This window comes from Mixophyes fleayi, chromosome 3 (genome assembly GCF_038048845.1).
Source record: "Mixophyes fleayi isolate aMixFle1 chromosome 3, aMixFle1.hap1, whole genome shotgun sequence".
NCBI lineage: Eukaryota > Metazoa > Chordata > Amphibia > Anura > Limnodynastidae > Mixophyes > Mixophyes fleayi.
In genome coordinates, this window is record NC_134404.1 from 327,322,354 (window position 1) to 327,394,442 (window position 72,089).

General features: G+C 41.2%; 3 protein-coding genes across 5 annotated transcripts in view; 1 reads left to right on the forward strand and 2 right to left on the reverse strand.

Moving 5' to 3' along the window:
• The first annotated feature begins 247 nt into the window (after positions 1–247).
• On the forward strand, positions 248–45,494 carry TRAF5 (TNF receptor associated factor 5). 3 transcript variants are annotated; one of them, XM_075204212.1, is made up of 12 exons: positions 248–648; positions 16,447–16,567; positions 23,264–23,485; positions 25,205–25,262; positions 27,863–27,964; positions 30,928–31,092; positions 35,624–35,701; positions 38,424–38,498; positions 40,166–40,258; positions 43,049–43,180; positions 44,007–44,175; positions 44,798–45,494. In XM_075204212.1, the coding sequence occupies exons 3-12, from the start codon at positions 23,271–23,273 to the stop codon at positions 45,376–45,378; spliced, it is 1,668 nt and encodes a 555-aa protein (XP_075060313.1). In that variant the 5' UTR covers positions 248–648; positions 16,447–16,567; positions 23,264–23,270; the 3' UTR covers positions 45,379–45,494. The 3 variants fall into 3 exon arrangements, with proteins under 3 accessions (XP_075060313.1, XP_075060312.1, XP_075060311.1); XM_075204211.1 differs by lacking the exon at positions 16,447–16,567; XM_075204210.1 differs by lacking the exons at positions 248–648; positions 16,447–16,567 and adding an exon at positions 8,173–8,394.
• Positions 45,495–46,779: 1,285 nt separating this feature from the next.
• On the reverse strand, positions 46,780–51,055 carry MRPL57 (mitochondrial ribosomal protein L57). Its single transcript, XM_075200755.1, has 2 exons — positions 50,947–51,055; positions 46,780–47,166 (listed from the first exon to the last, which is right to left on the reverse strand). The coding sequence occupies exon 2, from the start codon at positions 47,151–47,153 to the stop codon at positions 46,839–46,841; it is 315 nt and encodes a 104-aa protein (XP_075056856.1). The 5' UTR covers positions 47,154–47,166; positions 50,947–51,055; the 3' UTR covers positions 46,780–46,838.
• A 9,860-nt stretch (positions 51,056–60,915) lies between these two features.
• Positions 60,916–72,089, reverse strand: part of RD3 (RD3 regulator of GUCY2D) — a 23,439-nt gene continuing 12,265 nt past the window's right edge. The window contains exons 2-3 of the mRNA XM_075204213.1: positions 71,443–71,757; positions 60,916–61,567 (exon numbers count right to left, since the gene is read on the reverse strand). Coding sequence (XP_075060314.1) covers positions 61,270–61,567; positions 71,443–71,738 — 594 coding nt within the window. The 5' untranslated portion in view covers positions 71,739–71,757 and the 3' untranslated portion in view covers positions 60,916–61,269. The remainder of the gene's footprint in view (positions 61,568–71,442; positions 71,758–72,089) is intronic.

The window sequence follows — 72,089 nt, forward strand, 5'->3', positions numbered from 1 at the left end:
ACACAACTACTTCTAAAACAGGACTGCTCAGTAATTATTTTGGAGGGGTGCCTTGAAAAAATTATGGAGACACTAAGGGTGCCGCGAACTGCAAAAGTTTGGGAACCACTACATTAAACATTTACAAAAAAAATAATAAGAGCTCAGTAAATACATTTAAGAAAAAATGTATTATATATCTTTATAGACAAACATGCTTAATGGTGCCCTCTACTGGTGCGGTCAGTTATTACAGACTTGGCAGATTCAGAGGAAGTTAAGCTGTGCCTGTGTTGTGGGACTACAAGCCCCCGGGCTGCACTAGTTCTATAAGAGCTGCCTACACTGGAAGTTGCACATGATAATGATGATGTTATAGCTTCCAAGCTGCTGTGATCTGTTTCCTATGTACTAAACACCGCCCCGAGCAGCCAACTTCAAGCAAATCAGCCCCACCACTGGGGCTTCTCTCCGCCCTAATCTGGGCGAAAGCGAAAATAAGACTGATCGCAGGTACTCCGCTGACATGCATCGCTAGAGGAAGGGGGCGACAAAGAAACAGCGCAGCAACTGTCGCAGCGCGACACCCGGAGATGAGTCCTGACAGCTAATAACGGGGTGCAAGCCCGGAGGAGCCCTATGTCACAGCTCAGTCTGCAGGGAGTGACGGTAAGACAGGATATCCACATGTCTATGAGCTATTATAGACCCTGTAAAGTACTAGTATTGTATTACTTTGGACATACAAGTCTGTAGCCGCTGATCTGCGTCTGGTCACTTCTATTTTAAACAGATGCGTTTGTTATTGTTGTTAAGTGGATGCGCAGCACGTTGTGTGTCAGCTGTGTGCTACAGCAATGGTATATTGTGCTTTATAGTGTGTGAGAGGAAGGCAACCGGGAGCTTGCCAGCTGTAGGTACATTACAAGTCTCAACGTGAGGGCATGCTGGAACTTGTAGCTCCCCAGCAGCAAGGCCCTCTTAAGGACATCTTGGGCCCCCGGGCACAGCAGTGCACCGGGGGTACCTATATATACAAAAAAAAAAGATTATATATATATATATATATATATATATATATATGGGCCCAGGGGGGCCCGTCGGAGACAGAAAAAAAAAAAAAAAGACAATACTTACCTTGCGGTCAGCTGGCGATCCGGCTCCCTCCCTGGTCTCCTCCTCCGTCGCGCTCCGCAATGGATGTCGACATGCACTGCGAGCACCATACGGAGGAGGAGGCCATGGAGGGAGCCGGATCGCCAGCTGACCGCAAGGTAAGTATTGTCTTTTTTTTTTTTCCAGGTTTTTTTTTTTTTTTGCTGCCTCCGACGGGCCCCCCTGGGCTGCAGGGCCCCAGGGCACCTGCCCATTGTGCCCAATGGGAAAGACGGCCCTGCCCAGCAGCTGGTGATCCACCAATTTATAGGCTGTGCTGAGACTAGTAGACCTCCAACAAGCCGAGCTTGCTACTTACAGGTTGTACATTACCTTAGCTCATTATGTAGATCATACATTTGGCTTGGAACATTATATACACATTTCATGTGTAAAGCTAGGTACACACTACAGAAATTTCGACCAACTTTTTATGCCGAGCGATTTTACATGCAATCGATGTTCTGATCGCTTGGTCCATGGACTGCATACACACTAGCCTTTAGGACGATAAACGGAAGAGCGGACGTCCCTTTAGCGACTTTTTACAGCCATGTTGTCGTGAGCAATGACTCTAATTTCGTTCTCACTGTTGTGGATCGGTCGGAAGTTTATACACACTACACAGCAGAAACGTTATTGGAACGAAAATATTAAACGGTACGACCAACCAAATGAGGCGATAATCGTCCATTTTTGCAGACTTTCGACCATCGTGTCACTGCACACAATGACCCGAACTTTTGAACGAGCGGTCGTATGTCGGCTGTTTGAGCCGATTATTGGATGAAAACAGTGTAGTGTGTACCCAGCTTTAGGCGGTATTAATACTGGCCTCTTGTCTAGAGATTATTTATTTGGGCAAGAACAATTAGTCAGTGTGGGGATTATATGTGGACATTGTAAAACAATGGGGTGACTTTTTAGATTGTTAATTGATCAACAGAACATTGCCTTGTAACAGCATTCCCTCCTTGCTAGATACTTGATGCATTTTGTGACGCTCATCTCTTACTAGGAAATTGCTTACTTCCTAAACATCTGCAGTTTCAATTAATCTTTTTCTGTTGAAAAAAAATAAGTTCCAGGAAAGCACATGAAAGGCCAGAATGCATTATTTATGTGTAGGAGATCCCCATAGAACAAACTATAAGGAGGATCCTCAAACTGACCTTGTGAATAGAGATCCCACCTTTTCTGTACCTCTTTGGATCTGAATTTAGCCTATGCAGTAAATGCTGCTCTCGTCTGTATTCTGTGACAGCTACAAGGGTGCAGACACAGGGGCCAGGGGGTCACTTTTGTCCCTGCTTCCCCTACAATCTGCTACCTAGATGGGAGGATTGTCATCACCTTTACCATAGAAGCAGCTGAGTAGATAATGGACGCTGAGAACATTCAAACCAAGGGTTTCCACACTGCTCGCATTAAAGGCTGATACTAGACTCTATCCAGAGATCATTCTCCTCATTACAATGAAAAATATGTATTGCAAGAGACAGGCAACCCTAGAGAGCTGACTCGCTCTCCCCACTCTATTTAGATCTTACGATATGTTATCCTCTCCTGATCTACCTCTGTCATATTTTGCAAGTGTGTGGGAGAGTGATTTTGAATTACACTCAGTGGAGACACGCTGGACAATGCCAAAGACTGGAAATTTACTTTGGTAAATGGGTTTTTGAATGGATAGCCAAAAAGTTGATCAAACACTGCTTATGGAAGAAATTACATTTATAGCATATTGACTCCCATAACTTAAGTCCATATACTCCTAATATTCTAAGAAGTTTTTCCACCCTGGTAAACGAGCACACACGTTCATCCTCGTCCTCTCCAAACATTCTAACTTTCTTACTCTTCTTGATTACTATTGGTTAAAGATTTTGAGCACTGAACAATGCTAGACTAGAAGTTCAGTGCCCCTCATGCCAACAGAACAGCTCTGACCCATTGAGGCATGGACTCCACAAGACCTCTGAAGGTGTCCTGTGTTATCTGGCACCAAGACGTTAGCAGCAGATCCTTTAAGTCCTGTAATTTGCAAGGTGGGGCCTCCAAGGCTCCAGTCGTCTTGCCATCACAATTTGGCCCTTGTCAAAGTCGTTCAGATCCTTACGCTTGACCATTTTTCTTGCTTCTAACACATCATCTTCAAGAACTGACTGTTCACTTGCTGCCTAATATATCCCACCCTTTGACAGGTGCCATTGTGACGAGTTAATGAATGTTATTCACTGCACTTGCCAGTGGTTTTAATATTGTGGCTGATCGGTGTATATACAATAGAAATTTAAATGAATGGCATTTGACTTTTACAATGAAGGCAGTAGGTGAATTGTCGGTATGGCATACCACCGTATACCAGCCCACTTACAATATATATGTATGTGTATATGTATATTGGTCAAAATGGGGTGTTATACGATGGTATGCTATACTGCCACTTCTAAATTTCCACTTTGACCACTATTGCTTTTGTTTTTAGAAACTTTTAAGGCATACCTCCCTACTATCCCTATTTTGGGGCGATGTCCCAATTCGCTGCCCACAAAAGGGGTGGGGCTTAATGGAGAAAGTGGGTGAGTTTCTGAACAAATATGGTCATTTGTGGGTGGAGTTTGGGTGTAATCGGGCAAAGTTGGGGGGAGGGGCTTATTTTGTCACACGTTCTGGATTCTGAATGTTGGAAGCTATGTTAAAGTAACTCCTCGGGTGGAACTAAAGCAATCTTTATTTTTCTTGTCATATATCCTGTAAGCATGTTGACTAAAATTCCAATAGTTTTCTATCTAACAAGTTTTTTTACATTTCTCATATATTTGGTTATTTGGCATCACTTTTGTATGGGAAGGGAATCTCCTAGGTTTTGGGTTTTTTTGCTCTGTATTTGTGAGCCTTGAAACTTTCAAGAGAAGGAATATAACACGCTGCCCATAATAAAACACATATTTATCACAAATATGCTACAGCTTGAATGCTCCCCTTCATCTGGTATCACTGCCTTGGAACATGTTCATTGCAAATTAATTCCGTTATGAAATGACATTTGCACAAAACATCAGCAAGTTGAGCTATCTTGTGAACAGATGAGTCTTCACAGCAATCCATCAGCCATTTTTATTATTACAGAATTTATACTAAAATGTAGTTTATTTAAAGGGAACCTACATCAAAATGATGCTTAATTTCCATTGGTTGTAATCACTTGTTGTTTTTCATTGTGCTACAAACTATAGGCAGAAATTTGATCTGAAATTAGCTGATATCATTGTCACTCCTACTGTATTCCGCCGGGCCTGGTCAGAGAGTGAGCGCAGTGCAGTCACACAGTCTATGTAGCAGGTTAGTGTGTGATTGGATGGTGATGTCACAGAGTGAGCACAGTGCAGTCACACAGTCTATGTAGCAGGTTAGTGTGTGATTGGATGGTGATGTCACACAGTGCAGTCACACAGTCTATGTATCAGGTTAGTGTGTGATTGGATGGTGATATCACAGTGAGCACAGTGCAGTCACACAGTCTATGTAGCAGGTTAGTGTGTGATTGGATGGTGATGTCACACAGTGAGCACAGTACAGTCACACAGTCTATGTAGCAGGTTAGTGTGTGATTGGATGGTGATGTCACACAGTGAGCACAGTGCAGTCACACAGTCTATGTAGCAGGTTAGTGTGTGATTGGATGGTGATGTCACATAGTGAGCACAGTGCAGTCACACAGTCTATATAGCAGGTTAGTGTGTGATTGGATGGTGATGTCACAGAGTGAGCACAGTGCAGTCACACAGTCTATGTAGCAGGTTAGTGTGTGATTGGATGGTGATGTCACACAGTGAGCACAGTGCAGTCACACAGTCTATGTAGCAGGTTAGTGTATGATTGGATGGTGATGTCACACAGTGAGCACAGTACAGTCACACAGTCTATGTAGCAGGTTAGTGTGTGATTGGATGGTGATGTCACAGTGAGCACAGTGCAGTCACACAGTCTATGTAGCAGGTTAGTCTGTGATTGGATGGTGATGTCACACAGTGAGCACAGTGCAGTCACACAGTCTATGTAGCAGGTTAGTGTGTGATTGTATGGTGATGTCACACAGTGAGCACAGTGCAGTCACACAGTCTATGTAGCAGGTTAGTCTGTGATTGGATGGTGATGTCACACAGTGAGCACAGTGCAGTCACACAGTCTATGTAGCAGGTTAGTCTGTGATTGGATGGTGATGTCACACAGTGAGCACAGTGCAGTCACACAGTCTATGTAGCAGGTTAGTGTGTGATTGGATGGTGATGTCACACAGTGAGCACAGTGCAGTCACACAGTCTATGTAGCAGGTTAGTGTGTGATTGGATGGTGATGTCACACAGTGAGCACAGTGCAGTCACACAGTCTATGTAGCAGGTTAGTGTGTGATTGGATGGTGATGTCACACAGTGAGCACAGTGCAGTCACACAGTCTATGTAGCAGGTTAGTGTGTGATTGGATGGTGATGTCACACAGTGAGCACAGTGCAGTCACACAGTCTATGTAACAGGTTAGTGTGTGATTGGATGGTGATGTCACACAGTGAGCACAGTGCAGTCACACAGTCTATGTAGCAGGTTAGTGTGTGATTGGATGGTGATGTCAGAGAATGAGCACAGTGCAGTCACACAGTCTATGTAGCAGGTTAGTGTGTGATTGGATGGTGATGTCACACAGTGAGCACAGTACAGTCACACAGTCTATGTAGCAGGTTAGTGTGTGATTGGATGGTGATGTCACACAGTGAGCACAGTGCAGTCACACAGTCTATGTAGCAGGTTAGTGTGTGATTGGATGGTGATGTCACAGAGTGAGCACAGTGCAGTCACACAGTCTATGTAGCAGGTTAGTCTGTGATTGGATGGTGATGTCACACAGTGAGCACAGTGCAGTCACACAGTCTATGTAGCAGGTTAGTCTGTGATTGGATGGTGATGTCACACAGTGAGCACAGTGCAGTCACACAGTCTATGTAGCAGGTTAGTGTGTGATTGGATGGTGATGTCACAGAGTGAGCACAGTGCAGTCACACAGTCTATGTAGCAGGTTAGTGTGTGATTGGATGGTGATGTCACAGAGTGAGCACAGTACAGTCACACAGTCTATGTAGCAGGTTAGTGTGTGATTGGATGGTGATGTCACACAGTGAGCACAGTGCAGTCACACAGTCTATGTAGCAGGTTAGTGTGTGATTGGATGGTGATGTCACACAGTGAGCACAGTACAGTCACACAGTCTATGTAGCAGGTTAGTGTGTGATTGGATGGTGATGTCACACAGTGAGCACAGTGCAGTCACACAGTCTATGTAGCAGGTTAGTGTGTGATTGGATGGTGATGTCACACAGTGAGCACAGTGCAGTCACACAGTCTATGTAGCAGGTTAGTCTGTGATTGGATGGTGATGTCACACAGTGAGCACAGTGCAGTCACACAGTCTATGTAGCAGGTTAGTGTGTGATTGGATGGTGATGTCACAGAGTGAGCACAGTGCAGTCACACAGTCTATGTAGCAGGTTAGTGTGTGATTGGATGGTGATGTCACACAGTGAGCACAGTGCAGTCACACAGTCTATGTAACAGGTTAGTGTGTGATTGGATGGTGATGTCACACAGTGAGCACAGTGCAGTCACACAGTCTATGTAGCAGGTTAGTGTGTGATTGGATGGTGATGTCAGAGAATGAGCACAGTGCAGTCACACAGTCTATGTAGCAGGTTAGTGTGTGATTGGATGGTGATGTCACACAGTGAGCACAGTACAGTCACACAGTCTATGTAGCAGGTTAGTGTGTGATTGGATGGTGATGTCACACAGTGAGCACAGTGCAGTCACACAGTCTATGTAGCAGGTTAGTGTGTGATTGGATGGTGATGTCACAGAGTGAGCACAGTGCAGTCACACAGTCTATGTAGCAGGTTAGTCTGTGATTGGATGGTGATGTCACACAGTGAGCACAGTGCAGTCACACAGTCTATGTAGCAGGTTAGTCTGTGATTGGATGGTGATGTCACACAGTGAGCACAGTGCAGTCACACAGTCTATGTAGCAGGTTAGTGTGTGATTGGATGGTGATGTCACAGAGTGAGCACAGTGCAGTCACACAGTCTATGTAGCAGGTTAGTGTGTGATTGGATGGTGATGTCACAGAGTGAGCACAGTACAGTCACACAGTCTATGTAGCAGGTTAGTGTGTGATTGGATGGTGATGTCACACAGTGAGCACAGTGCAGTCACACAGTCTATGTAGCAGGTTAGTGTGTGATTGGATGGTGATGTCACACAGTGAGCACAGTACAGTCACACAGTCTATGTAGCAGGTTAGTGTGTGATTGGATGGTGATGTCACACAGTGAGCACAGTGCAGTCACACAGTCTATGTAGCAGGTTAGTGTGTGATTGGATGGTGATGTCACACAGTGAGCACAGTGCAGTCACACAGTCTATGTAGCAGGTTAGTCTGTGATTGGATGGTGATGTCACACAGTGAGCACAGTGCAGTCACACAGTCTATGTAGCAGGTTAGTGTGTGATTGGATGGTGATGTCACAGAGTGAGCACAGTGCAGTCACACAGTCTATGTAGCAGGTTAGTGTGTGATTGGATGGTGATGTCACACAGTGAGCACAGTGCAGTCACACAGTCTATGTAGCAGGTTAGTGTGTGATTGGATGGTGATGTCACACAGTGAGCACAGTGCAGTCACACAATCTATGTAGCAGGTTAGTGTGTGATTGGATGGTGATGTCACACAGTGAGCGCAGTGCAGTCACATAGTTTGAAATGATCACTGTGCCTGCCACAGCTCTATAGTCTACATAGTTTTAGCACTAGGGTATACTTGTTATATGCCACTCAGTCATGCCAGATGGCAGTTAGGCATCAGACCTATGGGATGACTACCAATCCTGAATACAATTTGATCAGGAACATTCAGATGTTAGTCAGGACTGGAAGAGAATGTTTTTGGCTGATGACCATTTCCGCTGTGTGTGCAGTCACCGTCCATCTACATTACAATAGTTTAGTGCTTGGCTTAATGGCAAGGGGTGAGTGTGACATGTTGTCATGGTCTAGTGTCCTATGGCAGAGTGTTAAAGAGGAGTCACACAAATACCCTGATTTTTCTCCTAATCTGAACTCTTTCTCTATTAAGGCGACACATCACAGAACAGCAAACAGATTCCTATATGCTCCTCTGCTTTACATTACCTCGACAAGTGAGAATACAAGGTACACAGGTTTTTTAGGTGGTGAGGGACGCCTTCCCCTTCTTCAGGTGCAAGGATAATTCATCAATTACACACACAGTAATTCCACCTCAGTGAGACAGAAATAAAAACCATCATCCTGACACTATTGGTTTGTAATAGTTATTTTTACATTACCCTATATTGGTAAGCACGTAATGCTTTTTTTCATGGTCATGTCACAAGTGACATCAAACACCAAAAATATACACATATGAGGTTATATAGAGATGTTTGAAAATTGTTATGAGACATGATCCCGTTTGTCACATGGTTTACTTGTATATATGCTGGACTTCTCTCACATGAGCATTATTCATTGTTTAGGCGGATCCACTCTTCCTGTTTGTTGCTTCTAGGCAAAGATTCAGTGTCACTTTCCTTAGCAGCTTTTAAATGCCCAGAGAATAACTTCTTTTCACAAAAATCCACATACAACACCGTGGAGTGAGCAATAGTCCCTTTTTCTGTGACATAAAATACTTCGGTAACATTCCAGGTGTTTGAGAGTGCACAGGTGAACATGTAACATACAGACAGTACATACAAAATCAGTTGTGTGGGGGGTTTTGTACCTAGAGACAAATGTTGGTATTTTTGATTTGCTCTTGTTTTTTTATCTTTGGGCTGCTATTAATGATTTATGATTCTGAACTACCATGGCAACCACAGTCACATGGGCCATGAAGTAGTGAGCAGAGAAGTTTTGGGATGGCTCCCTGATCTCTGCCTGCACTGTTATAGCTTCCTTCTCCCCCCCTAAACCATCACATGAGAGCTGTGAGCCTGTGTCTATGTATCAGACTGTAACTGGCAGCCATTTTTGTTTGCTAACAAGAGAGCTTTTGAATCCGACATAATGATTTGTAGGAGGATAGCTAAGAAAAATACTTAAAAGGTACTTGTTATTTAACGAAAAAAAAATCTTCGATTGCTGCTTTAATACACTGGACACAGAGATGTTGTTTTTTTTTGGTGGGGTAGGTATGTACATGCGGTAACATTGTTACTGCAAGAGATTAAATCTGCTGAGTGGGAAGTTCGGTCAGTGGTGTAGATGAAGCCCCCAAATCTGGTGAAATATCTGTATAGGGCCCCCTACATCCCTTTTGAATTGCAAGAACCGTTTGATTGCAAAGTTTATTTCAGCAACGTAATAGAATCAACAATTTTGTCAATATTTTACGATCCAATAAAAGTTGTAGTCAGAAAAAGTATTACCACCAATGTACATTATTTAATAGAAACAATTTATGACTGATCCCTCTTCATCTCTCCCAAATACAAGAAAAAAAAGACAGATACTCATACAGAGATATTAAAAATTATTTTTGTAATGCAGATCTCCACCTAAAAATTATAATTTGGGTACTGTTCACTGTGTTAAGTTAAACTACAAAATATAATTTATTTGGGGTGCAATGTTCCCCTGATCCGGTAAGTCCCCCAATGTTTCTAACAGGCTGGTGCTGCTCTCCTTTATGAAGCAAACAGCTGGCCTATTTCATATAGAAAAGCAGTGTTGTAAGTGCCCCTCTTCTGTAAACTTCCCCTTTGCCTGAATGGAAAAATTAAAAGGGTGGGACACTGACAACATCACAGCCTGTCTGACATAGTCGAGAATTAGCGCATGGAGGGAGCCACATTGGGCTTTAACATGTCTATAAAAGTAAATAATTTTTTATGGTTTATTAAGTAAAATATATTTCTGGTAATGTATGCTGTTATATATTTGTCTAGTATATTCTAGAAATGGATGGCTACAATCTGCAATTGGTTGCTATGGGCAACATCACCACTTTTCTTTTTTAGACACCTTAGTAAATCTAACGGCGCTACGGACACCTAGTGGCGCCCTATAAATAAAAATTAATAATAAAATTAATAATAATACCCTTTGACCTCATCTGCTCATCCTGTCCTCTGGCGAGGAATTTTCCCAGATCCTAGAACCTTCGGCGTAATTCATTTTTTGTATCCTAGTCCTCCTGGAATGCAGTGAAACATGTAGCTTTTTATACTTTAAGTGTTCTCTTACACCAGTGCTAATGTTGGAAGGTATATATTACATATATCAGGAGGATGTCGGAGTCAGAATAACGTACCTTTGCATACGGGGATGTGTTAATTGGAAGCTACATACAGAAGGGTAATGTTTAAATGTGATCCAATTGGCAGGGCATTACGTACTGTTTCGCACTTCCATGAATTTTAAAACAGCTTTGTTTACTTAGAAAAACAATCAGAAGTTTCCCAGTGTACCCTGTCACAATTCTGTGAAAGTGTGTCCCACATACGTACTCGGTGATCTATAAATGAGTCGCCTTATTAATCTTGATATAATCAACATATATATATATATATATATATATATATATATATATATATATATATATATATATATATATATATATATACACACCATTAAAAACACTTAAAATGATTTGTTAGCAAAAAAATACTGTTTATACGTTTTTGTTTTTTGAAGTATTTAGCTTCTATGCATTTTCCCCCATGTAAAAGCATGCAAAAATAAAACATAGACCCGTTTCATTAGAATCAATGTTGCAAAAAATACAAAAAATGCAGCCAGATAAATAAAATGGAAGAAAATGGTCAGTGTTATTTTAATTATGGTCATCATAGACTTTCATCTGCTTTTTGCTTTTTTATAGCAAGAGAAAGGTTGAGAAATGTATGAACTGATGACTCCTCACATAGAGTATTAAAATCAGTGCTTTATTTTCTGGGTAATTCTATTTTAAACACATCAACTTCTCTGAAACATTAACAGTGAAATGGACACTAACCTCAAACATCCCCTTTGCCTGATTGCCCTGATTCCTAATGCAGGGCAATGTATATGCTGGCTATGGTTTTATATTCTCCTATGTAAGCTATGAGTTAGACATAGAGAGTGGTGTCTGCTACCTCATCGCTTACACTGTCATATGTTCGGTTCTTTCCAGACATGGTCTGTGCGCAGTGTGTTGGCCGCTGATATGGAGGGGTAGCTTCCTGCCTTCTTACTGCTACTGGGAGTGGGACACCAGGCTATGATGTCACCACTCAGTGCCATATGCCCAGTTAGAGGAGAAGACTGTGTCCCCTCCCCTGTTCCAAACAAGGTAAAAAAGCTGGAGTGAAAGGCAGTTCCTGAGAAGGTGATGGCTATCTATGTAGCCTGAAAAACAGACAAAAAGTGTACTAAGGGCTGTATTTACTAAACTGCGGGTTTGAAAAAGTAGAGATGTTGCCTATAGCAACCAATCAGATTCTAGCTGTTATTTTACAGAATGCACTAAATAAATGACAGCTAGAATCTGATTGGTTGCTATAAGCAATATCTCCACGTTTTCAAACCCGCAGTTTAGTAAATATACCTTAGACTTGGATCTGAGGGAATTATCTGGGCGCTCATATAGGTGAGTAACTTGTAAATAAATCTAGCGCTCACTTAATATTCATATATTGAATCATATATTGAATCATTTAAAAACCTCTCAACTTCTTTTATTCATTAAAAGAAATATCTTTAGTATCACATTTAATAACAACTCTCTGTGATATCACAAACTATTCCACTAAGGAAGACGACTTGTTTGAAAAGTTGTATTTTTGATGTGGTTTTCAGGTTTGGATGAGCAGGATTAATAGCCCAATATAAACTGTTGAAATCAGTGCCTCAAGATTTCATTATACTACATAGCCCCAACTTTACATATTTTGGGAGATTTACCTGTGGGTATATACAATTAGTATTTTGTCTTACATTACACAAAGAATGTGTCTTTTAAGAGATATTTAACTGGGGAGTGCTCCCCCAGTGTTAAATATACGGATTTTGACTCCTAAACAGAAAACCATTATTTCTTTAATTATAATATGTTTTATGTTTTTTAAACGTAGCTATATTTCTTATGATTAATTTTGGGGATTTTATATTCGAATAAGAATAGCAAAAAAACATGCATTTTTAATTATAAGCGGGTTGGTGGTCAATAATATAAGATAGAAGAAAAGCGCATCTTTTTCTTTGTTTTGTTTATCTATGGAGCCCTCCAGCGCCAACCCTGTTGGTGATGTCACACCACGTTTCAAATGATGTCACACTTATCCCTTGCCACTATTGTACTGCAAAGGGGGGGGGGGGGGGGAATTAAGACCTGGACAGTGAGTTCTGAAAGCAGACTCACTAGCTCTGTCATTGAAACAAGTTCCATGACATGGCTATTTGTTAGGCTTGGGCAGGTCATATAGGGGGCAGGTCATGCCCCTTCTCGAACGCATTTGGCCCCACTCACTTCTGTTAAACATATCCCCCCACACACCCAACTGTGCTCTGTAACACACTTCCCCCATTCCCTTCAGCTCTGTAGTAACATATTTGCTCCCCAAGCCTCCCCTGTAACAAATTCCACCACCCCCTTACTTACACATTTTCCCCCTCCATTCCGACACCTATGTAGCAACACATTTGTTACTCTCACCCCTCCCCTGTAACCTACACACCGTGCATTTTACTTACATTTACTGTGGCGAGAGGGCTCCCAGGCAGCAAAACTTCATCTCACTAGTTGAGACATTGGCTATATCTCACTTGCAAGAACTAGCTCTGCATTAATGTAATAATAGTCTGGCAGCGAATCAGAGTGTAGCTACTTCATTCTGATTGGCTGACAGACCTCACTGAAGAGTGAGACGGTCCAATACCCGGTATAAGACAGAGGAATACTACTGTAGTATTTCCTACTTCCTTCAAACAATGGCCCTGTGGCCTCATGCACACAGCGGGTTGTGTATCAGTGTTCTAAATGGTAGCAACTTTTATTATTAAAAAATCATGAATGTCTGACAAGTTATATTGTGGTGGATAGGGCATGCAGGATGGGTGTAAGCCCACTCTAGTAGATTTTGAAACTGACTTGAGTGTCAGCTGGGTTCTCCAGCACACAAGTAGATATTGCTAGCGGAAGAAATTATAATAATAATTTGAAAATTGTCCTTTTATCAAATAGAAATAAATCCACCATACTGTTTGCAGGTATAAAACAGAACTTCTAAAATAAACAAAATAACAAATTCTCTATATAAATAGATCATCATTTAAATACATCCAACCAGATCAAAACTATGTTAAGGGGACTGTGTAGTTTAATATACTAAAGTAAAGATTTTGCTCTGCAATAATAAATACTGCATACAGTGTATCACAATGCAGCATGTTTAACATTATGCTGGAAATAATGTTCTTTATAGTGCTTCATGCAAATCTTCCGCTCTGCAATTTAAGAACCAATGAGATCACTGAGGATCTTTAGTGAATTTATAGGATGCATTCTCATTAATCTGTTCAGCCAGCACAATGGCCTCCTCTATTGTGTGTAGGCGATGAGTGCTTCTCTTTTTTCTGTGAATCTAATTTACATATCGCGTACACTTGAATTAATGATTGTGAAGGTGAATGTTTGTTTAAACCGGAATCTTTTTTTTTTTTTCTGTCTGTTTTCATAAAACAAGTACAGCCATTAGTTACATATGGTAAGATGTAACTCTCAAAGCCTCGTTATTTCTGAGTTGGTGTTCATGAGGGTCTCTCTATATTTTTATATATATCATGTACCCTCTTGTAATGTTTATTGAGTACTCACTAAAGCGTATTCTTTTATAGGAAATACACCTCTTAATGTGATATAACTTTATTCAACATACCCCCCTAATCAAGCACATTTATTCCAAGCCAAAAATACCTCTTCTGACTGGTTTTGTTATTTTCTCATAGACTAATGGTTTTTTAAGTTTTATTTGAAATGACGGTAGTACGCTGGAATCTTTCCGAGGCACCCCTTAGGGTCCACATATCACAGGTTGAGAATGTATGGTAGTGATTGGCAGTCTGATACAGTTGAGCACCATAAGGGTGAACTTCTTACCTTTAAAAGGGCCGCACATTGCCCCGCAGAAAAAGGGCAGACAATGGCTAGATTCAGTGTGAACCTTAAATATCTCTTGACTTCCTTGCATAGTAAGTAAATGCATCCATTAGAGTTGTGATGGAATTAAGCAGGAGTGGAGTTGTTACCCATAGTAACCAGTCAGAATCCTAGCTATCATTTTCTAGCCTGTACTAGATCAATTCTAGGAAACAGGCGGCCCCAGCTCCTTCCTGCTGTATTGTCAGACTTGTTTGTTATAACTTGTTTTAACTTTATTACAGAGATAAAGGGTAATGTGTGGCCCTTTTGAAGGTCAGAGGACTGCCCATGTGGCTCCTGTAGTGTATCAGGTTGCCCAACACTGAACTAGATAAATGATAGCTAGAATCTGATTGGTTGGTATGGGCTCCACTTAAAATGAATCTACCCCTAAGTCCTGTACACCCACTTCATGTTTATTTTAGGGGGCTGACCAGTGAGTAATTTTACAGATCACTTATGTACCATTAGTCATGAACACACATCATTTACTGTACACATGTAAACTAGTGACTTCAATTTACAGAAAACAAATAACTTGCAATAATTAATTAAGGACCTTTAAAAAGGGATATCCCCCATATCTCAAACTGAAAATTGTAACCACTCATGTGTAAGGTGGCATTTTTCACAGTAAACAGAAATTAAATAAATGTGTGTCTATTGAAGTTTTCAGTTAGTGTTGGTAGGGAGTAAATATATTAACATGTCCACGATACTGATGGCAGGACTGTTATATATCACAGTGATGTTTTCCACGATGGGGTAAAGGCTATAATCTCTCTACCCTCAAAATATCTTACTGCTGTATACAATCCTTGGTCCGCGTAGATGGACTGTTATAGACCTATTGATGTTTTCCCGCATTTGGTAAAGGCTGCAATATCTCTATCATCCAGATCTACCACTGCTATATGAATATACAATATCTGGGTCCGATATGTGCAAAGCTGAACAGTCTCCTGTTTACTAGAAATGTATATAGCAGCACCATGGCTATGTGGTTAGCACTCCTGCCTCACAGCGCTAGGTTATCTGTATGGAGTTTGTAAGTTCTCCCTGTGTTTGCGTGGGTTTCCTCCGGGTGCTCTGGTTTCCTCCCACACTCCAAAAGCATACTAGTCGGTCAATTGGCTGCTATCAAAATTGACCCTAGTGTCTCTCTCTCGCTCTGTCTGTGTGTGTGTGTTAGGGAATTTAGACTGTAAGCTCCAATGGGGCAGGGACTGATGTGAATGAGTTCTCTGCACAGCGCTGCGGAATCAGTGGCGCTATATAGATGATGATGATATGTGTGTGTTTATAGTTCGTAACTCACTCACTATTAAATTAGGTCAACCCCCCCCCCTTCCCCCTCCTAAGTGCGTACCAAGGTTTAATAATGATATCCACCTTGTAAACCGGCTAAATATCTCTTCTGCCATCATTTATTGATCATGAAGTACTGGAGTGGGTGGCAAAATATGATTTAATACCTACAATCCTTCCCAAGTGAATTATAATATATTATAGAAGAGAGTTGTGTATATACCCACTTACATGTGCAGAAATACAACAACATCTGCTGACATTTAGATAGCGAATGAAAAATATTTTATAACCTGCCCACAGAATCCTATAATATATGCACAATCAATGCCGAAAGCACCTATCGGCTTCTATGGCGAATTTGCAGCTAGCCAATCAGAAGTGGTCAGCTAGAAGTGGATAGGTCAGCATCAGCCCTATTGTGTCTTATGGCTAATGCCCATGTAGGCAGAATTGTGCCCATTGGTAGGTTGCTTCTAATGTTTTCATTAGAGATATACAGTGACCTCTTGTTTTAGAAGCCGTACCCTGCTTCTGCCCTATGGGTATTATTGGTGGTCTGCCTTTGCTGATATTTGGAATTAGTATTATCTATTTGGTTTTCTTTTATATATTTCTTAAGCACCTAAATATCTCTTCTCTGTTCCACATGTAAAAGCATTTGGAGATCTTTTGCTGACAAAATTTTTACTGCTGCCCGGGTTGCTGCTGCAAATCACTTTATCACTCATAGTAACTGCTCTCTTGTATAGGGTGAAGTCAGAACGAGCCCTTTCACTGGAGTAAACCACCGGGCTTTTATGTCTTCCTACACCTAGTCGAGGTCTATGATATGGAGTTGACCACTGAGTCATTTTATATACACAATTAGTGGTAAGCACACATCATTTACTGTACCTAAATAAGCCACTGTGGTAACGTAGTGACTTCAATTTACAGAAAACTAATAGTTTATAATAAATAATTTGGGACCAAAGAAAAAGGGATCTCCCCGATGACACCAATTGAAAATTCTAACCGCTTTCATGTGTATGGTGGCAGTTTTTCATGGTAAACAGAATTAATATAAGTGTGTGTTTATAACAACTTTCAGTTAGTGTCAGGAATGAGCTTTTTTTCAGTTCAAAATGATTCATTTAAAGTTACTAATATAATAGAGAGCCCATAGTATTTATCTATCTATCGCTAAAGGTACAGACATCTTAGAGTGCAAATATTCTGCTATTCTCACAAACCAAAAACAAATCTCTGTAACCTACAATTACATAATCCAAGAATAAACATTTAGAAAACACTTGTCCTGACATATATACTGAAGCATCATTATACAAAAAGTAGGATGTATTCACAGGAGTGTTTTCACAACAGTGGAGCCAATTTATCAGGCTATTTAAGGTATATGCTACAAAAATATATAAAAAAATCAGTACAGTTCTGCTCTTTGTTAAAAACCCAGGGGAGTAACAGAATTAAAGTGAAAGATCCACCTGCCAGATCGCTAATTAATCCCCAATACCCGCATCCACTTTGTGTGGACATAGTGACAAGATTCTAAAACCGTTTCTGGGGACTTACTGCTAAGTCCGTGCATCTTAGCACAGCATGTATGTACAGTAGCTGTCTTTGGGGATCTTTAGGGGCATATATAGCAATCACCACGTTTTGTGCACCATCATTTTCATCGCAATGATAAGGAAGAGAAGATCAAGACTATTTATCAAAATTGTTGTTTCGAAACAGCAGTCACGATAAACTGCTGTCTCTGCGAACACACAAGTGTGTTTTCTATCTCCTCTATGGTCCCTATTGCACTATTTGCGATAGTAACCGGAGGGAAGAGCAGGTAAGATCGCAACGCTGTCCCCATGGGCTTCAAAGAATAACTCCATCTTCAGATGGTGCTAGCCATTGGGCACAAGTTCCCAAATCCTTTGATTTTCGTAAGTTTGTTAAATCGCGCAAAATAAACCTATGGGGCTGCTTTTGCGTTTAAAAACAGTGGGGCTGCAGCAGATATCGGGGATCCTTTAGTTATTAATAGAGTGGATATTTAAAATTGTGGTGGTCCCCCAAAACCATCAGGCCTCTTAGAGACCTACAAACCTCACCATGACAGCTACTAACTAGATCCAGTAACCTATGTGTGTAGTGATCACCGTCCAGACTGTGTATAACGGCAGTCAGTGGGCCCTGCATATTGCTACAAGGAGCTAGTAAGAATTTCCACCTGCGCAAAGCAGATACAGTAGAAGAATATTGAGTTGTGGCAATGTATGGAAATGTTTACACTAATTGTGTCTGTCAATGTAAAAAAAAATAGCTCTCTCGTACCATAAATTTCCTTCAAAGTACATTAGTGATATTCTGTTCAGTTGTCATCGATCTTTCCACAGCATATTTCTGTTCTTCTACTTTTCAACCACAGAACGATTTGGTCAGAGGGCCTCAAATGTCAACAGGAAACTGATTTGAGTGATATCTATTAGCAAGTTTATAATTGTTTCCTATTTGATGGGCAGGATATGCTACTGTGGAGGTGGCTGACTTCTCTATTCAGTGTCGGAGCCTATGCTAGCCCAAAGTTTAGTGCATTGTAGGGGAGGAAATATAATTGCAATGTGGTCCCTGCGTTACAGTGTTGGTTGGTCATTTACATCCATCTGTTAGTGATCTGTGTTGCAGGATTAAATCAGTGTTTTTTTTTTTTCATTTACATTCTGCTAATAAGATCAGTCAAATATAAAATATCTGATGTTGTAATTTATTTATTTTTCCCGCTGTCTTATCAGCTAAATGTTAACTGCAAGGCCAGAACAATATTGCAAAAAAAACAAAACTTTAGTCACAGCTGTCAAACTGACTGTATACAGCCAGCTGCAATTTCCAGAACACATAATAAAAAAAGTTATTCTCCTATTTCTTTCCCTTCCTCCCATAACAGTATATTTTTTGTACTTCTATTTAAACTGGCAGCGATCCAGCCCTGATCCAGCGGTGTGATTGGGGGAGGGGGGCTGCACTCTGCTATGATCCCTCACGTTATTCGATTCACACTGGGACACAGGTGTAGGGCAGATAATATTGTGTAGAGGCATAGTCAGATTGACAATACTTATTCTTAAGAGTTGAATCACTTTAATATATGAATGTTTCCATCAAAAGGCAGCAGAAGTAGTTAACACTAGGTTACACATCCTGATATTAAGAGAGACATGATTTTTCTTTAATTTGTGCATGAACTTTTAACTTGTGATCTACATTTTGAAATGGATATCATCATCATCACCATTTATTTATATAGCGCCACTGATTCCGCAGCGCTGTACAGAGAACTCATTCACATCAGTCCCGGCCCAAGTCTAAATTCCCTAATATAAACACACAGACAGACACACAGACTAGGGTCAATTTGAAAGCAGCCAATTAACCTACTAGTATTTTTTTGGAGTGTGGTAGGAAACCGGAGCACCCGGAGGAAACCCACGCAAACACGGGGAGAACACACAGATAAGGCCATGGTCTGTGAGGCAGAAGTGCTAACCACTTAGCCACCGTGCTGCCCAATCCACTCAGTTTGTTTATTTCATATTCACCACTTGACAATAAGATTGTTTTCAAGTATTGTTTCTCATTTTCTGTTGCCTTTTATATGGTTAAATAGCAAAATAATATAAGTAAATATATTCAGCAGTCTCTCTGGAGCAATAGGGTGAATTGTCTTGCAGAGTGCTGGAACATTGTTGCCACCAGGGGTAGGATGGGCTGGGCGGTATCTGCCCCGCCCGGGCCAGTCCCATAGTGGGCTACATTGGACTGGGTGACTGGACTACCTGCATTTTTATTTTCCTTTAAACTGTTCCTAATAGGCTGCTGAGACAAGTCTTGTCCCAGGGCTAAAACTCGCCAGTCCTCCCCTGGTTGCCACAGAGTAAAAAGATTATTTATTATAATAGATCCAACTGTATATGGTCCGGTGGTAAACGTAAAAACGATTACCACAACCCCAACAATGACGATAGCTGCAAAGAAACACAGATTTGGAAGAAAAAAAAACCTACATCAATATAAACCGACTTACCTGCAAAGCGAAGCTTTAGATATCCGATGGGTGGACTTAACACTTAACCTGCGGGATCCCAACATTGCCACTTTAAATGAACAGTAACCTAGGTCACACTGTTGAGTGACGCGGAAGTCAAGTGTCAGAGAGGTCTGTCGTCGGAATTAGTTGCAGTCAGCATCATCCACCCATCGGAAATCTGCAGCGTCGCTTTGTAGGTAAATCTGTTTATAATGATGTCGTTTTTTAGGACAATTGTTGTTTCTTTGTAGGTATCGTCGTTGTCGGGGTTGTGGTACTCTGAAAAACGTACCCAACCCGTATGTTCAAACAGGCAGATCTCTGCCACACTTGGCAGTACACTTACATAGACATATGTGGCCTAATCCATAAGATCTGCATGTTCGGTACTGAAGTTGAATGTCTGGATCTCATTAAGTTTTGGCAGGTGTACTTACACCCACATACACAGGTCATAAGCCAATAAAACTTTGTAAACATTTGTTTTCATAGGGAAAAACGGGTTCGCTATTAGGCTTCACATCATACAGGAGATATAACCTTCCTTCTCACCCATGCATGAAAGTAACATTTTTCTATGTAAATTCACCAAATCCTATAAAATAGGAACGATCAATGAAGAAATCCTGCTTATTAGTACATTATTTTGTTTTGGTGGATGATTGCCGATAACCCTACTCAAAGTGTCACAGTGATGTCATTAGTTCATAGTGAATTGATGGGCTGCATGGTCAAATATTTAATTCATCCTTCAAAATGGCTGCCTCCACTGTAAGTTATTTACACTGTGTAAAACAACTCTTCCATAGTGCAAAATTAGCTTTGGACTGGGTGTGCGCCTCTGTTTTATATAAGTGCACCTAGATTCCCACCAAGGCACATCCATCTTATGGCCACAGTGGCTGAGGGGCAGAGTTTTGCACAGGCTGAGGAATGATGTGGGCGGAATGAGCGCGCTCCTCATACTGGAGAAGAGCGCCGGTATGCTTGGCTTCACAGAGCAGTGCCTAAGTGAAATTTCCTTCTGTGGAAATGATTGAAATAAAATAAAAACTGTGCTGTGGAGATGACATTTTATATTTAATAAATTACCACCTATGTTTCTTCTGAGCAGTTCCACGATTCTAGCAGGTTTGCTTGCAGCTCGGAGGAGAAAAATTCAATAATTGATATTTTTGTTTTAATTTAATATAGGTAAATGATCAATATCCCAACCCCACTCTTTTCTTTTTTGCAAGTCATCGGTTTCTGTTCCTCCTTATGTAATTCTAAACTGTCCCTTGAAACACTAACCTTTTCCCTTCCTCACTTTGATCTCTGCGACAGATACGGTGCTATGTTTAGCTAGATTCAGCTGATGTCTCTCTAGTTACAATGTAAGAGAGAACTAATCATCAGCGGGTAGACCAGCATGGCCGCCCCCTCGCCTCTGTCACCCAGAGCAGCAGCCACATGGGCTGCTCCAGCTGTAGTCATAGTCTCCAAAGCATCGTAAAACTCACCAAGTATGTATGTGACCATAGAAAGGTGGTTTATTTCTTATGGGAGATAATTTCCAAATGAAAGCTGCAGTGACGACATTGTAACAATATTAAACTCACATCTGTATTATTTTATAGTAATGTTACCTATGTGGTTAATATAACATATTTCCTCTCTCTACATCCTGTATCTTATCTGTCTTTCTCTCCCCAGTTCCTTTGTCTCTGTTTACAGCCCATGCCTTTCTCACCCATTCATTGTATTTATCTCAGTTTCCATCACCTTCATTCTCTCTAACACCCATGTACTGTACGATGCCTCTTCTCAGATTCCATCACCTTCATTCCCTCTCCAACACCCAAGTACTGTACGATGCCTCTTCTCAGTTTCCATCACCTTCATTCCCTCTCCAACACCCATGTACTGTACGATGCCTCTTCTCAGTTTCCATCACCTTCATTCCCTCTCCAACACCCATGTACTGTACGATGCCTCTTCTCAGTTTCCATCACCTTTATTTTCTCACCATCAGTCATATATCTCATGTATCATTCTTCCGTGGTCGGGACAGAATGCATGTCAATAATTTTGGTGCGGCCCACATAATGCCTGTTCCATCATCTGTAGACAATGTGTGCCAGGGTTGTTTAAATGAAGGGTGTTTTTGTTCTGAGATTTCTGAAGCCATATAGTGAAATATATACTAATCTAGGGTTACCAGCACCTCCTTATACGTTACTAGGAAGGTGCTTCTCAGGAATCTTAATTGTGTTCTCATTTTTCTAGTGCACAAAGTAGTGCTGTTTGACTTAATACAATATGACTATTTAATTATAATGCATAATGTGTTGTACTTTTCAAATTCCTATATAGTTACATGTATTAATTTAAAATAATGAAGTAGTGGGGTCGGCGGTCTAGTGTAAAACGGACGTGGTGAAATAACTTACCACGAGGCACAGTGTGTCCTTTTTCTTTTTCTTTTTTTTGTTTCCATTTAAATTTTACTTCTTAATAAAAAATATTTTGAATTAAAAGTATTACAAATATGGTAGCATTGCTTAAATTATACAAATTCTCCCCCCCCCCCCCTCTGTGTTGGAGATTATGTGGAGATGGGGCTGGCATAGTGCATATATCCTGGCATTGTCCCAAACTATAAATTGCTGCTGAATGCTATGTTTCACCTAATCAGTGAGGCGGTAATCCCTACCATTGCCCTACAACCCATCTTAACCATTGTCCATTGCTACCCGTGGACTGGGGGTATAGTTCTAATCATGTAATAGGTCACATCATCATGATCATCAAATCAGCCTCAGCTCAAGAGTGGAAAACCCCAAACCCACCTCTGCTGGAGAAAACTATCGCCAAAGTACATTACTGTAACATAATATAGACTATAGTCACCAATAGGGGAACAGGCACATCCCTTAATGCAACAGGGTGGGAACCTTGGGCAACAGTCAAGTACTAGTGGTTTGCTGGATGACAAATTGAGCTTTTATTTGAATGGAAACAATTTCATGTAAGCAATGCCTGTAAGATATCTGTTGTTCACTGTAATGTGGTTAAAGATCTACTTTATGCTGCTAATGTTAATATTCTTCCATAAACAATCTATATCCAATGCCTTCCATTCTCCTACCCCGAACCCTCCTCTTTTCTTTTCTCTAACACCCCCTAACACCCCCTGCGTATAAACTGATGAGGATTATTGTAACCCAGTTATCTTCTAGCCTTATTGTAGGCGTAACATAAGCTCGAAGTTAAATTCTAACTCTAAGCCTGGCTCAAGCTTTCACTAGTTCCAAGTTCTAACAGAGGTCCAGTTTTGCATCCCCAAATTCTAACAAGCAGGGGCTGGGGGGCAGGGGGACATGCAATCTTTTCCCTGGGCACTTTAGTGCTCGGGAATATACAGTAAACTTGCGTCCCATTTTGACAGCTGATGATTTAAAGTGTACACTAAGATGTATATCACATTCCTGTCTGCTTCCTTCCAGTTCCGCTATGGCCTGTGAGGATATAACCTTACACCCGATTGCGCTCGCCAGGCAGAACTCCAGCGCAGTGATGTCTCTTGACTTTGAACCAAAGCAGGAATACACGTTTGTAGAAAACCTGCAGGACCGATACAAGTGTGCAAGTTGCCACCTGGTTCTTCACAATCCTCACCAAACAGGATGTGGTCACCGGTTCTGTGAGAAGTGTGTATTGTGTCTGAAGTGAGTTTTACCCGAACTAGTATCTGTCTATCTCTTACAGTCTAATATGTGTTACAGAATGTGTAAATGTAATATGTAAATACCTGTTACTTGGGAAGAGCAGTAAAAAACTACCTATCTGTGCCCATGTTTAATAAGCTTAAAGGGATAGGCCATACTTGCCAACTCTCCCGGAATGTCCGGGAGACTCCCGCATTTTGTGAGAGTCTCCCGGACTCCCGGGCGAGTGTGGCAATCTCCCGAATTCTGCCCACTTCACTAGGAAGTGCCCCACTTCCTAGTGAAGTGGGCAGAATTAGATCCCAAACGCCGCGATTCCCGGTGAATCGCGGCGTTTGGCCCCGCCCCCGCTGTCAAATGACGCAATTTGCGTCATGACGTCACAGGGGGCGGGGCCGAAATGACGCGATTTCGGCCACCCCGCCCCTTCACGCCCCCCTCCACTGGCTGGCTCCCGGAAGCGAGCTGAAGAAAGTAGGTAAGTATGGGATAGGCTAAGTGTCTTTTTTTTTTTCTACACTAATCTGCTCACATGACCAGCAAACAGCAGGATTGATCCCTATTTTTAAAGGCTCAGGGCTCTGTTCTCAGGATAATGTTGCATTGGAGGGGGGAGGTAAATTTAAAATGTGGGGACAGATTAATAGTTGGGTTAGAGCATGTCCTAGATCAACTTTAAATTTCAATGTAAAAATAAAGCTATCAAGTATTTGTGTGCTAGATGAAAAGCAGCCAGTATTTTCTTTGTGTGAAAATAAATTAATCATCCATCACCCCTTGCATTGTAACATGGTTTGTCCAGGTGCAAATTTGCTCCTTGATTTTTTTGCTTTGTTCCTAACTCCGCATCAGGCCCACAGTTACTACAACTTTTAAAAATTCCACAAGTACCATTAAGCTGTGTTTTGTTAAGAAAACCCCAATGGTAGGGGACATACATCATACATGTCACAGTATAAAATCACCAGTAATAAACATACAATTTACAGAATAAGAACAGATAATGAAGAGAGTTGCAAACTGTTTGTCCCTTATAAGTAATGCAGCCACATCATGAGAGATTAATTTATAAGAACTTGGCTGTGGGTGAAAGTCTCAGTAAAGTTGGGCATAATGCAGGGGTGGATCTAAATTTTTGATTATTTTTTTTGGAGGGAGGGGGGGATTGCCCCTATCAACCCCTATTGCCCTCTCCCCCCTCCCCGCCCCCATGGAAATGTCAAATACCTAGGCTGGATATGAATGATGAGGGCATGGCGAACAATGTTTGACACAATTGTGACAGTTTGTCCAGACCCCAACTGGTGGCGTAAAGCCAGAGCGCGGTGACCTCACCGGCACAGTCCTCTAAAGCCAGAGCACAGTGACCTCACAGTCCTCTAAAGGGCCAGTGGTGTTGTACCGTGGGCAAGTGGCTACAAGCCAATGGACTAATTACTTTCTTTTCTTGTGCTCTTTCCATTAATGTAATGGAAATAGCACAAGAAATATATCTGAAGAAGTTGCGGTTTAATCTCTGCTGTGATATAGTTGTAGAAGCAGCACAACATTGCAGTAAATATAGTGTGAGCTCCCTTCCTCTCTGTAGCCAGATGCTGTGTTTTTGAGAACGGCTCCCTGTTGATTCACATTAGTGCACAGCGTTACATTATATCTATATTAAGCACAGTGCGAAAATGAACATGAGACTAATATCCTTTCTAACATTCTTCTCTGCAGTGAATTGTATGAAATACCACAGTGTCCAATAGACAAGGAACCCATCAAACCTCAAGAGGTAAGAGAAAAACAATTCTTTCTTCCAAACCAAATCAACATATTGTTGTAATAAATTTATATTAACATATTTTAAAGTGTTGTCTTCTATATTAAACATGTTGGATGTAAAGCAGTACAGAGTTTAGTGGAGTGAGTTAAACTACCACTAAAAAGCCATGTTAGTCGTTACAATCAGCCGGCATTTAATCCTACCCAGTAGTGGGTGCAAAAGAGACGTCTGAAAACCAGCGTGTTTACAGCAACACAGGACTACAATGGGCCAGAACGCCCTTACTGTATATGCCCTACGTTAGGCCTCCGCTTCCCTCCTCCGTTTCGCCTCTCAAGACGTAGACAGATGTAAATGTCATTTACGTTCGGACATGAATTGCATTCAGTTGGGTTCATTGGCGTACTGTCCATTTCTGGGCATACACAGCTATTTTACGCTATGCAAACGGACAGATGTCCGGGCATGTATCAGGCCCAGCATGTCTGTGTGTGCATTGTCCATTCACATAGTTGCTTAAGGTGTGTAGTCTTTTGCAGGTGATATAATACTTGTAGAGTCTCCCGGAATGTCCAGAGACTCCCTAAATAGTGGATGAACTATCTGGCTTCCAAGACAGTCTGGTAATCTTCCTGATGCCCAGCCAGAATGAGATATGGTGGTCATAAGACAACGTGGCTTCGCAATTTGCGCCATCACACTCCGGCCACCATGATGATGGTACGTTTTACGTCCTCAAACTACGGTGTACGGGGCATGGTGACACATTGTGGCGTAGTGGGTGGAGTGTTATGGTACGGATTCCATCATTAGTGCCACCTGAATTCAGACCCACAGACCCATTGGTACCTATTGACACCCCGGTCATTGACAGGATTGAAATCCGTTCAGGGAGCTTTTTTCCTGCCATCATTTATACATATAACATTTAAAACTGTAATGCTTTTCCTTAACCTGCCACTATTACTGATACTCTTCACTCAGCAACATCTACCGCTCCTCACTCACTCACCGATTCCACAATATTTACCAAGTGTCTCCTATCTGTCTGAGCGGTAGCTCCTGGTAGCACTGAAACTCTCTATTCCTTCATGACTAACCCACAGACCAATCTCCTACAATAGACGAAAAACTTCCTACATTACATGGATTCCTCTTGCAGGACATCATTGGTTCCTGACCTTCAAGCTGTCTCCTCCGCTGGAACCTCAACTTCACAATCACTCTTATGCTGAGTGAGAATAGAAAATAAATGATATAAATGGACATGTCTACAATCCACCCTCGTAACTCTTCTAGACCCTACAGTTGTCCAAACTTCTTTTCTCTCAGGGGGGCTCTGCGGCAGTGGTGGCAATTTAGGGGGTGACTGAGACATAAGAATTGTTGCGATTTCCGTCTATAACCGCATACTTTCACTGTGTGTGCCAATGTGAGAACTGAATACAGGTCAGAGAATCCGTATAGCTCCAGAATGTTTTTAATACAGTTTGGTCTGCAAGTAAGAATTAGAATCTTCTCTCCTTTCTCTGTTACTTATGATTTATAAAATGTAATTCTGGGGATCACCACCTGGTGAGAAATAGATAAAAAGAAATATAACATTTTTGATCCCCATATAAACCAAAAAGATTAGGTGGTTGGGTATAAATTATACCTACCTGCAACTACAGACCCGAACTTTAGTGCGGATTCTTTCTATATAGAAATATCTACAGAATGTTAGAAGATATACAAACCTCAAACAACCACTGCACTGCCCTAATTCAGACACACTGACAATAACAATGATTTTACAGACCAATAAAGGCATAACTCCGTCTGTTTCAAAACTATTGATGTTTATGAAACCGCTCACTTCTGTTCAGCTTGCTCAGAGCTCATGTATTGCTCTATATGCTATTTATAAACCAATTACAACAGTTGGGAGAATCAGTTTATTTAATTGGCTATACAAATGCTCACCACAAGCTCAGAATACACCCCTAAACTTAATTATACAACAGGAGCTGCAAGGAGTATATACAGAGTGGTACAGGAAGTTCCTAAATCTAATAGTGAACCTTAAACAAAATCTAGCTCTGTTATCTAGCTAGAGAACTTTAGGTTACGATAAAAACATGGCAACAAATAAGAAATAAATATATAGACACAAATAGATAAATGGAATTGGTAACCTGTTGTTCTGTGGGTTTGTGTGGGTGAGAATACTTTATTTATAATTTCACAGCATCATGGAATACAAATAGAGCAGACTCACTCTGTTTAATTTTATGCAACTTTTTCTTACATGAAAAGGATTCCAGTCGCCTGCACAACGGAGGCGGCCATATTGTACACTGAACCAATATTCATGACAAGTGACCTCTTCCTTGTGAATGTATAGCTTGTAGTCTCATTGATATTAACAGTTCCTCCCACAAAACACCTGGCTCTGCAGGTAATACGGGCACTCTTTCATTTCCGTAGTTCAGCTTACCTGTTTAATACGCTATTTTTTGCTATACTGTAAGAGTTGAATATAACAACTGATAGTTGTATCCAAGCTACGGGTGGCATTACTGCGGCAGAGTAAAAGTATTTATTTTCCTGTTCAAATTACCTTCCAGATATTTAAAGACAATTGCTGTAAGCGGGAAGTCCTGAATTTACTGGTGTATTGCAGAAATGCTCCCGACTGTGATGTGAAAGTGACGCTGGGAAGGTTCCAGGTAAGCGGGTTTTCATCATCATTATTATTATTATTATTATTATTATTATTATTATTATTATTATTATCCTTTATTTGTTAGGCGCCACAAGAGTTCCGCAGCGCCGTACACTGCACAAACAGTAGACTATACAGGGTGAAACATTACTGAACAATAAACAAAAAATACCAAAACTTCAGAAACTCCAGATGAGGCCACTGCAGTAAAAATGGAGCAGAAGAACAGGTGTGGAGACAGGAGGGAAGAGGGCCCTGCTCAAACGAGCTTACATCCTAAGGGATGGTAAACAAAACTCAGGCACAAAGGGAGCCAGTAGAAGTATGTAGGGAGAGAACAGGGGCCCGGGAGGAGAGAGGGGAGAGCGAGCGGAGGAGATGAGGGGGGTTAGGTGTAAGGTTGGTAGGCTTTGAGGAACAGGTGAGTTTTAAGTGCCCGTTTGAAGGAGCACAGATTAGGAGAGAGATGGATGGAGCAAGGGAGGTCGTTCCAGAGAAGGGGGCGGCACGGGAGAAGTCCTGGATTCTGGAGTGGGAAGAAGTGATCAGAGTGGAGGAGAGGCGACGGTCATTGGCCGAATGCAGGGAGCGGGTAGGAGTATGAATGGAGAGGAGGTTAGAGATATAGGGGGAAGTGGACTGGGAGAGCGCTTTGTAAGTGGTGGTCAGGAGTTTGAAAAGGATTCAGTAAGGGACGGGCAGCCAGTGTAGGGCGAGGCAGAGCGGGGAGGCTGAGGAGGAGCGACGAGAAATGAAGATGAGTCTTGCAGTCGAATTGAGTATAGGGCAGAAGGGGGAGAGAAGGAGGCCAGTAAGGAGGAGGTTGCAATAGTCATCATCATCATCTATTTATATAGTGCCAATAATTCTGCAGCGCTGTACAGAGAACTCACTCACATCAGTCCTGTCCCATTGGAGCTTACAGTCTAAATTCCCTAACACACAGAGAGAGAGACAGAGAGACTAGGGTCAATTTGATAGCAGCCAATTAACCTACTAATATGTTGGGAGTGTGGGAGGAAACTGGAGCACCCGGAGGAAACCCACGCAAACACGGGGAGAACATACAAACTCCTCACATGGTCGGGAATCAAACTCATGACCCCAGTGCTGTGAGGCAGAAGTGCTAACCACTTAGCCACCGTGCTGCCCACAATATATGTAAACGTATTTGTGTTTTTTTATTACACCATAGTGTCTATATTCGGTTTGCTAGCAAGACATGCATTCAAACGTTTGTATTTAGAACATTACAATGATATTAACTATTTGTGCACTTAGCGTAGATGCTGCTGATTCAGAGCTGGACGTATCTTGATGTATACGGCTCAGCACGTGGGAGTAAATACGTACAACTTTTTTTTAGAGTAAATTATGTCTAATTTTCGACCAACTCCGAATCAGGCTCTTAATATTTAATATAAAAACCTCATGATATCAATGTGAACGTAACTCAGTCAACAGTGCAAGATATTGGTAGAATTTAAAACCAGTCTAGAAACTTACGTTTGGATAACAAATTCTCCTGCTAAACAAGTTTATTATGAAGAGGCTGCATCCTGACAGGTTCCCCCTGGTATAACCTGGCACCGATGTGGGTAATCTGGGACTTAAAGGAGTTTTACACTGACCTCATCGCCATCTGCTGCAAAATGTCACCATGAAATGCCGTACATAGGAACGTAACTGACAGCAAGGGATATATGATAGTTATCAAAATAACAAATCCCTCGTACATGTATCAAAGAGCAGAAATACTTGGAGTCGTGACCCAGCTCCATGGTGTTGGCACTTTGTCCACTGTGCCCGGCTTTGTGCCAACACCACACAACAAGGGGCATGAACCTTCCTAATTCCCCGTATTGCTGCTAAACCTCAGAGTTAAGAGTTGCGACCAGAATGCTTTGAATGGCTAAATGGTTTATGACATCCTACAAAGCAGTGACCTCCTTCAGGATTTCCCTGTCCCCATTCCTTGTAACTCACTTAAATGTCTTGCAACATGCTCCTAATATTGTCTAAATCATTATGTATAAATAAACAATAGAGCAATCATTTGCACCTCTGCACAAATCCCCGTCTTGCTGTACAAAGCCTGTGCCGTGGACAGAAAGCAGTTTTTTGGCATCCCAAAATAAAAAACTCTGCTTTTTATGACTCCTGTGAGTTTATTACGATCAATATACTGAGCATCATTTACAAAGCGCAGGATGGCTGAGGCTTATCCATTTTTCAGGCGTTGTTATGCGCCTAGAATTCTACCACAATGCACATGTTTACGGAGCGGCATGGTGGTTTATGCAGGAAACCAGAGGTGGGCACCAGCTGATGGCGGGCGCTGGGCAGAGTAAAATATGGTGGAAGGTGCGCTTCATCATTGCAGTGGAGTGTAAAATTGAGATTCCATTTTGCAAAGCAAGATTATTGAAATGAGATAAAGGTGGAGCAGGCACGGCCACTTCAACGGCACAAAAGACAAGAATTTGATTTGTGCATCAGCTGTCGGAGACCGAGTCTCATTCTCTGTTAATAGCACACCCCTTGCGCCTTCAAGATTCGCGTTGGTGCACTTTGCCCAATGTATAACAAAGCTCCAAACGCTCTAAAGTACACACATTATAAAGACAGCTCCAATTTCCCCTCGTTATTCATTTAAAAGGATAAATGAGATTAAACTGAGCAGTATATTAGGCGTAAAAGTAAAAAAAACAAATGCAAGGGGTGATTCTAAAGTTGTAGGAGGTTGACCTTTTCATGTAACTTTTGCACATTGCGCCTCTTCAGATTTCTACGCTTCTCCCCGCACCTGGGAGCACTTGCAGAGGCGTCTCCGGAGACCAGGGAGTAGGCGTGCAACTTTTAATGAGTGCTGGGCAGACCATAGAGGCTCACAGGTGCAAAGCACATGCAGTGCATGATGTAAATAAGGTTCACTAAATGTATTAAGACCATATTGTTTGATCACAGGATCATCTTGCCCAGTGTTTGTATGAAACGATCACGTGCAGCAACACAGGATGTCACGACAAGGTGTGCAGAAAGGACTTGGAGAATCACCTGAAAACACAGTGTGAACTGAGAGACGAAACCTGCATTTACTGCAAGAAAAGCATGGCATTGATTGACCTGCAGGTAATGCTAGAATACTATTAACATCTGTTAAGGCATTGTACAACTTTATTTTCCAATCCAGTTGTGGATTTCCCTTACATCATTCAGAATATCGCTGTGTGGGCAGCAGTACCAGGGTAAACTGTTTTGCCATAAGACTAGGGGGTAAATGTATCATCCTCCTATTTTTTCAACTCGCCGGAAATCGGCGACTTTGCATTGAAAATTTAAAGCGGCGATGGCTTGTAAAGGCAAACTTGCCTTTACAAGCCATCGCCGCTTTAAATTTTACCTGCAAAGTCGCCGATTTCCGGCGAGTTGAAAAAATAGGAGGATGATACATACATACATACATAATCATCATCACCATTTATTTATATAGCGCCACTGATTCCGCAGCGCTGTACAGAGAACTCATTCACATCAGTCCCTGCCCCATTGGAGCTTACAGTCTAATTTCCCTAACATACACACACACAGACAGAGAGAGAGACTAGGGTCATTGTTTTTGATAGCAGCCAATTAACCTACCAGTATGTTTTGGAGTGTGGGGTGTGGGAAACCCACGCAAACACGGGGAGAACATACAAACTCCACCCAGATAAGGCCATGGTCGGGAATTGAACTCATGACCCCAGTGCTGTAAGGCAGAAGTGCTAACCACTTCGCCACCGTGCTGCCCACACATACATACATAATCACCCGCATAGCCACAGAGATAAAGATCCAGTTATCCAGCATGATGGCTGTACAACTGGATCTCTTGTCAGTTTGACCATATAAGTTGGACAGATCCTGTTGTGGACGGGCTGGATGAATACACATCAGCCAGTGTTTTTATCAGCAGTGAGGATTTTTCACCCTGTTAAATGTGACGTGATTGGATCCTGTCCTAATCAATCAAGGAAAGTGTTTTGGTGGGTAACGTCTGGCTACTCCTTTTCTGTAAATGACCGTGCCGACAGAATTGGCACATGCTGGGCTAGGCTAACTGCCATGCAGCGTGTGTATTGTATATATGTTCAGTTTTAAACCTGATCTGTCATGTCTGAGAAATTAGATTGGTCTGAATAATAGAGAGGTGTTCAAGGATCACTAAAAGTACATTTTAATTCAATGTAAATAAAGTATAAATACAGCTATGGGGCATGTTATCTGGGACACCTTTATCCTGAAAAAAAAGAAAGTAAATAATGATTGATGTTTGGTAATATCACACTTGCTCACTGAGCATTTCCTCCTAGAATCACTGTTTGGAGCACTGCTAAACATTTTAGGCATGATGCTACAAATCAAAACCCTCTTGTCCAAAAAATACCCAAGTTGCAAGCATCCCAGATAACAGACCCCATACTTTTAGTTCATACATGAGAATTAAATATCATCATGCAGACCTACTTACCTGCCTATTCTCTTCTGCATGGATGCAGTTCTCCCTGGGCTTCCTCAGACATATAGACACAGTCATATAGCAATGTTCCAGGTAATACCAGCAGACCCTGGCAGAGGCCGAGGGGAAGAGTTGGGTGACCGTTCCTTGCAGAATATGAAGTAAATGGACTAGTGCACCCAGGTTTGCAGAGTGGTGCAGAAATGAGATTCCCTTTACAGACCGATCACTTGCCATGCAGAGAGGCGCCTGGATATTTCTACTGTACAAAAGAACTTTAATTTTGCAACAGCTCCGTGATGGGGGATCTTATGGTCTTGTGCTTTTAATGAAACCAGTTTTGTGCCTTCATGTTAAGGACCGCAGAGCGGGGGAGGGGACCTGCCTGGGGGCCATGGCTTGCTTGTGTAGTGGGAGGAGCCACCAACCTGGCTCCTCTCTATGAAAGGACCCCCTTTTCAGCACAGATTTTTACACCTCTCCACATATCTAGTCACACATCTAGATTGTAGCGGCGTTTCCTGAAACTAAAGAGTAGACGTGTACCTTACTATGCACTGTGAGGACCATCTGTACCTGTCCTCTTGATCCCATTCCCTCACAAATTGGTATGTCCCTGTCTCCTGTTCTCATTCCCCCTCTAACTAAAATCTGTAATCTATCTCTTTCTACTGGTATTTTTCCATCATTATTCAAGCATGCAGTGATTACTCCCATTTTAAAAAAACAAAATTCTGACCCTAACTCTCTCGTAAATTACCGCCCCAGCTCCCATGCGCCTCCAAGCTTCTCGAGAGAATTGCCTACACTCGCCTCACACACTTTCTTACAGCAAACAACCTATTGGATCCTCTTCAGTCAGGCTTTCGCTCTCAACACTCCACAGAGACTGCACTGACCAAAGTTGACAATGATTTGATCACAGCAAAAAATAATAACCAATACTCTCTTCTAATTCTCCTGGATCTCTCTGCTGCATTTGACACTGTTGACCACTCTCTCCTCATACAAACGCTACAATTCCTATCCTGGTTCTCATCCTACCTATCTAATCGCTCTTTCAGTGTTAATTTCTCTGGATCCACCGCTGCTCCGCTTCCTTTATCAGTTGGAGTACCACAAGGTTCAGTCCTAGGTCCTCTGCTATTCTCTATCTACACCACTTCTCTTGGAAAACTAATAAGCTCCTTTGGATTTCGGTATCATCTCTATGCGGATGATACACAAATTTATCTATTCTCTCCTGATCTTTCACCATCTGTGTTGTCTCGCGTTACTGACTGTCTTTCTGCCATTTCATCTTGGATGTCTTCTCACCAACTCAAACTCAATCTCTCAAAAACTGAATTAATAATATTCCCACCCAAAAACGGAAGCTTCCTGCCTGACATTTCTATTTCTGTTGATAACATGACCATAAATCCCACCCCGCAAGTTCGTTGCCTAGGTGTAATCCTTGATTCACAACTGTCGTTTATTCCCCACATCAACTCTATATCTAAATCATGTTACATACACCTAAAGAACATTTCCAGAATACGCACATATCTGACACAAGACACCGCAAAAACATTAATTCATGCACTCATCATCTCCCGCATCGACTATTGCAATTCCCTCCTTACTGGTCTTCCCAAAGTCAGACTTGAACCCCTACAATCTATTTTGCACGCAGCGGCTAGATTGATTTTCCTTACAAACCGTTATTCCTCTGCTGAGCCACTCTGTCAGTCTCTACATTGGCTACCTGTATTTCAACAAATCCAATATAAAATTCTACTACTTACATACAAGGCCAGCAACAAAATTGCACCGACATACATTTCCTCACTTGTCTCGAAATATATCCCTACTCGACACCTCCGTTCTGCACAAGCTCTACGTCTCTCCTCCTATCTCATCACATCCTCCCATTCTCGGTTACAGGATTTTTTCCGGGCTGCACCCACTTTGTGGAATTCCCTCCCACGCACAGTAAGACTTTCCTCTAGTCTTCAAACCTTCAAGCGTTCACTGAAAACCCACCTCTTCAGACAAGGTTATGATATTCCTCAATCATCATCTTAATTTCTCTAGATTACCCTATTACCATCCTCTACACTGCTAACGCAAGACAACAACCCTCTTACCAACATTGCCACACACACAGCCCACTCAGTACTTTTACCTTTGCAGTCTAGCTGGTCCATTGTGCAATATGATGTAGCACATGCCCCTGTGTTTCTAACTCCCATTGTCCCATAGATTGTAAGCTTTCGAGCAGGGTTCTCTTACCTCTCTGTCTGTATGTATTACCCAGTATTGTCTTATCAATGTTTGTTCCCAATTGTAAAGCACTACGGAATTTGCTGGCGCTCTATAAATAAAGGTTGATGATGGATGGGCAACATGTGGCCCTCTGAACCTTCACCTGGGGCTCCCAGCTTTGTAACGCTTGTTATGGACCTAATTCTGCCCACTTCACTAGGAAGTGGGCAGCTGCGGGAGATTGCCACACTCTCCTGGGAGTCCGTAAGACTTACCCGAAATGCGGGAGTTCCTCACTTGTCTCGAAATATATCCCTACTCGACACCTGGACAAGTATGCACTAGATAGATCTTTGCAGCACATTTACCATATCACCTGTTTTATCAGACTGTGCGTGAGAAGAGCAAGGTTGGGGCTCATCAGAATATTTACAGATTTGTTCACTTTCTACCCTCATCCAGTTATTATAAATACTAAATAAATAGAACCTTTAACAATCTACACCATCTGTGCAGCTTATTTTTATATTCCATGTTGCAAAATGAAATCTAATATTTGTAGATATGCGCAAGTTCAGTACAACAAGATTTAACAGCCCATCATACAAAGCAAATATTTGCTCATCCTGATACACCAATTAATTTGTATAAACCTATAAACAAGTGTAAAGGAGGAACAATAGGCAGTAATGACATAGTAACGGAAGTAATTGGCTTTCCTGCTGCAGCACCACATTTTTGCCTGTATAAATGACCATCCTTGTAGGCTTAGATTTGGTTTTATGATACTGTATTTTGGAGGACAATACTCATTAAAGCATATGGGAGTTTTTTGCAAACCATAAAACCTGTTACTGTTGGGTTATGTGTTTTGGAATTTCAGTATTTTTATTCAATTTTGTGCTTTTGTTTCAGATACACATAAGAAAGTATTGTCCGTTATATCCGGTTTCATGTCCCAACAACTGCAGCAATACGTGTCCAAGAGATGAGGTAACGTATTGTCCGTTTTTAGAGAAGACTCTTCAAAATATATGTATTATTATTTGTATCATTGTCATAGTGTTCCCTTCAGCAGGCATGTGTAGAGGAAGGAATATGGTCGGTAATATAGTGAATATACAGTCATGGCCAATAGTTTTGAGAATGACACAAGTATTGGTTTTCACAGAGTTTGCCGCTTCAGTGTTTTTAGACCTTTTTGTCAGATGTTGCTATGGTACACTGAAGTAAAATTGCAGTCATTTCATAAGTGGCAAAGGCTTTTATTGAAATTATGTTTGTGCAAAGAGTCAATATTTGCAGTGTTGACCCTTCTTTTTGAAGACCTCTGCAATTCACCTGGCATGCTGTCAATCAACTTCTGGGCCACATACTGACTGATGGGCGTCTATTCTTGCCTAATCAATGCTTGTAGTTTGTCAGGATTTGTGGGTTTTTGTTGGACCACCCATCTTTTGAGGATTGATCACAAGTTCTCAAGGGGATTGTTTCCTGGCCATGGATGCAAAATGTTGATGTTTTGATCCCGAGCCACTTAGTTATTACTTTTGCCTTATGGCAAGGTGCTCCATCATGCTGGACTGTTCATCACCAAACTGTTCTTGGATGGTTGGGAGAAATTGCTCTTGGAGGATGTTTTGGTCCCATTCTTTATTCATGGCTGTGTTTTTGGGCAAAATTGTGAGTGAGCCCACTCCCTTGGCTGTGAAGCAACCCCACACATGAATGGTCTCAGGATGCTTTACTGTTGGCTTGACACGGGACTGATGGTAGCGCTCACCTTTCCTTCTCTGGACAAGCGGATTCATCAGTGAAAATTACTTGACCCCAGTCCTCAGCAGTCCAATCCCTGTACCATATCAGTCTGTCCCTGATGGTTTTTCCTGGAGAGAAGTGTCTTCTTTGCTTACCTTCTTGATACCAGACCATCCTCCAGAAGTCTTCACCTCACTGTGCATGCAGATGCACTCACACCTGCCTGCTGCCATTCCTGAGCAAGCTCTGCACTGATGGTGCCCCGATCCCGCAGCTGAATCAACTTTAGGAGACGGTCCTGACGCTTGCTGGACGTTCTTGGGTGCCCTGAAGCCTTCTTCACAACAGTTGAACCTCTCTCCTTCAATATTCTTGCCTATGAAGCCCCTTTTCTGCAAAAGAATGATGACTGCACATGTTTCCTTGCAGGTAACCATGGTTAATACAGGAAGAACAATGATTTCAAGTACCATGCTCCTTTTAAAGCTTTCAGTCTGTTATTCTAACTCAATCGGCATGACAGAGTGATCTCCAGCCTTGTCCTCATCAACACTCTCACCTGTGTTAACGAGAGAATCACTGACCTGATGTCAGCTGGTCCTTTTGTGGCAGGGCTGAAATGCAGTGGAAATGTTGTTTTTGAGATAAAGTTGATTGTCATGGCAAAGAGGGACTTTGAAATTAATTGCAATTCATCTGATCACTCTTCATGACATTCTGGAGTATATATGCAAATTGCCATCATAAAAACTGAGACAGCAGACATTGTGACAAATAATAATTGTGTCATTCTCAAAACTTTTGGCCATGACTGTATATTCCCTCCCATATGGAACCGGGCAGCCAGCAATGACCAGCAGTTATTAAGGATTGAGGGTCTGTAACACTGGCTCACATGTGGATTTGGCCACAAAGTGATAGTATATGTGACCAATTTCAATTGGACTCCAGTTGGATGGAGTCACTGCAATCCAATCAGATTGGACACTGCTAGATTGCTTACAGATCTGATGGGATTGCAGTGATTCATAAGTCATTGGAGGTCACCTCCTGACTGATCACTTCCTTCCAAATACTATTAGCTGATAAATCAAGTGAACATATTCCTACATAAACTCCTCAGTCCAATCTAGCTCTGTCTGAATAGTTATTTCTGTCTAGGTATTTGGTTCTGTTATTCCTTATTCCATATACGTTACCAGTGATACAGCACAAGTGCTCAATAACATGGTAATGTAATAAAAGTTTTAGGTAAAGATCATATATGTAGAAGTAACAGACAATAAATCTCCTGAGAATATTCAAATCTGGGTTTCCGCACAAGTGTGGCTCCTGTGCCGGAGTTAAATTTCGTGCAGGAAGGGATCTCTAAATGCTTGTTTTGACCAACACATGGAATTAGGGCACAGATGTCAGGATGAGGATCCACCCATTGGTACTGAATTGATTTCTCCCTTTAAAAATTCCAGACTCGCAACACCTTAGAAACTGTTGCTCACGAAAGAGCTAAAATGGCGTTCACCCTTATACCACGCTAACATATTCATGGTGATCCTACATCAGGTACCCTGACCATATCCTCAGGAGAGCAGAGGTCTGTTATACAATAGGACTAGGGACCTCTGCTGGACAAACTGTAACAATCCAGGATACAGGAACCCAATTAGCCACTGAAATGACAGCTGGATTCCTATTGGACAAGTGGTATTGCCATCCAATCAGTTGCCAGCTGTCATTTCTACCCAAGCCTTCAGCTCTCCTATCGCATTTTGCAGAATTGCCCTGTTACAGTAAATAAGGAACACTGAGCATCGATCGGCTGCTGTATTGTACTAGTATGGGATAAGGTGCTGTAAGTGTACATTTCTGGGGTCAGAATAAAGCTGTCCTTCACTTCACATGTTGCATATATAACATTATTCTCTGAGCTGCAAATAAATGTCTGTATTACTTCCAGCTGGATGAGCACTTTCCCGTATGTACCGAGGCTGAAGTAGAATGTCCCTTCGCAGATTATGGCTGCTATATAAAGGTAATCTGTCGGTCTAGAGCCGTTTCCTTTCAGTAATATTTTCTCTGTTACATTATTGTCTGAGATGTCATTTTCCTATGTCTTCTTTGTTGAGTCTGTAGGTTCCTGTGATAATCTAGTCTGCACTCATTTTACCACCCTGGTCCTCCAGGCTTCTTTCTTCTCCACTGGTGTCCTCTCATCTGTCTTTAAACCTTGAACCATCATTCTCAGATAAACCCACCCTACTACCGTCTGATTCCAGGCTACTGGAGAGCCTTTTATACGTTCAGGAATGATGCATCCTCATGACTATTGGTTCGGCAAATAAAAATGGCAGCCCCCACTGTGCATACTTTAAAATGTGCCTGAAAACCACTTTGAAATCTTTTAAATGATCTGTCTAATGGATTAAATACATAAAGTGTGTGTTGTAATACAGTGGCATACCCCATGTGTGTAGGATATATAGGGGGTGCCTTAAATAGAGTTGGGGGATTGAGCAGCAAGATGGCTCAGTGGTTAGCACCTCTGCCTCACAGCGCTGGGGTCAGGGTCTGGCTGGCTTGAAAAAATATATCCCCGGGGACGAGACTCAGCTCAGGAACATTGTAAATGAAGAAAAAAGCGGGTAGCCCAGTGCCCCAGTCCAAGGTAGCCCACTATGGGACTGCCCAGCCAGCCTCTGCTTGGGATCATGAGTTCGATTCCCGACCATGGCCTTATTTTGTGGAGTTTGTATGTTCTCCCCATGTTTGCGTGGGATTCCTCCAGGTGCTCCGGTTTCCTCCCACACTCCAAAAACATATTAGTAGGTTCATTGGCTGCTAACAAAATTTACCAGAGTCTGTGTGTCAGTGTGTGTATTAGGAAATTTAGACTAACTTCCAATGGGGCAGGGACTGATGTGAGTGAGTTCTCTGTACAGCGCTGCAGAATTGGTGGAGCTATATAAATAATGATGATGATCGAGAGAGACCGTAATTTCTGGACCAAGGACTGGCATTATTTACAAGACATATATGCTGCCAAATTTTATTTTATGATGTTGTACTGAAGCCTTCAGGCTGGTTACAGAAAAATTAAGAAAAAAACCCAAAAGCTTTTATTTTAATGGAAATTCTTTAATGGTTTACGGATATATTAGCACATTTATCACACATTATCACAAGCCATTATGGTTTGACCTCCAGAGAGGTATTGAAAAGGAGATAATATTCTGTAGGAGGATTGCTGAGAACAATGACTATCAGATGCATAATTAAAAGGCACTTAACTTGCTATTTAAAGAAAATATGGGATTGTTGGTTTAATTCAAAATGAATCTTTAAAGGGATAGTACATTCAGCATTTTGAGCTTACTAGTACTCCTCTACTAACATTGTATTTAGGTACAAAAAGTGCTAATTTAGTGAGTCAGACACTTGCTTTCATTATCTAACTTGCAGCTGATTGCTAATTGCTGATTTTTTGCACCGAAATGGAATACTAATAAATTAGATTAAACTTAAAGAGTCAGTAAAGCTATGGATAAAGATTTTAGCGATTTAATGAGTAACAATATAATTTCCACTTTTTAGAATTTAGACTATCATATTTGTAAATGCTATAATCAGGAATATACAGGAAACGCTATTATGTAACTATTTCTTTAAACGTCATGTTTTGGTTTTTTTTATTATTTGTAGGTAAAAAGAGGGAAATTAAAAGTACATGAAGATGGCTTCCTCAGAGACCACATGCTGTATGTTTTGAACAGGAATACAAAGCTAGAGAAGCAGGTAAGTGTGCGAGCGCATTGTATGTATTCAGAAACACATTGCACGTCCCTTTATCACACGTAATAAGACCTCCCTGTACACACCTCCACCCAGACCTGTTTAGTTAGGGAATTTCACAAGTCCGATAAAGCCTCAGCCATTGAGAATTCTGCATTTATATTTGTATCCTTTTCATATGACCCTTTCTTGATGGTTTTTTTTTTTTTTTTTTTTTGTAATTTCCTCTCTAACTCGTCCCCTGTGGTTTATGACCAATGCTTGTTATACTCTCGTCACTGTATATTATGACATATTTTAAAAGACGTTCTAACTTCAGCAAACATAAGGTTTATTTAACCCTATAGTGAATTCAGCATCCGTGCAGACGGACGTTCAATTGCGCCCTGCAAATATCTGCTGTTATTTTGTTTCCTCATCAAGGTGATATTGGTGACCTCCCCCTCTGTACTCTGACTGCATCAATATACACTTAGGGGTATATTTACTAAACTGCGGGTTAGAAAAAGTGGAGATGTTGCCTATAGCAACCAATCAGATTCTAGCTCATTTATTTAGTACATTCTACAAATGACAGCTAGAATCTGATTGGTTGCTATAGGCAACATCTCCACTTTTTCTAACCCGCAGTTTAGTAAATATACCCCTTAGAGCAGGGTTTTCCAAATCCAGTCCTCAGGGCTCCCCAACAGTGCAGGTTTTCCGGATCACATGTGACATAATTAGGACTATCTGTGGGTCTGTTACAATGTGTCAGTCACCAGTGCTCTAACTAGACATTTTAGTGCCCTGGGCGAGACAGGGCACCGGCGCCCCCCATCTAAGTGGGAGTGACATTTGCCAAGTGGGTGTGGCTAACCTAATGTGGGGGTGTGGCTAGCACTTTACTGAAATAATTCTGTTACACATATTTGCAAATGCATAATAGAGAGATGGATGGAGAAAGGGAGGAGAAAGAGAGAGATGGAGGTAGTAAGAGATAGAGATAGAGGGAGAGAGAAGGGGGAGGAAAAAAGGGAGAGAGACAGAGAGAGAGAAAGAAACAGGAAGGGAGAGAGAGGGATTAGTGAAAGAAATACAGATATGACACAGGGATAAAGGGGTGAGGGATGTAACAACAGAGAGACAGCCAGACATATAGATACAGAATTGAGTGAGAGAGATAGAGATAAGAGGTGTATAAACATGGAGACAGGCAGCCAGACATAGAGACACAGATATGAGTGTAAGAGATACATAGGTGAGAGAGACCTGGGAGAAGCAGAAACAGTCAGACAGACACAGAAACGAGTGTAAGAGAGATATACATAGATGAGATGAAGAAGGACACCAGACTGGAATACAGAGACAGAAGCAGGTATGTGTGCTGCCACTGATTTGTATAATAGGAAGGTTAGCAGGAACAATGTACACTGAATAGACATCTGTATAAGAGGTGAAGTGGAGGGAACTAGTAACAGGACAACAATAACCCAGCATCTGGACAGCAGTGACAGCGATAGTGAAGCCAGTGTATCCCTGTAACTGGCCGAGAGATCCCCCCCCCCACGGGCGTGCCCAGTCTGTGCCCCTCCGAGAGGCTCTGAGCCCCCGAGCTAGAGACAGCCAGAGCTGGCAAGTGTCTGTGTGCCTCCCCCCCGTGTGACTGGAGTCCCCTTCTGACCGTGACGCTCCTGAACCCGCCCCTATCCACCAAGTAGACAGCCTCAGAGAAGCAGGGAGCCAGAGGGGAGAATGGTCCGGATCCTGCAGCAGCACCTCACACACAGACAGCGCTGCTGCTGCACCAACCCCCGGGGCTCGATCAGAGAATCTTTCATTCACTTACCCGCAGTGGAACGCATATGCGTTCCACCAACAGGAAGTTCGGCATTTGCGTTCCAAATGCAGAACTTCCTGTCAGTGGAAGATGCGTTCCACTGCGGGTAAGTAAAGGCCTGTAGATAGAGCCAGGTAGCGGGCGGCTGCTGCTCCCACTTGGGCTTGCGCCCTGGGCGACGGCACCGCCCGCACCACCCTAGTTACGGCTCTGTCAGTCACTAATGAATACACCTGTGCTCCAGCAAGGAGATATGGAAAACCTGCACTGTTGGGGAGCCCTGAGTACTGGGTTTGGGAAACTCTGCCTTAGAGGCTTTAAAAAAAACATGGTTTACGCTGCTGTGATCACACAGTGGGCACATAGTGTCAGCCAATGTTTATGTACACGAAGGTGGGGAAAAGGAGGGAAAATAGGTTCATTGTGACATTTGTTCATACAAGGTCTGTCTACTTATCAACTTTACAGCCAGAAGGCTAGAACTTATTATCCAATAGTATAAATGAATAAAATATAGGAGCATCACATAGTTAGGAATGAACTAATGAACAGGGTGTAGCAGGTTTGCAACATTTATAGTTAAAGAAAAAATTACTCCCAGTGTCCAATCCCCTCATTTTATATATTTTACATTTAGTGAAACAGAGCAGGTAAAATACTCCAGAGGTAGATTTAGCAAACCTAAAAAAGAAAAGTGGAGGTGTTGCCCATAGCAACCAATCAGATTCTAGTTATTTATCTAGTACATTCCAGACAATGATAGCTAGAATCTGATTGGTTGCTGTGGGTAACAATTACACTTTTCCTTTTAATAAGGTTTGATAAATCTACCCCCAGTACTCCAATATAGAAGTTGCTTAAGGTACAGATAGATTCCTCTCTAATCATGATGCTTCCTCCGCACAATGGAGTTCTCTTACTCAACCTTATTTTTGTGTTATTATTTATTTCTTTGTATTACTTTCTTCTCCCAGATGCTGGATTTAAAGCAAAGCATGGAACTGAAAGAAAGCAAAATTCAGCAGCTCGCCAACACTGTTAAATGGTGTGAAAAGGAATGTCGCCAATTCAACGGGACAAACGGAAGTCATCTTTCCAATCCCCAAGTGAGAACCACTTTCCCTATGCACAACTTCATGGGGCAGATTTATTAAACCTTCGAAAAAGGAATAGTGGAGGTGTTGCCCATAGCAACCAATCAGATTCCAGCTACCATTTACCTAGTACACTCTAGAAAATAATAGCTAGAATCTGATCGGTTGCTATGGACAACATCTCAACATTCCTTTTTAGAAGGTTTAATAACAAAAAGTACAAGTACAAATTGGTAAATTCGGTGGGGAAAAATGTTCTGTGGCCACCTGGCAGATTTGGAACACCAACATGGGCAATCTCTGCCCCTTGAAGCTTCCTTAATTATCATGTTTATTACCACTACAGATAAGAACTATCAGACAGCATTAGCACACAAGACATTAGTTTTGGAAGAAGTCCGATACTGAATTGTAATATGAGAAAGAATATCATTTTTTTTTCTCACCAAAACGAACAGGAAACATCATTATTATTATTATTCCAGTAAGAAATCCATTCTTCATTGATAATTTGCCATTTATAAAATAACTACTTCTAATATGAGTCCTAACATGTAGCTGCACAGCCAATTTATTTCAATATCTATCCATCTGTATCTGTCTAATCTTCTATCTATTTATCTCCTATCCATCTATCTATACTGCACTTCAGTAAGTACAGCGTATTGAAGAATCTTCACACACTGCGGTTCACCAGGTGTTGTGAAACGGCTTCTCCCAGCATGCTTTGCCAGAGCCGCAGGTTGTGTAGACTTGGTAGAGGCGCATCTGTTAATTGCTTGCACGTACATTTTCTTTAGTGTTTCACGAACACTTTCTTTCCTTCCATTGTGCTTAGACTCTTGTCAGTTACATAGAAAAGGCTTCCTGGCTGGAGGAGCAGGTGATGCAGTTGGTGCAACTGATCAGTGAAGAACAGAGCCGCCATGATCTCAGGCCACTGATAGAGGCCATTGAGAGTATCAAGCAAACAGTGACCGGCTTGGAGAGCTACAAAGACCGTCTAGGTATGTTCTGTCCTGTGACTTTAGGCAAGTCTTCCTGTGTGCCGCTTACAGCTGTAAACAACCACTAAGCCCCAAATTGAAATGTTCAGATGTGAACCATAAAGGTGAACCAAGGTTCAGTGTTACCCTGGCATTTCATAGCAGCTCGGTACAAAGTCCCCCCCCAGCTCATGATCCTACCTAAGAAGTAGGACAATGCCATTCTTGGACCAATACAGGTAAATAGCTGAGACTACATCCAATTGTGCTGCTGTGACATCAGCCACTGTGCATGACTTCAGCAATCCACACAATGCATTTTGGCAAGCAAGTCTGCCCCGGCTGTCAGTCACCATCTGTCTATTTAGCTAGAGAAGCACCTCCCTCCTAGCATACAGCCTGCTGCAGAGGCACAACAGAGAACACGTAGAGAATGTAAATTAAGAAAATAAGTTTGGGTGGAGTTCCAGCTAGGGTAGTTTTTACCGTAACAATGGCATAGTGCAAACAGCCCTGGCATGAGCTTTCATACAATTATTAAGGTGTTCAAAACAACCATATTAACTGCAGACTTCTATGCCCAATGTATGTTAGGTGACAGTATCTTTGTCCACTGCCCCTTACTACTTTAATCTTTCTTCAGATAACCTGGAGGGTCAGTCCAGCAAACACGACGTGCAGATTAACATCCATAAAACGCAGCTGAGCAGCAACGAAGAACGATTTAGACTTCTAGAAGGGACCTGTTACAACGGAAAACTCATCTGGAAAATCCCAGACTACGAGAGAAAGAAAAAGGAAGCCGTGGAGGGGCGTGTGGTCTCTATATACAGCCAGCACTTCTACACAAGCCGCTGCGGTTACCGTCTATGTGCTCGAGCCTACCTGAACGGCGATGGGTCCGGGAAAGGCTCCTACTTATCCTTGTACTTCGTGGTCATGAAAGGGGAGTTCGACTCGCTCCTGTCCTGGCCATTCAAGCAGAAAGTCACACTGATGTTGCTTGACCAAAGCGGGAAGAAGAATCATATACTAGATGTCTTCAAGGCTGACCCCCACAGCAGCAGTTTTAAAAGACCTGAAGGGGAGATGAACATCGCCTCGGGGTGTCCACGTTTTATTTCTCACGCCCAGCTGGAGAATCCAAGGAATGGTTGTTACGTTAAAGATGATACATTGTTTATTAAAGTCGCTGTGGATCTAACTGACCTTGAAGAACTATGAACAGTTTCATAAGTTATATTTGTATGGATTATATATTTTGTTGATAAAGCTGCACTTAATGTATTGTGGAACTTGTAAAATTGTTCTTGAAATATAAATTATTATTTTGGTAACAATGGCTGTGGCTACATTTTGCAAAAGTATAATAAGCTATTTAGCGGAACAATGATGACGACCCTAAAAACATACTATTTATAACATTACAGTATAGCAAACACACAGGTTTGCATTATATATATATATATATATATATATATATATGCTAGGCAGATTTTATTTTTATTCAGAAAATCATAATGGAAAGGTATCCATTAGAGATCAGCATTAAAATCTGATGGATGCAGAAATCCAGGTACTTGCAGTCAGTGGCTGCAGGTGGTTTGTTAGACTGTAGGACAAGAGTCACTGAAGCTACAGGAAAGATCCTGGTAAATACAGCTCTACATATATATTGGAGCTCATCCCACTAGTGAACATCGGAGCACTCCGCGTACTTGCAGTCGGTGGAGAGGGACAGTCTTAACCACTGATGCCGGTCTCACAGCTCTGCTCTGTTAAGCTGCAAAAGTTACGAAGTGCAGAACATATCGCAATTTAGAATTGTCGGATTGGTTGATATTGGTCACTGCACTTCAGTTTCCACCTAGGTTACTTGTCTAGCCCCAGAATCTATAAAGAATGCTCACAGGGTGTGGACTGCAGAACCTTAATGGACGGAGTTTTGGCCCAACAATCTGGTGCTACGGTCACTTAGCTGACCCCTTTTGGCCATCTTCAGCCACTATATGAACACTGGATAAAACTACAATGTATTCCTGTATGGTAGGAGGTCATGAATCAATTTGTGTATCCCAAATGGATCCATGTATAATCTCTTATCTATTGCTTTTATGCCCGAAAGCTTTGTTGAGTTTACACCGACACTGGAGGGAAGTAGGTTCAGTAGAAATTCGAGGAAAAATTACATCACAGAAGGTTGTGGATAAGTGGAATTGCCTCCAATCCGTGGTGGTAGAGGCTTATTCAGTAGAGCAATGTAAACATGCTCGGGATAGACATAAGGTTAGCCTTACAAAGGATCATACAGGGTTTGAGGTTACCATAGGTTAAAAAATGGGCAGACTAGATGGGCCAAGCGGTTGACTCCACGATCCTCCTCGTTCAGAAGAATCACATCATTATCTTTATGTTGGTAATGTTCAGATGCTCACATTGGCCCAACTCCCACTTCACTTATTACACATAGTCATGCAGGAGTTCCCTGATATTAAATACTTTGTGCTGCTCAATGGCCCTGTTCAATTCAGCTCCTGCTAATAAATGTAATAGGGTTCTCAGACCCCAGACAAAAAGCACCACCGATGTCAGGTTCTTACATATAGGATGCAATAAAAAAAATACTCAATCTTACAAAATATATTTAATAGGTTTCAAATGGACGCCAACATGTATTGGATAAATCAAGATATTGTCCATTTCTTGGTGACATTTAAATGATTTAAGTGATCTTCCAAATATTTATGTTCGGGGAACTTGGCCACCTGCCGGGCCTTTAGCTCATAAAACTCTCTGTTCCTCCGCTCTGCAGCATGGCGGTGTTCCTGCTGTTTGGTCATGTAGGGTCGGCTTATCCAGTACTCAGTCTCTGCTTCTATCTCTAGCCTCTTAATCATAGACATCTTCATCTGATAGGTGACCACCCTGGGCCGCCGGTACTTCCCAATCCACTGCCGACCTGGGATGCCCTTCCTGAGCAGCATATTAGTCAGGAACATCTTTGCTTAGTTTCTGAAAATAAACATATTAGAGCCATGAATACAATAGAGATCCAAGAATACGGGCGATATGACATTTGTATGTGTGTTGTCTGCACGCAGTGAACGCTTATATTCTGTGTATCCCATCAAATCACTAAAAGATACACTGCTCCAAGTGACAACAGAACAGGACATGGGGGCAGATAGGGACAATTGCCATTAGGACTTCTGTGTGTTCTCCTTCCCCTCTAGACCAGAAGAAAGCTCAGAAGAACCCGCTCCACACTGCTTGCTGGGGGATTATTACCTCTAGTTCATCATCATCATCATTTATTTATATAGCGCCACTAATTCCGCAGCGCTGTACAGAGAACTCATTCACATCAGTCCCTGCCCCATTGGAGCTTACAGTCTAAATTCCCTAATATATACACACACTCACACAAAGACAGACAGAGAGGGAGACAGACAGAGACTAGGGTCAATTTTTGATTGCAGCCAATTAACCTACCAGTATGTTTTTGGAGTGTGGGAGGAAACCGGAGCACCCGGAGGAAACCCACGCAAACACAGGGAGAACATACAAACTCCACACAGATAAGGCCATGGTCGGGAATCGAACTCATGACCCCAGTGCTGTGAGGCAGACGTGCTAACCACTAGGCCACTGTGCTGGTGAATAGTTTCCAGGTGCAGTATTACATCCTAAGGGGACAGTTCAACCTTTCATAACCTCTGATTAAGTTAGGCTGTGTGTGTGTGTGTGTGATAGGGGCACAGATGGATATAATGTGCAGACGGTTAATGCGACGTAAGTGAATGCCGTCACTGGTAAGAGGCTGTCTTGCTTCCCTTCCTATCGCCAAATATGTAAAAGAATAACATCATCTATTTATATAGCGGCACTAATTCCGCTGCGCTGTACAGAGAACTCGCTCACATCAGACCCTGCCCCATTGGGGCTTACAATCTAAATTCCCCAACATACACACACATACAAACCAGAAGAGACTAAGGTAAATTTAATAGCAGCCAATTAACCTACCAGTATGTTTTTGAAGTGTGGGAGGAAACTGGAGCACCCGGAGGAAACCCACGCAAACACCGGGAGAACATACAAACTTCTCACAGATAAGGCCATGGTTGGGAATTTAATTAACTTCTGTGACTAATTGAATATGCCCCTTAACCTGCAAAGAATTACTGGGAAATATTCAATTATCTGCGGACATTGCGGCGCCATGGTGACCAAGATTTATCCAGCCTTGGAAAAAAATGTATTTATTGACTGGTGCGAAAATAATGTTTTATCGTGGCATCAGCCAGTATGTACTCACTTTGCACGGGCACAAGCTGTTGTAATAAGGAGACAAGCTGGTTTGTAGTAATTTGTTCAGGGACAAAGGCAGATGTATAATGTGGAGGGGGAAAAGGCTATTATAACTAGGTCACAAAATTTTTTGGGGTATCGTGGACTATATAATATATATATATTTTATTTTTCAGCAATCATTTGTCATCCTTAAATATGATGAGGACACTTGTCATTGGGCTATTTTCCATTATTACAAAATGACTCGCTCTTAACTTTTGCATACATTTGTCCAGGGCTGGACTATTGGCATGTGAAGCTATATGGGCAAAGTGGCTATTTACTGGCAAGTGAGGCTATATGTAGGTATTGTATTTTGGGGGCATGTGAGGCCATATGGAGGGACTTCTGGGTCCCATGCACGTGTTTTGCCATACTGAAAAGATATATAATTGTTTCCCTCACATACTCAAATCTATGCTGCAATTAGTTAGATTAGTTTTTTCGCCAAACAACGCATGTCGGGTATATATATTTTTTTCTCATAAAAAGTGCAGGTTCATTTTGCTATGAAAATATACAGTTTGGGAGGATCTGTACACCAAAATGCAGTAGCAAGTGAACTGTGCAATTCACATATGCCTATATATACTGTAATGATGCCTTCATGGAACGGTTTGGCACCAATTTAAATCATTACTTTAGCAGCATGTATTGCTTCAATCAAATGTTGTTGGTGCTTTGTGTTCCACTGTAAATAGTCCCTTTAGTACTACATACAGTTTTCTAGATTTAGGTAGCTTGGTGGCACAGTGGCTAACATTTCATCCTCACAGCACTAGAGTCATGACTTTGATTACTACCAGGGCCCCATCTGTGGTAACTGCAGGTTAATTGGCTTCTGCAAAATGGACCCTAGTCTGTGTGTGTGTGGTTGAGAATTAGACCGTAAGCTGCAATAGGGCAGGGACTGATGTGAGTAATTACATACCCTGCATATAGGAGCAGCAAGGGTCTTGGGCCCTTACAAACGACGGGCCAGTTAGAGATCCGTAACCAGATACTTTGACAACCTCAGGTAACAAGCCAATGACATGGGAACTAATTAGCATTAGTCCCAGTCATGTGACAACAAATCACAATAAAAGTCTCTTTAGAAAATACAACTTCTACTAACTAGCCCCATTCTCTACAGTACCGTTACAGCCATTTTAGGTGTCAGAGAGACAGGGGATCATGATGCTACAGTAAAAAGAAGAAAAATAATTTGTTTTAATAATTACTCTTCTTCCTTGTATCCCCATTAGGTTCTATTTAGCTTAAATCTGCAGTCACACACAGATGTTTGCTTCTTATTTTATTTTTTTTAAAAAAGCAAGTTCTGTACCTTTGCAACATGAAACGGATAGAAATTGTTCCAGGACATTCTCTATAACTCAGTCTTCCCTTTGCACAATGTCTCTGGGGCGGTAGGAACGGTCTATGTACATGATGGAAGTGTCTCTACATCATATGACATGTGACTGTGGTTGTCATGGTAATCAAATGTCACTTTACAAACTGCAAATTATTAATAGCAGCTTGAATAAAAATACTAATGAAAATGGAACAAAAAACAATGGAAATTTTAGCAGGTAGTGTTTCTGGCTTTACCGTCATGGTTGTTTAAAAAAACAAACAAACAAAAAACAGATACCATTACTCCTGTCCTTAGAAGTGCCTCAGACCTTGCAATAAAACTTGTAATGCACTTATGGAGCAGATGCAACCATGGGAGAAAAAGTTTTGTTTTGTTTTTTTCAATTCTGCCAATTTTTACCCAACTGCCAAACAATAAAGTCCTATACCTTCTGATGAAAACAATAAGAACTTTGCCTAGTTACATATACAAATAAAAAATGACTCACGGTAAGACAAATACAACACAAAAACTCAATAATTAAGGTGCAAACCATAAAGGGGCTAACACACACAATTAATAAGAAAACCAAATATATGAAGATAAAAAAAATGCTTCCTCTGTGACACTGATCTCATGTGATCATACAGAGCCAATGTGCTGAAAGCTGGCAGTCTGATGATGTCACAGGATGATTCCCTGGACCACACTGAGCATGTTCCTGCCACTACATGGGATGTTCACATTCTCATTAACTACATGCTGACATGTAAAATGTGAATAAAAAGGAAGTGCTAGGCCTGTTTAGTTATGTGCTATTTGTTCACATTTAAACTTAATGTGCAGATGGCTTTATCCTGTCTCCACAACATGCTAATGTGCACCTACCTGTCACTGCATCTGTTCAGTGTTTTGGCTTTAATAAAAGGTGTCAGCTAATATAATAAAAAGATACCTCCCCCCATACTGGTACAACTTGTGTTTAGGTTTAGTAGAGATGACATTGCAAAGACCACACATGTTATTCTATGTGTGTGCACAATGCACGTTACATGTTATTCTGTGTGTGTGGCCCTCTATATATAATGTACATCTCTCACCTCTCTGGGATCCCCAAGATCAGAAACTACATCCGAAGACTGCTGCAATAACCAGAAGCAGACTATCTGCTGCCCTTCAGTGTGTGGCACTCAATTACAAAACGGAAGTACTTAATCCGCCATACTTGATTGGGGCGAGCGGTCATATTATGCTGGGAAATTATAACGTACGCCCCTGTGATTTATTTTACACCCCCATTAGAAACTCTAACTTTTTTCAAAAGCAAAACTAATATAACTTGTATAGTTAGACCTGTTTTTAGAGTACAGTAAACTGCACTTTGCCAGAACTAAAAATGGCGGCTGCTGTGGACCGTTTACTGACGCTTTTCCTGTCTGCGAAGTGAGGGCGGAAGTGATGTAGGATGGGAAGTGTCATGGCGGCGGAGGGAAGCTGGGCTTAGTGGTGATGTCTGCTTCCCCTTCTAGTTCCATGTTGCCCGGGACAGTGTTATAATAGACAGGTTAGTCAGTAATCATTATGGGAAGCATGATATTGCACGACTGTCTTATGCAACCTGTGGCTCGCCAGTTGTGGAACTACAAGTCCCAGAATGCCCTGCCAGTGGTCTTTATGGGGAAATATAATAGTGTAAGCCCCTCTAGAGTTATGGAACAGCAAGTCCCAGCATGCCCTGTTTGCATGAGTCAGTGTTCCCAATGCACACTCCAAAAGGCAGCTGGGACTTGTAGTTCTATGGCAGCTGAAGAGTTAGTTCTGCTGTGACATTTGTAACTAGGAAAGTGACACTTAGAGGAATATCATTTACATTACATTCTTTGGGAGAATTTAGATTGCACAGGTTGTCCTTTAATGCATTTAGCAAGGCTTTGCATAGTATAAAAATTAAACGCTTTGGGAACATTTAATAAAACTGGGACGTTGCTAAAGTAGTGAAGTCCCAATAACTCTGCTAAATAGACCACCCCTCTATTGGTGTCTCTGAAACCTTACGTGCCCTTTTTTTCCCTGCAATAACTGTTATTATTAGTACAGATAATTATTTCCTAAAATATATTGCAACAGTTTCTGTGCCACAAATTTGTTCTAATCTATGTCTTCTACTGCAGCTGGGTGCAAAGGTTTCTTTTGTGGCTTCGTAGATAGAACCTAATGTATCTCTTATTTATAGGCTTCCCTAATTGTTGTTAACTTTCACTGTATCCATAATGATTTACCTTGTCTAGTTGTCCTATCTTGAAATGTATGGGCCTCATACCAAAATGCATCATTATAAAACTATACACATAATATCTGTTCCATCCCCAGTCAGGATCCAATAGAGGAGACTATAATTATATTACTAGTAATCTGACATCTGTTATCCTCATTATCTTCCTGCATGAACTGCCCTAGCGGTAGTCACACCCTTGGCTGTTGAGATGCATTATCTGATGACTTGAAACCCAGAGAGAACACAAATCCCCTTTATTTTGTGGATACTAATCAAAGGACTTTTTATGGCACACTGTATAATCAACATACACTTAGATTTTGATTTTAGTATTGTTTGAACAAATCAGATTAGATTTTCACAACATTTACTAATTGCATCTACGTAATAGGTACCAACCAACTGACTATTCACAGTTGAACTAAACTCCAAAAATGATAACGCACGTCTAATAAACAATACATGATTAGAAGTTTTGTGTTTTTTTTTATTACAATCTTTATTGTTTTGTAGGCATGTCTGACAGAATTGGGGATAAATCCCGGATCCGGTCTTCCTCCTCCTGTGAAGATAAAGGTAATTAGTAATTGCTGCATTGTCGAAATAGCCGAAAACACTGGATAAATGTTGATGTAACATTAACCCCTTCCCTGCTAAGGATGAATGCAACCTTAAAGGAGGAGTGCAGCTAAAGATAGGTTCATAAGGTGATGAATAGAATGTGTGAGGCACCCCGATTGTGCGGATGAGGCTTCTCCACTACTGAGCGGTGGGAAAATTATAGAATAATATTAATATATATATATATATATATATATATATATATATATATATATATATATATATATACATACATATATACACACACACACACACACACTCTTGAACTTTTGGTTATGCATGTGGTTTTTTTTTTTGGGGGGGGGTTATTTGCTCACTCACATCACACCCACTTGTCACACTTCCTGTTTGTGTGCCTTGCTGACTGTGGAAATCTATTGTCTGTCCAAGGCACACAGCACCACCTACATAATATTGAAAGGTACTGCACCTTTCATAAATTAAACTGCCATAAGATTGTTCTTTCCTTTTTCCCTCAGGAAGAGAAAAGAAGAAAAGGAAACGCAGCCGGAGCAGATCATCGTCTGTGTCTTCATCATCATCATCCTCCTCTTCTTCTTCTTCCTCTTCTTCTTCTTTATCATCATCATCATCACATACGTCGTCCTCCTCCTCCTCTTCTCGACCATCCTCATCTTCCAGCACCCGAAGCAGCGCCAGCAGTAGAGGTACTTTTGGAGGTTTTTATTTTTTTAATGGAAAAATTTTGTCATAACTCTAATAAAATAATTAGAAACTGCATATAGTGGTTTGGGAGCACTAAGGAGCGTGTGGTCTTTTTACATAATATCTTGAGATTTCATTGTATGTCCTGATCCTTGGTCAACAACTTCCTGAGAGATTATAACATATCTCATTTATTTTGTGATCTGAACAAATATTCATGAGAATGAAGGAAATCAATTCACTAGGAACAAATGATATCACAGAGCCTCAAATTATATACTGTGTATATATAGTATGTATAGCTGGCTTTTATTTCTTAGATAACCATGATCCGTTTAACTAGAGACTGAGCACTGTATTGTATCCAGTGTTCCTCTCCTGTTTGACCAGGGTGTCCTCAGTTTTGAAGTGGGCGGGGACAGAACAACCTGCAGCCAATCAGATCACTGGAATGGTCACAGCAGCAGAAGACAAGGGAGCGGACCTTTTGGGAGTTTGTGACCTGTCCAATGCTGTGATTGTGTTAACAAGGAGAGAGCTGCATGTGACAGGGGCAGTGTCATGATGTGAGGAGGGGAACAGGGACAAACAGGAAGCCTCAGTTATATAGTGGAAGGAGCAGCGTCCCCCAGCAGCACAGAGTATATGGGGAGATGAGTGATGTGTTAGTGAGGACAGGGCTGCATGTGACAGGGGCAGTGTCATGATGTGAGGAGGTGAACAAAGACGAATGGGAAGCCTCAGTTATATAGTGGAAGGAGCAGGGTCCCCGAACAGAACAAAGTAAGTGATTTGAGGCTTCTGTTGCAGAAAGACTGGTGTCAAAATGCATCTCTCTATGCAGCAAAAAACAAACATCCAACTTGTTTCTCTGTTAGAGTGTGGATTGGCTTTATCTGAATTTGTACCTTGCAGTCTTCAAACTTCTGGCATAATGTCTGTCGTTCAGTTCCAATATGCAGCTTTTATAGAGACCAATTCATACATATAAGATGTTGCAAATTATTTAGTTTGGCCACAAGAGGGCAGACTACTGCCATTGATTATATTCTGCACATAAGAGTTCCTTCCACAAAATCAGTCACGCAGCTTTGATACATGTGGGTGTCCAGTTTGTGTTTAGAACAATGTATTTCATTATTTTGCCTTGTGATGCAGTAATAGTTATTAGCATGGCTGGTCTTTTACCCCTTTATGGTGATGTGTGTTATCAATAAATTGTGACATTTTGAGGCTCCCTCTTTGCAGTTAGTGAGGTTCCCATGTGTGATGTAAAATCTGCATATAGTAATTATTATATAGCGTTTCAGTTTTCTTTCTTTATTTCTTTTAGATTTGACGAAATGTAAATCCAAGAAAATGTCCAAGGAAAAAAACAACAAAAAGGTCTGTGGCCTCTTAGCCTGATTTGTGACTGTACATTTATCTGTCTCTGGTTTGAAGGCTTAACCATTTCACCGCCAGATGTTCTGATTTTTAATTTTTTTTATTTTTTTTTTACCACAGCTGGGCAGACCCGATGTCACCTTATTGGGCCACTGGCGTTATAATTATGCATTTAACATGCTTTTTTATGTCTGTAATGCTAAAAGTCATTGTTCCAGTTGAGTCCATCACCAGTTAACTTAGTTGTGTTGTGACGTTTTTTGGAATGATGCTTGTTCTTGTTATGTGCTGTGTTTCAATGCGCTTGTAGCTATACAAAGTGAGGGTCAAACATATATCATACACTGATCAGCTGCATTTGCATTTCATATGTATTTTCACTAGCATTAAGGAATGAACCTCAAACACCAGTGTGTAGCTTAACCTGCAAGATGTAATATATAAACATATATATAGATATATAGTGTGTCTAGCTAGATATAGGTATATAGTGTGTGTCTATATATGTATGTGTGTGTGTGTGTGTGTGTGTGTATATATATATATATATATATATATATATACTATCATTTAGAAAGCTATATAGTGTCTGTGTATATAGCTAGATATAGTGTATGTGTGTGTGTATATTTATATATACATTCAATACATATTGTTTATCTAATTTTTTTATTTTACATTAAGGAATTGGTACAATGTCTTGAATAGAACCAAGTCCTTCCCTCACGGCTCACCGGATCTCCCAATCACGCTCACTGACTGTAATTAGGGGAACCTGGTGGAAAACAGTCACAAATAAAATTTACATCTGTGTTCCCAGCAAGTGAAATTGTGTTAACATAAGTTACAAGTCCATGGTGCTCAGGGGGTTAAAGGACAACTAAGCCCGACATTATAATTTGTATATTTGCAGCATGAAGAGACAATTAACTGTCCATTATCCTGACCTTTCACCGCAGCATTTTTAAACATAGTGATAGATTATTTCCTCCTGCCTCCCCAACAAATAGCAAATACACAACAAAAAATGATTCTAATATGGGTAAAAAAATCTGGAATAACAAAGCATAGCATGTCAGTTATCCCACGTCAAACTTGTAGTAGCAGTTCCTGTTCTTGCTGCAGTGTGTGACTGCAACAATCTGTACAGAACATTTTTGTTACTTGGACGACTGTCATCCTGAATTATGTCTCTGCAGTGAGAGAGGCAGAACGCCCTACCCACTGAGCAGAAGAAGAAAGAGCACGCTGAGCAGTGTTTAGTATAAATATGTCAGTTATTCAAAGTATTGTATTTAATAGGCATTACTGTATACTTTTGGGTCTGTTAGCTTATTTGTCTTTACTATAGCTTCAAAGAGAATATGTTCAAAAGTCGTTGTTTTTTCTGCGACCCTGGAGGACCTAACACACGTCCTTTTATTTCTACAGAAGAGAAAAAAAGACAATAAGATCAAGAAAAAGAAAGACAAGAAGAAGAAACAAGAGGACGCTAAACCTGTACAGATATCTAAGGTGGGACCCATTCCTCGGTTTTGAATAGATGTCCTTAAAGGACAGCTTCGTTAAGTTAAACAATAATATTAAATATTACTGCTGATTCGGCAGGTCCCCCACTTCTGTAACAGTCCAGTAACGCTAACTGTATACTGAGTTCCAGGGAATCAGCCAGTAACCATTTAGTACATGGATGTTAGGTCAGAGTGCAGCAAAGGATTCTGGGAATGTCACAGACTTCTGCTCCCAGTGGAAACCCCAGTTACATTATCAACAAGGTTCCATGTAAGGAGAACCTTATAAGACCCAGACCAGTTCTTCTAAAGTGATACGTCAACAGATGTTATTACGGCTAAACAGAGGATCTTGCAATTTAAACAAAATATTTATACAAAATTAATTGTTGGACTTCACATTTAGTGGCACAATCCAGTGACCCCCCCATTGCAGTGTGCTGGATCGTGCCACCATAATTCTGCCCCATCCATTGTATCTCTGTCATAGGTGTGAACAGGGCAATCAACAGGCTTCACCTGTTTGCACAGATCATCTGACTAACTTTTACCTCTGTAAACTCTATTGAGTAATTTAATCAAGCAGGCATCCTTTGGATTGCTGAGCTGTCGTGGAGATTATGACTTCTTGTGATAATATATCTAATCTGATCTTGTTATGTAACCTTTATTAAATAGGTCATGTCAGGCTGGAGGTTATGTTAAGAGGAAAATCCCATGTAAGCTAACGAAGACTGAAGGGAATCCCAGTGCTGGGTGAAGAGATTTATATTATAAGCACCTCGTCTAGTTTCACTCCCCAGACAGTGGACGTGTGTCCTGGAAAATATAGGGAATCTAACGTTAACATTTACCATCCAGTAAAGGATTTACTAATCTTTTCTATCGCATGTAGGAGTATAACCAGTCAGAATATGGAAACTAACTGCTCCCGGAACACTGATTGTCACAGTGTTCCGTGATGGAATGTATAACACCAGGATATCACAATCGTCTCGCAAGCATCTTGCTTTGTTTCAAACTGAAACTTGTGCATTATAGTCTGTAATATGTGTTATATGGAGTATTTTATGCTGGAAAACATCTCAGAGTTCCATGACGTATACAAAATTTATATTGCACATAAATAACTTCTCTAAATTGCCACAATAGAAACAACAAACAATGGTATTCCAGTGATAGAAAGATATATACATGAGAGATTCTTTGTAGAAAAGGCTCCTGTACAGGAATCTTTTATCAGATTCTCGAGGTAGTGTCAGACATGCACTTTGTGCGTATAACTGGAAACCAGCGTTCATCCTCTACTTATTTAGTGTAAACTCCGTATTTCTGCCACACTACAGCGTATACTCTCTATGAACGCTGCAGACAGGTTCCCGGTGCAGTTATACGCAGGGCATAGAAAGCGCTTGTCTGGCACAACCCTGAAGCCTTACAAGGATGCACATTATAACTATTCTATGACTAATAAAGAGATCAATTGTGGCCGTTTACCCTAAATTTGTATTATAGAAGACATCTGTACCATGCACTTCCACATCTTCCAGACCTCTTTAGTGTCAAATCATGAGTGTCTTTGTTATCAGTGTCCACTCAGGAATATTTTATGTGTAATTCAAGTTGGGTGTATTATTTTAACTATGACGCTATTAATATTAAAGGGACGCAGCAGCCAAAGAGGTTTCAGACACAACCCCCCACAAGTCCACATCCTGCACCGAGAGATGACTCAAATCTGTGTCTTGAGCAGAGGTGTCCAAGTTCAGTCCTGAAGGGCTTCCATCAGTTCATGTTTTCAGGATTTATTTAATCATACACAGGTGAGTTAATCTATTTGTCTGGGTCAGTAATTATCCCACCTGGTTTTACAGACAGAAATCCTGAAAACATGAACTTTTGGTAGCCCTTGAGGACTGAACTTGGACACCTCCGGGTTAGAATGTACATTTCCAGAAGCACAATGAAGCCGGAGCATTTTCTGAGTTTACCGCCCAGTATTTTCGAAGGACGGCACCTTCTAATCAGCCGCTGTCACTTTCTACTAATATTCTTTTATTGGCAAACATTTATGAAAACCGATGTACAGGAAAAGGTGCTGTACCCATAGCAACCAATCAAATTCTCTCATTTTTCTAGCACAGTTCAGCAAATGAAGCAAAGGTTACTGTTGGTTGCTGCGGGTTACAGTAACTTTTTTCCTGTGCACCAGATCTCAGGCACACTCCGACATGTACAATGCTGATTTTTGATATTCCCGGCAAATTCATGTTTTGTCTTACAGTTTCTAAAAGAAAAAAAGAAGAATAAGAACTACAGCATGATCACAGGGAAGAAGATAAAAATGAAAGTAAAGAAAAGCAAAGAAGACAAGGAGGTAACTTACGTAGGAACTAACGGAAGTTCTTAGCCACATGGGCGGCCCTTAAATCTTCAGAAGAGCCGCACACCCCCAGTCTCAGTAATAAGTTACAACAATACTTTTAATCAAAGAGACAGACCCCTACCTGTAATACCATATCAGCAGCACTGTAAGCTAAGCGTTACAATCTATAACAAACAATCCTGACCATACAGCAGAAAGGAGCGGAGGGCCACAGGGAAAGGCTGGAGGGCCACCCGTTGCCCATCACTGCCCTACACCCATAGGTTTTTAGTAAATGGGTGAAATTGGTTCCCATCTCCCACTGGCCCTTCTCGGCACAATACAGCGCTGTCACCTGTTCTAGATCATACTATTGTATTCTGCGTTAATATGTCACACTCACATAAATTCATGAATCTCGCACAGAATGAATAAGACCATAATAAAGAACGAAGCCCTAGTTTTTTGTCGGTCCATCTCCATTTTCCCCTTTAGTCCCTAAAGACTAGAACATCTATGCACAGCTGTAGTATGCTGTCTTAATATCATAATCACCATTTATTTATATAGCGCCACTGATTCCGCAGCGCTGTACAGAGAACTCACTCACATCAGTCCCTACCCCATTGGAGCTTACAGTCTAAATTCCCTAACACACACACACACACACACACACACACACACACACACACACACACACTGAGAGAGACTAAGGTCAATTTGATAGCATCCAATTAACCTACCAGTATGTTTTTGGAGTGTGGGAGGAAACCGGAGCACCCGGAGGAAACCCACACAAACACGGGGAGAGCATACAAACTCCACACAGATAAGACCATGGTTGGGAATTGAACTCATGACCCCAGTGCTGTGAGGCAGAAGTGCTAACCACTGATCCACTGTATAAAGAATATACATGGGCTGTAAATTGTGGAATCTTCTGCTTGGAGCTCAATAAACCCAGAACGTAGCAGTTTATTTTCTATCCCTTCATCCCACACGAGTTACCATAAATAGGAGAACCGTTCTCTGATAACACTGCGCTTTGTCTTATTCCCGCAGAGAGACAGAAATCGCGCTCAACTCCTGGATTTCTTAAACTCCTCCATGTGACCGCTCCTCCGATACTGTCATTTTTTTGTTGTTGTTTGACTTCAGAGCAGCAGCTCGCCAGAGTTTTTATATATATATACAGTATATTTTTTTCTGTGTTATAAAATGAGAGAATAAACTTAATGGTGCACTAACTGTATCCTTACAGATTCTCTATGGCAAACATAATTAACTAGTAAATCTAGTTTAGTTCCTATTGCTGAACAATTCCAAACGTTATGTGACCAAATTAGGCATCTCTAGAATGAGCCTGCAGGTTTCTTGATGGTTTCACTAGTTTTTCTAACAGTTCAGTTTAATTTGATTATATCAAAGGGGGGAAGTATCCATTTTGAATGTTAGGTTTAGGGTTATATTTACTAAACTGCGGGTTTGAAAAAGTGGAGATGTTGCTTATAGCAACCAATTAGATTCTAGTTATCATTTATTTAGTACATTCTAACATTCTACAAAATGACAGCTAGAATCTGATTGGTTGCTATAGGCAACATCTCCACTTTTTCAAACCCGCAGTTTAGTAAATATACTCCTTAGTCTTTCCATCTTTTTCTGTCTTTATTTTTATTGTTTTTGTTAATTTTTAATGTATGATACGGTGACACAGCTCCAAGGAACCACTACTTTTTTTTTATGAATAACAAAACAAATGTATATATTTTGGATCAACGTTATGTAAAGTACAGCGTGTTGTACCAATTAAAGGGGGGGAGGGTATTTCAAAGCTATTTACATTTTTTTTTTTTTTTTAGGGAGGGCTTGTTGTTTGTTTGCATCCACCGTTTTAATTTAATCCGTTTGCTCCCATGGTTTGTCTGTCATTAAAACTTTGTTAGGCATGACCAGTGTGTCTCGTGCATTTATAGATCTTATAACAAGAAGTGATAGCTCTTCTTCGTATTGCATGGGTAACCCGTTATCAAATGCAATAGTGACATCTGTAGGTGATAAAGTGTACTACATTATGACATTCTAGTCAAATCACATCCTCCTTCTAATTATACTGGAACATTCCACAATGTATAGTTTCCACTAACATAAAACTAATTTGACTGAAAACTACCTACAAGCATTTGGAATTCCGGACTGATTTTCACTACAAAGATAATATTCAGAGGCTTAATCCTATTTGTTCAGTTTTAATGGAAAACTTCCAGGTACATATTAAAAAAAGGTGTGTATATATCCTACTGTACATTAAACAAGGTACAAAACAATTAAAAACCAGCTGAAAATAGAACAGTAATAGGCAGTATGAAAGCAGCATATGTCTATACATGTTATGTACGTAACGTTCCACTTGGTGGCGCTAGTTAAAGAACTGGTGTCTACGTACCCAAAGGCTATAAGACTACAGCTTGACAACTAGTCAATCAAAATTATTAGCAGCTCTAAAAATAAAGCTTCTGCAGAAAGCTATATCTAGTTTTCACTATAAAAATTTGTCAATAAGTGCAAATAAGGCCCAAACGATGGTCGTAGTGTGAATTTAGTCTTCTTTGGTCGTTCGAAACTCTGGCATGCTCCACACTCGCCGGGTGGGTTCGATTTCTCGCTCAACATCCTCGGAAATGGTCTTAATGTTACTCATGAAAGGATAGATCCTAGCTCGGGACTTGAAGGTGGTGAGGGACAAGCTCATCGCTCGCTTTGAGTTCCACTGCCTGGCAAGTTTCTTTGCTTCCTCCTCCTCTTTCATTTTCTCAGACGCTTCCTGCAGGACCGATCGGAAGAGACGGGGGACCTCCTGTACGTCCGGTTCATACTCCTCAACCATCTGCCGGAATCTAAAAAAAAGAAGATCGTTATGGCGTTATATATTGGAAAGAATTACCCTTCTAAGCTAGGAAACTCCAATGGATCGTAGAACACACAAAATATAGTTTCACGCTATGGGCTAGATTTACTAAACTGCGGGTTTGAAAAAGGGGAGATGTTGCCTATAGCAACCAATCGGATTCTAGCTTTTATTTATTTAGTACATTCTACAAAATGACAGCTAGAATCTGATTGGTTGCTATATGCAACATCTCTACTTTTTCAAACCCGCAGTTTAGTAAATATACCCCTAAGTGAGTTTGGAAAAAGACACCAATCCATCAAGTTAAATATTTTTAGGTTCTAGCAGTGTTGACCCAAAAGAAGACAAGGCAGTTGCCAGTTTAACCTTCCGGACTCTATATGGTAATGGCCAAACCGGACAATGATCTTGTTGTCTAACACAAGGGGAGTCAAGCAGCATCTGACTAGGTATGGCCAGCTTAAAGCTTGGTAGAGTTTTGGTTTTGCCAATGTGGACATTTGCTCCATCTAGCTGGCTTTACTCGTACAACTTAACCAGGCCCAAAATATAAGTAACAAGCTTCAAAAGCACAAAATAATTTTTGGGATGAGATGGTTTTGCAGTTACCCGTATGCAGGGAAAGCGCATAATTATGTCCACTTCTAACATTGTAATAAAAACCTTCGAACCAACAAAAGTAGCACACATAGTAAAGAAAGTCCTTATTAGTATGATTACTTTAAGCTATAAATGTAGCTAAACTGTAGTATTTAAGGAGAAAAACAAACAATACAAGAATTGGGTGGTAGGTTGCATTTTTACTGTTTCAACCATACAAATTTGGTGACGCATCTGCCAACCCGCAAAACTCGGTGCAGATTCATTTTCTGGGGGATGATTCCATAATATCCAAAAAAATAGGCTTACGTGTGTATAAAGAAGCATTGGGAGTAAGTGACCTATACAGTGAATTCTGGTCACGCAGGAAACCAGCGACGTTTGATAACTAGTTTGCATCAAGCGGAGAAAATTAGTGATTCATTTCATGTTTCTCTCTGATGTACCGTACTGTTCATCTCTGTGTGATCTTCAGCATTAATTAACCTGCTTTTGAGCTATAGGAAATAGCAGACAATTCAGCGCATGCAAATTAAACTGAACTTGTTCTTTCCTCATTAGACGCATCCAGAAAATAAATTACTTTATTTTAATTGTGATTTTTTTTTATTCCCTGTGAACAAAGCTTTAATCACTGAACGTTGAAACAGGACAACCTCAGTCATTAAATTGTGTTGTGTACTCATAAAGGGGGAAGCACAAAGACAATAGTATCTCATTGAAGGGCCCTCTTTCAACAAATTTAGGTGCAGAATGTACACTATACACACACTATATGGACAAAAGTATTTGGCCAAACCTGTTCGTTATTGAATTGAGGTGTTTCAATCAGACCCGTTGCCAGAGGTGTATAAAATCAAGCACCTAGCCATGCAGTCTCCATTTGCAAACATTTGTGATACAAAATGGGTCGTTCTGAAGAGCTCAGTGATTTCAAGCGTGGTACTGTGATAGGATTCCACCTTCGCAATGAGACGGTTGGTGACAATTCATCACTGCTGGATATTCCACGGTCAGCTGTTAATGATATTATTAGAAAGTGGAGGCCTTTAGGAACAGCCACGAAGCAGAACGGTGTAAAATCACAGAGCGGGGTCAACGACTGCTAAGGCACATGTTGTGTAAAACTCACTGACACTGATGATTCCATAGCTGAAGAGTTCCGAACTTCCACTGGCATTAATGTAAGCACAAAAACTGTGCTGCAGGAGCTTAATGGAACGGGTTTCCATGGCCGAGCAGCTGCATGCAAGCCTCACATCACCAAGACCAATGCCAAGAGTCGGATGGAGTAGTGTAAAGCACACCGACAGTGGACTGTGGAGCAGTGAAAATGTGTTCTGTGGAGTGATGAATCGCGCTTCTCTGGCAGTCAGAGGGGCGAGTCAGAGTTTGGTGGATGCCAGGAAAACGTTACCTGCCTGACTGCATTATGCCAACTGTGAAGTTTGGTGGAGGAGGGATAACGGTATGGGGATGTTTATAAGGGTTTGGGCTAGGCCCCTTATCTCCAGTGAAGGGCAATCTTAATGTTTCAGCATACCAAGTCATTTTGGACAATGCTATGCTTCCAACTATGTGGCAACAGTTAGGGGAAGGCTCTTTTCTATTCCAACATGACTGTGCCCCAGTGCACAAAGCAATTACTACAAAGACATGGTTTGATGACTTTGGTGTGGAAGAACTTGACTGGCCCGCACAGAGCCCAGATCTCGACCCCATTGAACACCTTTGAGAGATTGCGAGCCAGGACTTCTCGTCCAACACCAGTGCCTGACCTCTTAAATGCTCTACAGAATGAATGGGCGCAAATTCCCACAGAAACACTCCCAACATCTTGTGGAGCCTTCCAAGAAGAGTGGAAGCTGTTATCACTGCAAAAGGGGGATCAACTCCATTTTAAAGTATATGTATATTTGAATACAATGTCATTACAGTTCCTGTCGGTGTAACGGTCAAACGTCCCAATACTTTTGTCCATATAGTGTACCTCCCAGCTGCCTCGATATAGGCAGGACAGTTCCGATTTGAGGGGACTGCCAACCCACAAGTCAGCACATTGTTCTATCTATACAATTATTATCTTACATATAAAAACCATTGGTCTGTTTGTTTGTTTGTTTGCTTGTCTGTCTGGTTATGCATTCAAACACCACTGCACTGATTGGGATGAAACCAATGTGACGTCGGTGGTCCAGATGGATCCTGGCCAGGTTTTAGGGGAGTTAGGGGCCTGGTTAGACATCCCGTTGCTGTATGTTGGGCAGAACTTTCACCCAGGGAGCCTGTTCTGAGCCTTCCACTGGATGAATTTGGATGAAGACTTCACAGAGTTGTAACAATGGATTCCAGAAGACATACTAGGGGATTGGGGTCCCGGTCGAACCTCTCATTGGTGTACGCTGGGCAGAAATTTGAGCCATGGAGCCTGTTCTGGGCCATCCACTACATGGATCTGGATGGAAACTTCACAGAGGGGTGGCAATTGGTCTGGGATGTCTAATGGAGGGGTTGGGGTCCCGGTCGAACCTCCCATTGGTGTATGCTAGGCAGAACTTTGACACAGGAAGCCTGTTCTGGCACTTTTACTGGATGGATTTGGATTGGTGGTAATAGCTTCCACGATTACCATCATTCCGACACCCAGGAATACTACACTTAAATTCCGAATGTGGGAAAAAACGATTGTAATTTAAGCAAACTTACCTCCAAACCGAGGCTGTAGATCTCCGATCGCAGTAGGATGGTGAAAATGACGTGAAAATCTACTGACGGACCCCTGAATAGTCGGAATAACTTGGAATCACCATCCTTCTGCCATCGGAGATCTACAGCCTCGGATTGGAGGTAAGTCTGCTTATATTACAATCGTTTTTCTCACATTCGGAATTTAAGTGTAGTACTCCTCGGTGTCGGAATTATCCACACAGTTAAAGAGTACCCAACCCATTTGGATGACATCTTAGCTACTAACTATTTTTTAAAATATTGACAGTTACATCCAGCTCATTGATAACTGAATAACCTGAAGATTTAAACCCAGGCAACGCTGGGTACTTTATAATATATGTTTATATTGTGATAATCTAGGTTGAAAATGTGATGTTGAAATTTATAATCAGCGGGAAGAGAAAAGTTCACATCAATATTGGAGATACTTCCCGTTCAGATCTTTAGAGATTAGAGAAGCTTCGGCTGGCCAGCTCTAATGGAACTACAAATCCCAGTTTATGCTTGTATTTTATGAACATAACATAAATCACTCTGCAAACCTGAAAAACTCACTTTAGGCAGTGGGTAACTGTTACTATTTCTTACTTAATCCTGCTTCCTTGTCACCATGGAGAATTTCACCTTAATTCACTGCTCTGTGCAAATGTGTCGATAAAGCTGATTAAATGGCTGACGGGATAGAGCCGCAGTAAACCTGGTGTTAGCTGCATCCCTCAGCTGTGTTTTGCTTTTTTTTTGTTCACTTAACACTATCATTTCCAGATCACTCTTCTCGGAGGAAATAGCAGGATTTTCATCCTTGTAAGTACAGTGCTTAAGATAGTAATATCTAGGTCATTAGGAGTTATTTGCTGGGTATAAAAGCTGTCTGGCAGCTCCTTACTACAGAGCCTGTCTCACGTCATAGTCTATCTTCCTGAGCTTTCAAAAAAAAAATTTTTATAACCAATTATTCTCTGCTGCGTCCTCACTTACCAGTCCTTTATAACATGGAGTGCTGCTACAAATGTAATTTTAAAAAAAAGATACAGGGAGCCAGTGGATAGAATTTGGCAGAGATCTGGAATGAAATAAGGGTAAGAGCTATTTAAACATGCCAGCGACACAGCTGAGTTGAAGAAGATAATACAGTTGGGATTTTGTTAAAGAATATATACCCATTTATAAGTAGTGTAGTATTTTTTTTATTTATTTTTTATACCTGTTCAAGCTAACTTATATTTTTGGGTTATTCTGTGTCATTTCTCAACATAAGCGATAGCTTTCTCTGACAAGATAAAATATACTATCCACTCACAGGGGCAAACGCAGGATTTGTAGAGGGGGGTTTCCATACCCTCCCACCAGTGGGTGGGACCAGCATGCATGGGGGCGTAGCTATAATTTTAGACAGTGCTTGGCTGCTCTCCAACTCTTCCTATCCCCATAATATACATAGGCAATGCTGCATGCACTACTGTTGAGTGCACACAGCTCTCCCTTTTCAAGCAGAGCCGTGTGAAGCGGGAGCAGGGTCCAGCCACCTCAATTATACAGTGTCCCAGGCTTAGAGGGGGTTTCCAGGCACTAGGAACCCCCCCCCCCCCTCCTTGGTTTGCCTATGACTCAGTGCTAGGAGAAGGGTACTATGCACCCCTCTCCTTCAGTTGCCCTCCCCAACCTCACAATTCCCTCCCTTGGGCACTGTGCCCTGCCTGCACTTTTCACCTTGTGCGCAGCAAGAAAAGGGGGGGCAGAGGAGGGGAGTGCCAATCTCGGGGCTGTCTGTGAGGCTGCCAGCTGCTGCTATTGGTGTCAGCACTAGGCTGGGTGAGTGCGGCTGCATAGTGGTGGCACACCACCGATACGGAGAAGTGGCCACCATCAGCATTGCAGCTAAATGTAAGACGTGCACGCACACCTTTCTTCCACATTGTCAGCCAATGAGGACGGGCATGTGTTTAAATCACCAGGGCGGTCAGCATGGAGGAATAATAAAAACACTAAACGAGTACTTTGTACGGACTTGTTGCAGGTGGCACAATGTAGAAACAATTTCTCCATATCTTGCACTGATGAGATCTAATAAGACAGAAATACCTGTGATTACTATGCTCAGTTAATAACATCTAAGAAACGATTGGCAAATCTCTGCCCACAAGGGTGGATTAAATAAATATTTAATTTATAGCTTTTATGAGGCAACGCTGTTCTTATAAAAAGAGACATGCTAATCCATTCTGTTTTAGGAAAGCTACATCTTCATTATTCCATATTGTGCACTGATGAGATCTAATAAGGCTGAAACAGTTGCAAGCTAGATGCATTCTTTACCAATAGAGGCCTATAAGGAACAATTTGTCTATCCTGACACATTTTTACATTTTGTGGCAGGATCATGTTAATACCTTCTGTAATTGCTGTACTGAAAACAGCAGAAATTTTGGTTTGTGTTTCACCAAGAAATCACTTCTGAACAAACGTTTACTTTGTCCAGATGTCATTGCAGGAACAACCACAAACATGAGGAATCAGGACCACAGTATAACATAGAGGACTAGGAGCTCTCAACCTTTAACAGGACAACACAAGTTCTTACGGCTGGAAAGGTTTACAACAGAATTTCAAGGCCGGGCAGTCTCTATAAAAGGCTTGGAGAAGTCGTTAGATGGAAGGAACCTCAGCAGGATATTTTATCATGGAACGGGGCTCGATTTCCAAAGAGGAGGGAATTGCAGGACAATTGCAACAAAAATATCTTTGATTGTTTTCAGCTTTTAAATATAGGGTCCTATCTAATACTTCATGATACTCTTCTCCATTCCTTTATGTGGTTGGGCTCAGAGTACCTAGGCTATATACAATACTATTCGTTAATAAGTTATACTATTAGGGGTTTATTTATGAAGAATCAAAGTAGTGTTTCCGCATAATTTCCACCACGGAGAATAGTACTGATGTTCTTTGTCTATTTAAAATAGCATTTTATATTTTTATAGACATCAGTAAACTGTTGAAAGTGACTTTACAACACTGGGGAGAACTCCGCTGAGGGATCATTGAATGAGGTCAGTCGATAATGCTGAAAAGAGGCTTTATGTGTGGGAGAAATGAGGCACTAGATTTAGCTGCAGAATACAGCGAGTAGAGTGGACACCCTATGTATTTCATCCTTCTTGAACAGGCCTAAAATTCCGATTGGTTGCAGCTTAGTGAGATGTGATTGGCCGTTAAGACTGAGGTAGCGACGGCATCCAACCAAAATAGTCATCAACCACATGCTTGAAGAGGTTACGTTTAAACGCACATTTTTTTTATGATAATGTTCATTTAATTTGTATTAAAATTAAACACTTTTTAAGACTGGATTTTATCACTTTCCTTAAAGATCTTTAACTTTAATTCTCCTAAGTGTGGGTATTTAGGCTTCACTGAGTGTAAGGTATTCCGTCATAGAACAATTTGAAATCACATATGTCATAAAAAGTGGGAAGGGATTAATTCTTGGGTACACAAGGGCAGACAACCAGATTGGGGGACCGCAAAGTATAGTTCTTATCCTTGGAGAGACCCATCAAAAATATCCACTCCTATCTTCCTTTTCATTCATTTACACTCACAGGTAGTAGTAAGAACTCATTGTGATGTTTCTAACACCCTAATGTATTATTATTGATATTGAGACTAATATTATTTAATTTTTTTTTAAGACATTGTGCCCTAAATATGGCAATATTTAATATGCTGAAGATAAGATGAAAATATGAGTTCTTAGGACATTACTCACAGATTAGATTATGTGTTCATGACCAGCGCTTGGTCGTCATGGCAACGCCAGCAATTTATAAACCACAATTGAAGCTCGATGATTTGCAAGACAGACAAATCTTAAATCAAAGCCTGTTTACCGGAGGTAAAAATAGGTCACTAATACCAAGAACTTCATCTGAAACAGGTGCCACTTACTCATGAATTCTACAGGTTCAAAAATGTCCACTGAAGAACACAAATTTAAAGGACAAAATCAGAGACATTAATGAAAACTGGTACACAGGTAACTATGCAAAAATATGCTGTTACTCCTAGCAACCAATCAGATATCTGCTATTATGAAATGATCTAAACTACAATGGAAAAAAATCACAATTAGAGGCTGATGGTTGCTATGAGTTACAATACCTTTTTTTGCACGGTTACCTGTGTAGCAGTTTACATAAAGGTGTGTGTAAAAGCTTTTTGTCAGAGTTAAAGTAAATGGGTTTAGTTCAGTTAATTCTGTCATGTAACTTAATAACGCACACAGAATTGTTGTTTAGTTGTTTGTTTCTCCCCTAATCTGTAAATCATGTGTGGATAACAGACAACGGGGGGCAATTATCTAAAGTGAACCCCAGATAACTGTGCAGAAATTGTGGTGTTGTCCCTTCAACCAATCAGATTCTAACTGTTGTTTTTCTAGTAACATTGGAAATTTGTCAGAAGCCGATTAACCTTCCAGTAGGTATTGGGAATGTGGTAGAAAACCGGAGAACCCAGAGGAAACCCACGCAAACACGGGGAGAACATACAAACTCCATACAGAGAAGGCCATGGTCGGGAATCTAACTTATGACCCCAGCGCTGTGAGGCAGAAGTGGTAACCACTGAGCCAACATGCTGCCTATCAACATTTTAACAAATAGCACATGACCAAAGCCCCTTGTAAATTCCCTTTACAAGGCAGCGCCGCTTTAAATTTAAGCGCTAAAGACGCCGAACTCGCGGGTGTTGAAGAACCCGGAGCTTCATACATTTACCCCCAGATTGGGACAGGGGGTTGGGATGTAGGTCACTGCTGCTCAGCAATGAATGGGTGGTTTTAGGGGAAGAGAAAGGAGCTGGGGGCACACACAGCCCCTATTTGTCTCAATTCTGTAGAAGTTGTGAGGTATGCCTTAATTGTCTAGAGTCTGATCAGCTTTTAGTTATTTTTCTTCAACTGACAAGTCTATATTCACTGGAATGAAATGGTTGCGTATGGAACAACCTGTAGCCAATTGGATCAAAGAAATGATCAAACCAGCGGGGGATGAGTGTGAGGATCTTGTGGGAGGAAGTGACCTGCTCACTCATGATGATGTTAATGAAGACAGGGCACCATGAGATGAGCATTGTCATGATGTGAGGAGGAGAATAGGGGCAACGATGAAGCCACAGACTAAGAATAGGATAGAGGAAGTAGCAGGGTCCCCAACAGTACAGAGCCATGATATGAGGCTCCTGTCAAAATAACGTGAGGAAATTGTGGCATTAAACTCCTCTCTCTAAGAAAGTAAGTCCATACATCAAACTTGTTTATCAAAAGCATCAGAATGACTAATTACCATGTGTGTAACTGCTGGGTACAAGAGGTTTGGCACTCAGGGTTAAAGGTGTGAGACATACAGGTAGAACTTGTTGCCCAGAGTAGGTACAAGTGTTTGGCACTGATGTCTTCTGTCATGGCTGGGTACAATGTGCTTCCAGAACTAAAAATACTAGCGCCTTGGGCAAGAAGGAATACTGATGTCCCCTAGCCCTCAATTGTAACCAATTGAATCTAACATACTGACTTCCCTGTGCCCTCGTCAGCTATGCACCCTGGACACACACCCCTAGTTACATTCCTTAGTGCTGCCATAACTTCCAACTCGCCCACTTTGGGCTCAAACTCCACTGTCCCTTTATCCTTCCACACTGTCCCTCTTTTGGGGCTGATCAATAGACAGGTGGGGATAAACTATTTTATTGACTACCCAAAATGTCTGTTTAGCCCATAAGTCTCTAATAGCCATCCACATTTATCTTATGACATTTTTTAGTGCTTCGTGGTGCTTGTAGATGTATATATTGTAGTATGTTTTGGAATAGTTTGCATCTGAAAGGCCGTTAAGGTGCCTTTGTTTCTCTTTGGTCCTTTGAAATGTTGGACTGCAAATTGATTGGGGGTATATGATGATGGGCACTGGTGGGTATAATTTAGTCACTGTACTTTTGGACTACGGCTTCGTACCATTTATTTTGTGCTTTACAGTAGGATACATGACACCATTTGTCAAAATTCCTCTTTATAAGTTATTTGAGAAAAATTGTACCAGGTATGTATGGACGATTTTCCACACGCTCATCATTACACTTCCCGCATTCAGCCACACCTGTTATTAAAGCACGCTTACTATTTTGTACAGACATGCCCATTATTTATGCACACCATTATGGATTTAAATTTTTCTATGGCCTAGTTTTAGATATTGCCAGTGAAAAAAAGAGCTCTTAACTTTTTATAATAATTTCCATTTTTGGCTTTCTCCAATGGGAATTCATATGTCTGTTGGTGACTAGAATGATAGTGCTACCAGCAGTGGAGTTATTACCCCTTTTTGAACCTCCTGGTAATGAAAAGCTTTTCATAACTGTGTCACCAGTTCTGGTATATGTATATATATTTTTTGTTCGCATAACTTACCATAGCTCTAACCAGTTGTAAGTATATTACATACTTAACCTATAGAAAGACTTAAAGTTTTTCACCTGAGGATAACAGGTCCGCAGTACGATGGGTGGATCTTGCTGCACGAGTCCTCCAGCTGTAGTCTCTCTCCTGGGCTGATATCAAAACTGTGCTTTGGATAACTAACCAGCCAACTGTAGTCCACCCCTGTCTTAATCTTACGGTATTCATTTTCCTTTTCACGTTGCTGTTTCTCGGCCTGCTTTATCTGCCAGCTGAGCTCCATCATTAGCGTCTCTACCACCATGTCACTGGGATTCCTCTGGGAAAGTCTCAAGTTAGACTCATTCCACCGAAACCACGATGTCAAGGCCATCACTATCCAGGAATGTAACCTATAATACACAAATATATCAAACTGTGGTCGTAATCAGAGATTATTTTCAGTTTGTTTTTCCATAGATGTTCAGACAATACAGGACCTAAAGTTATTCTTACAAAATAATATATATTTGTATAGAATATTGGTAGTTTTTTCTCATTCCATCAGTTCATTTGTGTTTACTGATAAAAGAAAAGAATAGTTTGGGATATGTATTAGGCAGGAATAAAGCCACCTCTCAGTCTCTGTTACCGCCAGGCACAGTTCTGTGCCGCTCTGGAACACTCTCTTTGAGAATACACCGGCTAAGCTAAGCTCCATTACTTACTTCAAGTCCCAGGTAAA

Excerpts from the sequence above, each read along its gene's own strand:
- TRAF5 (XM_075204210.1), top strand. The coding sequence starts at position 8,201 with ATGGCAAGGGGTGAGTGTGACATGTTGTCATGGTCTAGTGTCCTATGG. Across the intron at positions 25,263-27,862 it reads AACCCATCAAACCTCAAGAG|ATATTTAAAGACAATTGCTG; the intron begins GTAAGAGAAAAA and ends ATTACCTTCCAG. Across the intron at positions 44,176-44,797 it reads GAGCTACAAAGACCGTCTAG|ATAACCTGGAGGGTCAGTCC; the intron begins GTATGTTCTGTC and ends ATCTTTCTTCAG.
- MRPL57 (XM_075200755.1), bottom strand. The coding sequence starts at position 47,153 with ATGTTCCTGACTAATATGCTGCTCAGGAAGGGCATCCCAGGTCGGCAG.